This window comes from Sciurus vulgaris (assembly GCF_902686455.1).
Source record: "Sciurus vulgaris genome assembly, chromosome: 6".
NCBI lineage: Eukaryota > Metazoa > Chordata > Mammalia > Rodentia > Sciuridae > Sciurus > Sciurus vulgaris.
Window position 1 is genome coordinate 31518272 of NC_136466.1, and position 72089 is coordinate 31590360.

Consider the following 72089-nt stretch of genomic DNA (forward strand, 5'->3'; position numbering starts at 1 on the left):
CTGCCCTCCGCGAACATGTCCAAGTCTGTGAAAAAGTTGGTGGAGGAGAGCCCAGAGAAGAACCAGCCGGAAGTGGACATGAGTGACCGGGGCATCTCTAACATGCTGGATATCAACCGCTTGTTCTCCTTAGCCCACATCACGCAACTGGTCCTCAGCCACAATAAGCTCACAACTGTGCCACCAAACATAGCAGAACTGAAGAACTTGGAAGTGCTTAACTTTTTTAATAACCAGATTGAGGAGCTGCCCACACAGATCAGCAGCCTTCAGAAACTCAAACACCTGAACCTTGGGATGAACAGGCTCAACACTCTGCCTGTAGGATCTGGATCTCTTCCAGCTCTTGAGGTCCTGGACTTGACTTACAACAACTTGAATGAAACATTCTCTTCCTGGAAATTTCTTCTACCTTACCACCCTGCGTACACTCTATCTAAGTGACAACGATTTTGAAATCCTGCCGCCAGATATTGGGAAGCTCACAAAGTTGTAGATACTCAGCCTTAGGGATAACGACCTGATCTCACGCCTAAGGAAATCGGGGAGCTAAAGCAGCTTAAGGAGCTCCACATTCAGGGAAACCGCTTGACCGTTCTGCCCCCAGAACTAGGAAACTTGGATTTAACTGGTCAGAAGCAAGTATTCAAAGCAGAGAACAATCCCTGGGTTACCCCAATTGCTGACTAGTTCCAGCTTGGTGTGTCCCATGTGTTCGAGTATATTCGTTCTGAGACATACAAGTACCTCTACGGCAGACACATGCAGGCAAACCCAGAACCCCTGAAGAAGAATAATGACAAATCAAAAAAGATCAGCCGGAAACCCCTGGCAGCCAAGAACAAATGAGGAGTTGGCACAGACTGGGCTGCTGGTCTCTTCTCTAACTCTTCTGTCTCTTGCTCTGTCTCACCAAAAAATATAATGCGTGTGTGGCTTTAAAAAAAAAAAAACAAAAAACTTTTCACTCTCTGTTGCTAAGGCTTACCACCTTACCTTTTACGTTCTTTTGGTAGGTGGTAGATTTTTATAAGGTCTTAAACCGATTTCCATTTGTTTCCTTAGAAATGCCAAAGGCAGGAAGCAAAGCTTTAATTCAACTGCAAATTCCATAGTAGGCACAGACTTAAGGTCCTTGAATAGACATCTTAAGGTGGCTTATTATTAAAAGAATAATTAAAATCATGTAACCATTTAAATGTCACAGTTAACACTTTTCATTCTTTCTGTTTTTTCACCTAACTCATTATTTTGTCTTATTGAAAGTCTTCCTTCACCACCAAGCTATTACATGCATTTAACTTACAAATGATTTTCATAAAAATCTCTTAATTTGTATCACATGTTGTTTCTTGACTAGAATAAAGAACAGTTTGATCTTAGGATATACATTTTTTGTTTACCTTTGTCCCCCTGACCCCCAATTTTCTTGTCCAATTTGATTGGTTGTAGATGATCGACTCTGAACTTTCCATGAAAGAAATGCAAAATTAAATCAAAGTTTCTTCTCCTAAAAAAAAAAAAAAAAAAAAAAAAAAACCAGATCCTATCTCAAAAATTTTAAAAATTGGAGTTGGGGAGGGCCTGGGAATATAGCTCAGTGGTTGAGTGCCCCTGAATTCTATCCCCAGTTTTAAAATAAAAAAATAAGTAAATAAAAATATTCACTGCAAACACAAAGGAAAGGCATTGAACTAAAAACCACCTCTCTTTTATCTTTTGGCAGTACTGAATGGAGGGCCTTACTAAGTGCGAGGCAAGCACTCTACCACTGAGCTACATCCCCAGACATCTTCCTTATTTATATTGAGACCAGGTCTCATCAAGTTACCCAGCTGGCCTCAAACTTGTGATCTTCCTATCTCAGTGTCCTAAGTCTCTGAGATTACAGGCATGCACCATCATGCCCAGGAGTCTGATAAATTTTGAGTAATGTTTACACTTATATGTGCATCCACCACCCCAAACAAAATATAGATCAGGGCTGGGATTATGGCTCAGTGGTAGAGCACTTGCCTAGCATGTGTGAGGCATTGGGTTTGATTCTCAGCACCACATAAAAATAAATAAATAAAATAAAGATATTGTGTCCATCTATGGCTAAAAATACTAAAAAAAAAAAAAAAAAAAAAAGGAAAGAGAAAAAGATATAGATCAAAATCAAAGCCAGGTGTGGTAGTGTGCCCCTCTAGTCTCAGGCTGAGGCAGAAGGATCATTTGAGCCCAAGAGTTTGGATCCAGCCTATGCACATACTCAGACCTCATATATTGAAAACAAAACAAATAGTTCATGCCTTGTGTGGTTTGAAAAACAAACAATGTTGTCTAACACTATGCATGTGAAAGACTGGACATTTTTTTAAGCTGTCTGTGTTATCTCAACTCCCTAAGGTTTCCCTCCCAGTAATGGGAACAAAGCCCTTAAAGCTGTTCCAGGAAACAGCCCCAAACAGAGAGAAAAAGAGTAATTGGAGCAAGATAGTATTCAGGCAGTTAAGACACCAGAATCTACACCCTGTTGTAAAACATTGTGAAACATGTTGTATGTTATCAGCAAACCCAGACCCCCTTTGAATTTTCCCGGCAGCTTTGTTCCCCTTTTCCCTTTCATGTGCGACCCCTCCCGATGTGTAGTCTCTGCCTTTATAAACCTACAAGATTTTCTGCTAGGGTCTCCACTCCTGGACTCCTGCGTGAGTCATGAGTCGGGTCCCAGCGTGCTGGAATAAACACCTCTTGCGGTTTGCATCAAGTGACGCCTCCTGCGGTTGATTGGGGTTGCCGTCGATCCATGGGATAGAGTTGGGGTTTCCTTTTTGGGGGCCTTACACATAAGAGTCCCACTGTTAACATCAATCCATCAAAGTTAGATGGAATGATAGTTTGGGTCGCTTTCTATTGTGCCCATCTCACTCTTGCACCCCCTTTTATTGGTCTTCAAGGGAGGCTACATGCAGAATTCTGATATTTTCTTTTCTTCTCTTTTTCTTTTGGTAGCAGGGATTAACCCAGGGGGCGCTTAACCACTGAACCACATCCCCAGTCCTTTTTAAAAGAATTTTTTAAAAATTTGATACAGAATCTTGCTAAGTTGCTCAGGGCCTCAGTAGGTTGCTGAGGCTGGCCTTGAACTTGGAATCCTCCTGTCTGAGCCTCTCAAGTCGCTGGGATTACAGGCATGCGCTATCAAACCCGGGCTCTGATATTTTCTTATCAGAAAGATAAGCACCTGTCATTAGCACCTACAATTGTGTCACATTTTTAGTCACCTTTTTTGTGGCCATAGAATATACTTTGTTTGGGAATTTGAATTTCACATAGACCCACTTTCTCTATTCAGTCCAAATAAAATTATTTCTTAAAATTATGACTTTTGAAGAAGGGTTTTATTTTTAGTGAATGGAAAAAATATAGAAAAACACAGAATTTACCTAGTTAGAATTACCTTAGGCATATATGGATTAAACATTTGTAAAATTTTGATAATGTCCGAATCTTACAATTTAAAACTTATGATTCAAGTAGTATTATATAGAATCGAATATTGGGTGATAGATGAAATAACTAAAAATAGTTTTATTTTTTCCAGGTTCTCATTATTGTTGATGGAAAAACAAAAACAAAACAGAACGAAACTCTACTTCAAAGTAAATAACTCCAATTCATTTTTCATTAAAATGCTAATAAGAAAATAATAAACCTAGATTGTTTCATTGTGTACAGAGCCAAGGAAAAGAGTAATTGTACTTTAATGAATAAGAACAGTAAGGTAGTCTCTTGCACAAAGAACAAACATAGCCTAAGAGCACTTCAGACTGGGATGCTTGCCATTTTGTGAGGTATTCTTCGTATAACATCACTTTAGGCTCAGGATGGGCTCTGGTGTTGTCCACAGATTCTTTTCTTTTACTTGCTATTGGCAAATTTGCTGTTTTGTAAATCAGTCTCAGTCTATTAGCAAAATATTTAGGAAATATTTATCTCTGTATCTAGCTAGATTCAGGGGGACAGTTAGGTTAATCATTTATGAGATAATGTGATTTTTTTTTTTTTTTTTTTTTTTTTTTTTTTGTGGTACTGGGGATCAAACTCAGGGAGTTCTACCACTGAGTTACATCTCAAGCCTTTTCTTTAAAATTTTTTTTTTTTTTGTTTTGTTTTGTTTTGTTTTGTGGGACTGGGGGTATAGCTCAGTTGGTAGAGTGCTTGCGCAAGCTCAAGGGGGGGGGGGGGGAGTTTGCAATAGGATCTTGCTAAAGTGCCAAAACTGGTCTTGAACTTGCCTCATTCTGTCTAGTTGCTGAGATTATGGGCAAACACCATCACATGTGGCATCAAAGAACAGGAGTTTGAGTCTAGCCATCACAGTGCGCAAACCGTCTCTATTTCACTCTAAGGAAACTAAATCTGATAACTTTTCCTTAAAGCAGGAAAAGCTACAAATCTTATTCCAAGTGAGATAGTGGCACTGTAATAAAGATATTGGTAAATATCCATGAATTCTTTTCTTAGACTCTTAGACTTTTAAACAGTCCAGGAAATCTCACATGACATCCTGTTCCTCAGAAAAATGCCCCCTCTCTTTCTCCTATCTTCATGCTTAAAAATGAAATGGCAAAGGTTAAGAAGCTTCAGAAAGCCAGTTTGGTGGCTCACACCTGCAATTCCAGTGGTTAGGGAGGCCGAGCCAGGAGGATTGCAAGTTCAAAGTCAGCCTCAGCAGATTAGCTAGGCACTTAGCAACTCAGTGAGACCATGACTTTCAATAAAATATATAAAAAGGGTTGGGGATGTGGCTCAGTGGTTAAGTGCCCCTGGGTTCAATCCTCTTTACCAAAAAAAAAAAAAAGCTTCAGAAACAGTTCAAGTTACTGTTTTTTTGACAATTTGGGGGAAGTGATTCCCACTTTCCTATCATACCTCAAGACTCAATTTGGCTAAATGTGGACTACAGTTCTTGCTCCCACCATGTAAGAACTTTAAGACCTCACAACGTCTGAATTAGTAGAGCAAGAAAACAGCCCATTGCAATAATGTTCCAAGGAAATTGACTCCTTGGGTCAGCTATGCCCAAAAGGGTAAATATAGACTGGAAGTTTTAAGGTCCAAGACACGTAAGAATTTTGAGTTCCTCACCTTTTCATTCCAAGCAGCCCAGATGCAGACAGGGATAAAAGCACAGTATAGAATCCTGTAAAGAAAATCAAGATTCCAACTTGTCCAATCAGTCTTAATTTGGTCACAAATGATTTAATCCGGCCTCTCATAGTAAAATCTAAGTGTTTTTTTTTTTTTTTTTTTTCCATTAAAACTGAAATTCGGATATTATTAAGGGACTTGGAGAATTGTAATCTTGGCTCCAATATCCAGGGCCTAGGACAGTTGACTCCCCCCACCCCACACACACCCGACAGTGCTGGGGATGAAACCCAGAGCCTCACTCTTAGCCTGTGCATTGCATTTTTAGTTGTCTCTCTTAGGCTTCCTGTCTATGTACCTGCCAGAGGTCATATCTGGGTATGAAGCCGTATCTACCTTTTGGGCACCCACCACAAATCCCACCACACCAAGCACTGCATGATTTTATGGAAGACTTGTGGACTTCAGTGAAGGGTTGTCACATGGGAAATAACATGACCACTATGCTTCCTCTCTTTCCTCTTGGAAGGTCTCAATGACCTTCCTCACTTCTTCCATCAAGACCCCTCTGCTCCTTCCCAAATCCCATAGTCTCCTCAGCTTGTGAAACTCTCCAGTTAAGTAAAATAAGCGTCCTCAACCCATCTCATGTTTAGTTTAAACTCCACCAAGGCCTGTCTGGATCCCTTAACACTCTACTATTAGGATGCATAACCTTTTCTCTCGTTACATCAATACTCTGATGTAACACCCCTCTGGGGTGTCTTTCTAAATCTGACATTTCTCTATTCACCCTCCTGCAGTAAGTTAGTCTTCAGTAATTGTACTTACTTGAACTAGCTTGACTGATCCAAGCTGGACCAATTAGTCTGTTATCTGGGAATTTAATTTTCTTTTTTTTGTATGGGGATTGAACCCAGTGTCACTTAACTACTGAGCCACATCCCCAGACTTTTGTGTTTTGTTTTATTTTGCTTTATTTTTTTTTGCGGTGCTGGGGATCAAACCCAGGGCCTTGTGCATGCAAGGCAAGCACTCTACCGACTGAGCTATCTCCCCAGGCCATGTGTTTTGTTTTGAGACAGGATCTTGTTAAGTTGCTTAGGGCCTTACTAAGTTGCCAAGGCTGGTCTCAAACTTTCAGTCTTCCTGCCTCAACCTCTGGAGTTACAGGGATTACAGAGGTCCACCACTGCATTCAGCTGGGAATTTTATATAAAAAATGGACCATCGGTTTTCATCCCTGCAGAAGGCTGGACCTGAAACATGTACATTTGGAGCTAAGGAGCAGTCAGTGTATGGAGAGAGAGATGGTTTATAGAGAAAGAAGTATGTGAAGATATTGTGACTGCAATAGAAACCTCAAATCATGAATGGTCTTCTACTTGCCCGAATGTATCCATAATGCACTTTGTTGTCCTTGCTTCTCAAGTCAATGTTGGTGGGCCTCTGTGTTAATACCCCATGTGGCAAGTGTTGCTGGCTCTTTGCGGTTCCAAAATCCATGGATATTTGTCACCGCCTGCAGCAACAACTTGCACGGGTCTTATAGGTGGTGGAGTGGAAACTGAGGCACTTCTTTCTCTTTAGTGCACTGCTTTCTTGCTTATTTACTTATAGAGGATAGAGGAAATGAGGTTTACTTGCTTTGAGAGGAGAGAGAGACCCTGCTTATCAGAGAGAAAGAAACTTTGCTTAAGAGAGAAACTTTGAAAGAAAGACAGGCTTTTCTTAGAGCTTAGAAGGAGAGAGGCCTGCCACGCCTTAAAGTCCTGCATCCTGTGAACTAAGGGTGTGTCTACCTAAGGTCCCCTAGTGATGCGTCTCAGTTCTCTGTTCCGCAATCTGCCTTCCGCAGCTGCCCCTACTCGCTGCTGTGTTTTTCCCTCTGGCTGCTTCTAATGGCTGCTGTGGCATGTCTTCTTCTCTGGCTACTGCTGCGCCGCGTGCCTTTGCCTCTGGTTGCTTCTAATGGCTGCTATATCTCTGTCTTGCGCTGCCTACGCTTATATCACCTCCAGGACGCTGAGAGCAGGGCCACGCCTCTTACGCAAAGATTAGGCAAGACGCTTGAGCAGGCAATTAGTGCTCGAGAATACATGTGCATACATTGTGTGCATGGACGAGAAAATCACCTGAGTGTGCTTATGTCAATTAACCTCCTTGCTGCCGATGTGATCAGGCACCATCCTGGCGCCGCCAACATGGCACAGCCCCCAACAGCAAGTGTCCAGTATGCGTTTTCAGAGGGCTCTTCTGGGCTTCCCACTCCACTGTTCCTTGATGAGAGAGATGCCAACTTCAGTATAGCCACTCATTCCCAATATTGGCCTCTTGCTGTGCAGGGGTCCCCTCTCCTTGCCAACAGCTACCTTGGTGGAACCTGTTGAGACAATCCAAGTTCAGGCACCTACCCCAATGTGCAGTGGATCCAGAGGAAACATTTCCTCATCACACCAGACTGCTTTCCTCTCCTGGTCCCTTCTTATAGTTCACACTCTTCAATTCTCTTCTCCTTCATTCTTATGGGTCCCACCTTTGTTCAAAAGGGGGAAATTGGCAAGTACATTGCCTTAGCAAACGGCCAGCCTAGGCATAGGATATAGGTCTTCCCTGTTTGTATGCACTGGTCTCCAGTTTTTCACAAAAGTCTGCCTTCTTATTTGTTTTCCCTGGAGGGACAGCACTTTCTACCTCTCTCTTATTTGAGATGAGAGGAAATCTCACCATGTATAATTCTGCATTCCCCACAAGACAAGTCATCATCTCTCTCTGATCCCTCCTTAGCTCACCTACAGAGACTGAAGGAGGGTTGGGGTGGTACAGAGGGAAGAAGGCTGGAAATATCTAGGATGGTTCTTTGTACTTTCTTGGGAAAGTTAGACGATTGTAATTACTGACAATTTTCTTAAAGGTGTAGCTTAGTTAGTTGTTTTGTTTGTTCCACCTGTGGACTCTAATCACCAATTCTCATGCAAATAGCCTATTAGAAAAACCACTACCACTTGACAAATATTTCTTTGTCAGACACTGTACTGAGGATTTTATATGAATTATTTTATTTAATTATCACCCTATTTTTCAGGTGAGGAAACCGAGGCTCATAGGCAATTAAACAATTTGCCTAATTTTTCAGGTGACAAAATTCAGTGTTATATACTAGTAAACCATTTGCCTAAAGTCACTCAGGCAATATATGGTGGAGCCAGGTTGCAGAGTCTGTAGATGTGTGTGTGTTACTGAGGATGGAACCCAGGGGCCCTCTACCACTCAGGTGCATCCCATCCCTTTTCATTTTGAGACAGCGTCTCACTAAGTTACCCAGGCTTGCCTTGACATCCATCAGCCTTAGCCTCCTGAGGTGCTGGGATTATAATGTGGTGCCACCTCAACAGGGCTGGTTCCTCTTTTTTTTTTCCTAATTGTCAGAGTGTGCATTTTCCCCAGAATGCTCTCTACAAATACTCAACCAGATCATAATGCTCCTTCCACCTTTGCCAGTGGTAGATACAATTTGTTTAAAACTTTGTTTTAATCTTATCCAATGTAGTGTGTTAAAACTGAATATAATTGCTTTTGTTAGCATTTTAAAAAATTCCTAGTAAAGTTGAACATTTCATATTTATTTGCCATTGGTATTTATTCTTTACTGAACTTTGTCTTCTCATCTTTGGTTCATTTTTAAAAATTGATTTGTAACAACTGTGTAAGTATTAAGAACATTGCCTCTTTTATGTCATGTACATAAAAATTATTTCTTCCCTGGTATAAGAATAAATTTCTTTTTTTTAAAAGACATTCTCTTTTTTTAAAAAAATATTTATTTTATTTGTCAATGGATCTTTATTTAATTTAGTTACTTATGTGTGATGCTGAGAATCAAATCTATGTATGCCAGGCAAGCGCTCTACCACTGAGCCACAAACCCAGCCCCAAGAATAAATTTCTTTATTGGGATAAAATGTACATATAATTTCAACCATTTTAAAGTATACCATTTAATCTCATTAAATTAACAATTAACTATGTTGTATAACCATAACCATTACCCATTTCAAGGAACTTTTCATCATTCTACACAGACACTCTGTCTTCATTGAAAATAACTTTAGGGCTACGTTTGTGGCTCAGTGGTAGAGCACTTTCCTAGTATGTGTGAGGCATTGGGTTTGAATCTCAGCACCGCATATTAATAAATAAATAAAATCAAGGTCCATCAATAACTAAAAAAAATTTTAAAATAATAACTTCACAGGCTGGGGTTGTAACTCAGTGGTAGAGCAGTTGCCTAGCACATGTGAGGCACTGAGTTCGATTCTCATATAAATAAGTAAATAAAATAAAAAGGTCCATGGACAACTAAAAAGAAATATGTAAATATATATAAAGGTATTGTATCCTTGTAAAACAAAAAATTAAGAAAAAAAAAAAAGCAACAACAACAACAAAAAAAAAACACTTCAAAACCAGGTGCAGTGGCGCAAGCCTGTAATCCCAGCTACTCAGGAGGCTGAGGCAGGAAGATTGGGAGTTCAAAGTAAAACTCAGCAATTTATCAAGGCCTTAAGTAACTCAGTGAGAACTTATCTCTAAATAAAATATAAAAAACGGGCTGGGGATACGGGGGTTAAGTGCTCCTGAGTTCAATTCCTGGTGCCAAAATTAATTAATTAATTAATTAATTAAAAAAATAACTTCAGGAGGGTGCAGTGGCACTCATCTACAATCCCAGAGATTTAGAAGGTGAAGGCAAAAGGATTGAAAGTTTGAGGCCAGCCTGGGCAAGTTAGTGAGATCCTGTTTCAAAACAAAAAATAAAAAAGATCTTGGAATGTAACTCAGTGTTAATGCACCGATTCAATCCCAGTATTGAAAAATAAAACAATCCTTTAGTGTACCCTTTTCCCCAGACCCTGGTAACTTCTATTCTACATTCTGTCTCTGTAAATTTGCTTATTCTATGTACTTCATAAAAGCAGAATCATTCAAAAAAAGAATCATGTATATTGGTGTTTTGTGTCTTACTTCACTCAGTATGTTTCTCGAGGTTTATTCATCTTGTATTATTTATCAGAATTTCATTTCTTTTCATGGCTGAATAATAGTTTATCATACATGCATACTATTTTTTAAAATCTATGCATCTGTTAATGGACATGGGTTTTTTTATCTTTTGGTTATTGTAAATGATGCTGCTATTAACAATAATATACAAATATCCATTTGAGTCTTTGTTTTCAATTCCTTTGAGCATATACCTAGGAGTAGAATTGCTAGCTCATATGGTAAATCTATGTTTAACTTTTTGAAAATAAATCATAATTTTTAAAAAGTTAAAAATATACAAACATATAGGGAGGATATGTCCATAATTTATTTAACTCATTCAAAAGGGAACCAGCAGGATAATAAAACTGATCCAAAGGACAATTCAAGAGACTGATGCAAAAAAAAAAAATGCTGAAATTAGATTGCTATGTCCTAATTGATAGAAAATGACAAGTCAAAAAGCTTTTATTTTCCTAGAGAATCTTATGATCATTAGGTTGGGTTGTTAGGCAATGTTTTAGTATGATATTGAAAGGTAAGCAGTAATTTTTAGTCCATCTCCAAATTTTGAATAGTTTTTTCTAAGTGTGTTTTTTATTGCACTTCATTATATTTATCATCTTTTTATATTCATTTTCTCTTTTCTTTTTTTTTTTTTTTTTGTACCAGGATTCAACCTTAATTCAATGAGGGGTACTTAACCACTAAGCCACAGCCCCAGCCCTTTTTTATTTTTTATTTTGAGACAGGGTCTCACTAGATTGCTTACAGCCTCACTAAATTGCTGAGATTAACTTTGAACTTGTGATGCTTCTGCCTCAGGCTCCTGAGCTACTGGGATTATGAGCATGCATTAGCATGCTCACCTCTCACTATTTTTGTCTATTGGTGTTATGATTTAAAAAGTTCACATGCGTGATTGAGCTTACAACCAAATGTGTATATTTCACATACGCACATATATATGTACACAAACACACACACCTTTACTTTCTGGTAATTTTTATTTTTTTTTTTATAAAACCCAGAACCTGAGCCTCACACCTATTAGGCAAGTACTCTACCACTGAACCAAATCCCCAATCCATGACTATAGTTTTGAAATATAATTTGTAAGTCATTAAATATTTGATTTATCAGAAATATATTCCTGCTTGAGGTGGGGATCTAAACACTTTTTCCCAGTGGTAATGTTTCAACATCACCTCTCTCTTGTACTAATTTGAAATGACGTGTATCACATATTATTTTCTCATACATGGGTTTGTTTCTTGACTTGGATCATAGTTCTAATGATCGTTGCTTCATTACACTGATTTCTCTTGTGGTTCTGACAGGATGTCTCTGCTGCCAGCAACCACACCTTTAGGCAAGAGAAGTAATCCTCATGGAGGGCGGGGGGCGGGGGCGGGGGCGGGGGCGGGGGGAGGCAGTCATGCTTCACAAGTACCAGCAACTCTCAAATATAGTGAAAACGTGTTACATGCTTTAAGAACTTCCACTGAAAAACCTAGAGAAAGACACAAATCCAAGGAACCTGAAAGCAAATGCTTAGTGGTGTGTGTGTGTGTGTGAGAGAGAGAGAATATCAGCAAATAAAATAAAGTCCACAAAAAGAGAGGACCCCTGCCTTTCCCCTGTATTTTCCCTTTCAACTTGACATTTTTCACTCTTTCCCCTCTTAGACCATTCCCCTTGAGTCCCCTTGAGCTGAGGCTGCACCTTCATTTCCTTCTACTTTTGCAGTATGGTCCCAGGAATAGGCATGCTGCTAAGGTGCCCACCTGCACAGGGACAAGAGCGGCCTGTTTCAGGGAATAACATCCCAGAAGTTCAAGACTTGAGGTTTTAGAATTCTAATTGCCAGTAGAAGCACAAAGAGCAGTTTTTTGAAACCAGTCAGGTATCATTGGTGGTCTTTTTTTTTTTTTTTTTTTGGCACTGTGGATTGAACACAGAGGCGCTTAACAACGGAGCCACATCCCCAGACCTTTTTTGTATTTTATTTAGGGACAGGCTCACTAAGTTGCTTAGGACCTCCTTAAATTGCTGAGGCTGCATTTGAATTCACGATCTTCCCACTGCGATTACAGGGAGCTACCATTCAGGACTGGCTCCTCTCCCTCCCCTTCCCTCCCCTTCCTCCCCTCCCCTCCCTCTCCCCCCTCCTCTTTTTCCTCCTCCTGTTCTTCTTTTCTTCTCCTTCTCCTTCTTTCTTTTCCTAATCTTTCCCTCTTTTTCCAATCCTATTAATTTTTTCCTTACTCCATCCAGGTCAGGCTCACAGGCATTGTCTCTTCCTATATTACATGTGCCTGCATGTCACACATCCACAACTGGACTTGCAACTTTAAATTCATAGTGTCTTTGCAATTTGTTTGTAACTTCCTATTCAAAGTTCCTTTACAGCTACTGCATGAACACTGAGCTAAGACCTGACCAAACCAAGCCCAAACAAATGAAGAGTAATGATGCATCTGGAGGAAAGGATGGTTGGGTCAGGTATCTTTTTTTCTTTTTAAATCAGGCAATGATACTGAGAGTTTTATCCAGTTTTTGGTTACATCTTATCTTTTCCTGGTGGTTTTGAATTAAAATAGAAAATTCTGATTTATTCGATTGTAGGATTACCAGAATAATTTAGTATGCTGCCATGAAATTTTTCAGTTCTTTGTTCTGTTATTGATATTAAATGGTTTCCAATGCTCATTCCCCAAAACAAGCCTCAAATAACTGTATTGAAGATAGCACATCAGCCCCTTCAGCAAATGGTAAAGTTGGGTTTTTTTTGGTACTGGGGATTGAATTTAGGTGTGCTTCACCACTGAGCTACATCCTCAGTCTTTTCTACTTTTTATTTTGAGACAGAGTCTTACTAAATTGCTGCGGTTGGCCTTGAAATAGTGATCTATTGTGATCCTGGGATTTCATGTGTGATCCCACCTTTGTGTCCAGTGGTTAAGGTTGATTTACATCCTCTCTCCCCTTTCCACTAGAGCCCTCCTTCTTGTGCTTGTGATTTTATCTCAATTTAATTCATGAACTGCCTCTAAATTATGTAAATATACTTTCTCTTCATTTCCTTGGAGATGTCAGGTTGTCACCATGTCCCCCAACTTTGGAAGGTATTTTACTTTGAGAGTTGAAGCCCTAATTAATAACTGTAGAGAGAAGCTCCAACAGAAACATTTCAGGTACCATTCTAAACCACTGGAAGAGATCTTTCAGTATAGGTGGGACCCTCTTTGGCCTCTGGACCTCATCCCATTTTGGGATAACTTAGATATGCCATGCTGGGAGCAGTGTTGCACAGCTGTCATTCCAGCCACTCAGGAGGCTGAGGCAGGATTGCACATTTAAATAAGACTATGCCTCAAAATAAAAAACGAAAAGGGTTGAGGATGTAACTCAGTGGTAAAGCATCTCTGGGTTCAATCCCCAGTACCAAAACAACAATAACAACAACAAAAATACACACACACACACACACACACACATATAAATATGCCAAAGATCAATGCATAACTCCTTCTGGGCTATTTATAATGTATGCTAAATGCTATTGGAATAAGAAACGATATTCTGATATTCCAAGCTATGCTTACTGATTTAAGCTGCTGAACCCAGTGAGGGTAATTAGCCAGAATTTTCAGGGTCACTGCTCTTTTTAAAAAAAATAAACTTTTGCCTTTGGTGAAAAGGCATAAAAATAGATCCATATTTCACAGACTATTCCTAAAGGAGCAGTGATCCAGTTTTAAAGAAAAATACTTAATCACATTCTCTACTCTGATGAGTAGCTTATTTTTTCCCCAAAACATTTCAAGAAAACAAAGTTCTGGGGTTTTGTTTGTTTGTTTGTTTTTTGTGGTACTGGGGATTGAATCCAGGGGCTAGCTTTGCCACTGAGTTGTACCTCCAATCCCCCTCCGCTGCCTTTAGAAAAAAAAAAAAAATGGTACTAGGGATTGAACCAGGGGCTTGATTTATCACTCAAATACATCCCTAGTTCTTCCCCCCATTTTAGATTTTGAGACAAGTTCTAAGTGGCTTAGTGCCTCCCTAAATTGCTGAGGCTGCCCTCGAACTTGTGATTCTCTTGCTTTGCCCTCCAGAGTCATTGGGATTACTGGCATGTGCCACGGAGCTGGCTCAAGAATGTGAAATTCACCAGTTGCAGTGGTGCTCACCTGTAATCCCAGTGGTTAGGGAGCCTGAGGTAGGAGAATCATGAGTTCAAAGCCAGTCTCAGCAATTTAGAGAGGCCCTAAGCAACGCAAGATCCTGTTTCTAAATAAAATACAAGAGAGTACCGAGGATTTGGCTCTGTAGTAAGTGCCCCTGGGTTCAATCTCTGGTACAAAAAACGAAAACAAAAACAAAACCAAAACCATGAAATTTTATTATTTGTAAATTTTTAGTTGTAGATGGACATAATACTTTTATTTTTATGTGGTACTGGGGATTGAACCAGTGCCTCACACGTGCTAGGCAAGCACTCTACCACTGAGCCACAACCCCAGCCCCGTTATGTTTTTTTGTTTGACAATATTTCTGCACTGGAAGCTTTTTCTGGATGATGCCATATCACCTTTCCTAGGCTTGGCCTTTGTGTTGTGTAGAAGAGACTCCCCATGCCTCCAGTGAGCTCAAGTCATTTCCTTAATTGCTGTCACTGCTACTGTCTTTAGTCATAAATATCGGGTTCCTGTGCTATTCCCCAGAGAAAATGTTGTAAGTTACCCTCTTCTGAGTTAGGGTTTGCACTGCTGGTGTTCAAGTGTCAAACAGTAATCATCTGTGATATATTTAGATTTTGAACTCATATTACATTTGAACATTAACTACATGTCAACAAGAAAAGAAATGATCCTTTGGTTGTGAAGTAATGTAGGGACAGAGTGCCATTTGAACTTCAGCTATTCATTGTAACACTAATCCTTAATCAAATCACAAATATTACTCTCTGGATTGCTCTTTTATAAGAAATCCTGAAAAGTCAATTACCAGGGGTGACAGGACCTTAAAATCACTGTCTTTGAGTCTTAAGAGGAAGAAGCAACAAGTATTCTGTCCAGAATAAATGAACTGTATTCCAGATGAAGGGAAACCAGCATAGGATATACAGAGTTCTGATGAATCTGACAGTTAAAATGAAAAATGGTCTGGAAAGTTTTGTAAGTTGTAGGAATGAAATGGCAGCTGCTGCTTTGGCAGAAGGCCTCCCTAGGGGCCTTCATACTCAGAAACAGGACAGACCAGAGCAGAGTTGGGTTGAGCAGGGAGTCACTTTTCTGCTGTCAGCTGACCAGACCAACAGGCTGAACTTGGGGGTGGAGCTGGAATGTCAGCTGCTGGAGGTGGAAGAAGGCCCAGTCTGGGGCTGGTTGAGAGGGTGGAGCCCAGTGGATGTGAAGACAGTGAATCATGCCAGGAAAATTATTGGTGATCAAGGGGCCTAGATAAAGAAGTTCAATTTGATCTTATCCGCTTGTGTGTCCTAGAGAAAACTGTGCAAAGTTCACCTAGCATTTTAAGGATGATGAAGGAAAGGGCTGGCGCTGCTAATGATACTGCATACCATATGCCTAAGTGAGTCAGCCTGAATAAGGGCAAAAGAATGGAGCTTTGGGGAAGAACCTTGGGTGAGATCATAGTGCTGTTATGGAAGCAGACAGTTTGATGAAGTGGGGTAAAGACCTTAAGAGATCAGCCAATTTGGAATTAGAAGCCAACTGCTATAGTAGTCTTTATAAGAGAGGCTGGTGTGGTGGCGCACACCCATACTCCCAGTGACTCAGGAAACTGAGGCAGGAGGATCACAAGTTCGAAACCAGTCTTAGCAATTTAGCGAGGCCCTAAGTAACTTAGTGATACCCTGTTTAAAAACAAAAAACAGAAAGGGCTGGGGATGTGGTTCAGTCATTAAGCACCTCAGGATTCAATCCCCAATACCCCCTCCCCACAAAAAAAAGTTGGAATTGAAAAAGCTGTGTGATCTGGAACAAGTTAATCTTATCAGGTTTTGATTTTCCCGAATATCACATGGGAAAATAACATCATATGATGGGTTTGCTATAAAGATGAAATATATTATAGTATCAAAATCAGTGACCACAGAGCCAGGAATGGTGGGGCATGCCTGTAATCCTAGTGACTTAGCAGGGTGAGGCAGGAGGATTGCAAAGTTTGAGGCTACCTTGGCAACTTCTTGAGACCCTGTCTCAAAATAAGATAAAAAAGAGGGGCTGAAGTTGTGGCTCAGTGGTAGAGCGTTTGCCTGGCATGTGTGAGGCCCTGGGTTCGATACTCAGCACCATATATAAAAAAATAAAATAAAATATCCATTGACAAATAAAAAACTATATTAAAAAAACCTTTCTAAAAAAAAGGGAGCTGGGTACCTCAGTGGTATAATACTTGCCTAGCATTTGTGAGGCATTAGGCTCAATCCTGAGCAGCACATCAAAATAAATAAATAAAATAAAGGTATTGTGTCCTTCTACAATGAAAAAATAAATAAATAAATAGCTGGGGGTGGTAGCTCAGTGTTAAGAGTGTCCTAGGTTCAACCCCAGTACTGAAAAACAAACAAATGAACAACAAAAATACCCACAAAACAACACAAAAACCCCAAAACCACAACCAAACAAAATTACCAAGCACAAATATCTGGCATATATGGTAGGAACTAGAGACATGGTAACTATATTATTGTGTTACTGGAGTTTTAGAGTTTAAGAAAGGAGTGTTGCTTTGATAATGGGCACCAGGGTACTCACTGAGTGATCAGAATCCAGAAAGGCAGCCTTACCTGGGTAGGTAGCTCCTCTGAGAAGCAAACAATTGTAGAAGCTCCTTGGGCGTATAGGATAAAATTCAGATGGACACTTGGCAGGGAGGTTCTAAGTTCTCAACTGACTGAAAACCTTTTGTCTTTTGGTGTGCAGTATATGAACTCTGTTTAAAAATGAACATCTTGGGTTGGGGAGATAGCTCAGCTGGTAGAGTGCTTGCCTCATAAGCACAAGGTCCTGAGTTCGATCCTCAGTACCGCAAAAAAAAAGAATTAACATAAAAATGAACATTCAGTGGTGCCTAGTATGTGTGAGGCACTGGGTTCAATTCTCAGCATCCTATGTAAATAAATAAAATAAAGGTCCATCAACAACTAATAAAATGTATATATATATATATATATGTATATGTATATGTATATAATGAACACCTTAGCTGGGCACAGTGGAACATACCTGTAATCCCAGCAGCTCAGGTGGCTGAGACAGGAGGATCACAAGTTCAAAGTCAGCCTCAGCAACTTAGAGAGGCCCTAAGCAACTTAGCAAAACCCTATCTCAAAATAAAACATAGAAAGGGCTGGGGATGTGCTTCAGTGGTTCACCTCTGGGTTCAACCCTAGGTACCAAAAACAAAAACAAAAAAAAAACCCAAAAAACTTCAGTGCATAGAATTTAATCATTATATTGGAGAAAAGCACCTACCAACATTCTCCCTTCCAAAATACTCAATACACTCTGTTGAGTGAAAAGAACTTGTGTTCCAATCTTGATGCCTCCAACATTAAATATTCTGGGAACTCTTATTACTTCACAATTGTGATTCTTGGAAACTTGCTACTTTAAATTCTTCAGAATTCTCACATTTTTTTTTCTGACTTCATTTATTTAAATATCCCAGAATAGCCTCTTGAGCTATAAGTTTGATGATCCAGAAAACTATTTATAGCAGGATAAGTACTCTCTGTAACTGATGTTACTTTTTATTCTGAGGACAAATCATTAAGATAGGACTGGTGGTATTTTAAATATTGAAAGCAGCACCAAGGCTAAACAGGGTAGGTAGGGTATGAAGCTGGAACATAAAAGGATGTGGAAGTATTTTCTGCTAGTTTATGTAAGGTTGAGGAGGCCTTCTAAGAGAAGGAAGGCACAGACAAGTCAGCAGCCCTGACATAATGATCTTTCGAGGTAGACTGGACACTTTGGGTTAGGCACTAGGGTCCATTTGCTCAGTGCTTAATAACACAGACAAACAGATGGAGACAGAATTCTTAAATTATGGTTAATACTGTCCTTGGTGTTAACTCTGTCTTCCCTAGTTAGGAAAAAAAGGGAGGTACAGGAAGGAACATTAAGGTCAACCTTCAAAAAGGGTAACTTCTTTACTTCTTGACATGGGGTCTTGCTATGCCCAGTCTGGCCTTGAACTCTTGGACTCAAGGATTCTCTTGCTTCAGTCACTCAAGTAGCTGGAAATACAGTGGTGTGTCACTATGGTAAATGTAACATAAAATTTACTTTTTTTTTTTTGTAATGGGGATTGAACCCATATACATATATTCCTGTCCTTTTTTATTTAGACAGAGTCTAAAGTTGCTGAGGCTCTTGCTAAATTACTGAAGCTGGCCTTAACTTGGGATCTTCTTGTCTCAGCCTCCTGAATTGCTGGGATTACGAGCAATGATGGCTTACATTAAGTAAATTCCATTCACCCATCAATAGAGTTGTTTCCATCTTTTGGCTATTGTAAATAAACTGCTATGATCATGGGTGTTCAAATATCTATTTGACCCTGTTTTTTTTTTGTAATATATTTTTTTAGTTGTCAAAGGATCTTTTTTTATTTATGTGTGCTGCTGAGTATCTACTGAACCCAGGGCCTATACACACGCAAATACGAGGCAAGTACTCTATCACTGAGACATAATTCCAGCCCCAGACCTTGTTCTTTTTCCCAAAGTCTTTTTCTTGCTGCTTCCATTCCTTTAGTCATGATTAATCCTTTTTCAGGTAGCATCTGATTCTTGTCTTTGAAAACAGATTTGTATTAGTTAAAATGTGAGAACTCTCTGGTAATTTACAAGTTTTTAGGCAAACAATCTGGGTTTTGGCATTAGTCCTAGAGAGTGAAGAGCTTTCAGAGGCAGCAAGAAATCGAGATTTGCCTTCTTTAAAGTGGGGAGGGGCTGCCCCAAGGTCATGCACTTCGTTCTTTTCTCATTTATTTTTTAAAAAAATATTTTTAGGGATGAGGTTGTGGCTTAGTGGTACAGCACGTGCCTAGCATGTGTTAGGCACTGGGTTCTATTGTCAGCACCGCATATAAATAAATAAAATAAAGGTCCATCAACAACAAAAAAAAGTATTTAAAAATATTTTTGGTTGTAGATGGACACAATACTTTTATTTTTATGTGGTGCTGAGGATTGAACCCAGTGCCTCACATGTTCTCTGCAAGCACTCTACCACCTAGCTACAATCCCAGCTTCATTTATTTTTTGAATAGTCCAAAGGCAGTTATTTTTTCCCTGAAATTCAACTCAGTTTATCTTCCAGCAATACAAACATTATCTTTAAACTACACTAGCTCTCTATCGCTGGTTTTTCTAATTTGAACACAACCTTTCTCTTTGGGAAGTCTAATTCTCCACCATTCTGTGCATATAGCATTTGCTAAGCTGTAGTAGGATCCCCTTGATTAGTTACCCTGCTAATGGGAATGATTCAGGTTTGTAGTTGAAACTGTTGAGAACCCTTGAAAAGCCACTAAATAAATATTTATAACAAGAAATCAAAACACTGGAGACTTGGAGATTCAATTTCCCTTCGGAGATCCTTTTAGGCAATTTATCAGAAACCTCATACAGAATCGTTTCCTTATCTCAAGATGGCTTCCCCTCTTCCCATGTCTCAGCAATTCCCTGCTCTCTCAAGAGCTGGTAAAAGTCAGGGACCCTGAAACTTAAGATTCATTAGCCTATCGTAAACCTGTCACTGTGTGGTCTGAGTAGACCGTCCACGGTAGGTATTGTGTCATCTAGCTGTATCCCCTTCATTCAGCTCAGGGCCTACCACCGGGTAAATGCTTGTAATGTGTTCGGGATCGAAGGGCTTAAGTCCTGGTGGCCCTTCGTCTGACCTAAAGACATGAGTGATTTACAGAATGGTGCAACTAGGTTGAAAGAGAAAAATGGCGGTTTAACTAGAGGTGGATTCCTCCCTTCTGCTGGTGAGGTCGCTTTGACTTTTACAGGGTTGGACGTAACGCCCTGCTCAGGACGTAACGTGACTGCCAGCCGCGGCCTTTTCTCCCACTGGCCATCCTACCCCGATGGGAGCAGAGGCCCTGGGGAGATTTAAAGATTTCTCATTTTGGGGGGACAAACAGAAGGCGGCGTGCAGGAGATGTCACCACCGGAAATTTCTTCAAGATAAAGAAAAACGGCGGAAGTAGGCCAAGGGCGCCTCTTCAGGACGTGGACTCTAGCCGGCTCGCGGACTTTCTTCTGGAAGGGGAGGTACTCTACAGCTCACTGCGGTTGTCTGCGGTGCGGCGGATTCTGCCCGAAGGCTCAACCGGCCAGTTTTGCTCCCAGGTGTTTCTCAGCCTACCAGTCCCTTCCGAGTTTTTCTTGCCAGGATGTGACGTACACGTCTACGTAGGTGGGGAGGGGCCTCAGGAGGAAAAAGCGCCTAAGTCAGGATATCGCGAGAACATTCCGTTCTTGCGCAGTTCTCGCGCCGCAGCTCTGCTCCCGTCGCAACGAGATCTTTCGAGATCTTCTCCGCCCCCGCTACCGGCTCCCCCTCTGCTGCCGCTAAGCCGGAGCCGGCTGGAGTAGCGCCCTCCGCTGCGGTCCTCCTTCCAGGGACGTAGACGCTCTCGTGGACACCTGCCCATTCCCCAGTAACCTCGGAACCCCAGCCCACGCGGCCCACTCCTTCCGCGCGCCAGCCCCGCCGGGGTCCGTGTCCTGTCTCGGCGGCCGGACCCGGGCCGAGCCCGAGCAGTAGCCGGCGCCATGTCGGTGGTGGGCATAGACCTGGGCTTCCAGAGCTGCTACGTCGCTGTGGCTCGTGCCGGCGGCATCGAGACGATCGCTAACGAGTACAGTGACCGGTGCACGCCGTAAGTGTGGGACTGGCCAACCGCATGCACCGCGGTAGGGAGGTAGCACTTGCTCCAGTTTCCTACCCGTTCGGTTTGGGGAATGCGGGCCTCGGGGTCGCCTCCGTTCCCGGCCGGTGGTCCAAGTAGGGAACTTTCATTAGGTGCCTAGTCACTCGTGGCTGCGACCCGCTTTGCTGTCGGTCTGCGGCAGGCACGAGGCTTTTTTCGCGGGCTAAATGAGGCCTCTGAGCCGGTTCTCTTACTAGTGCAGGGCGAGGGTATGAACTAGAGGGAAGGCAGGCCCGGGACGTAGGACGGGCCAAGATCCTTTTTGTGGAGGGCGGAGATCAGGTCCAGAGTATGCACATAGTAGGCACTTAATAAAAGTTAGTCGACTTGAACGAGTTCTTGGGATTGTCGACCTAGAGACCCTGGAGCGGTCGGAGTCCCACGTGAGTGGGGGCGGGGCGGTGCCCGGAAGAGAGGGACCTGAGCCCCGTAGGCTCAGGCTCCGGATGGACCCTGCATCTTGAGATTGTGATTTTGATGAAAATCGATGTTCTATTGATACCGTTGTATTCATTTTAGTTTTTCACATCGTTTCATGACATTGAGTTATGTTGGGTCATTCTTAGCTCAATCTGTGCACATCTACTCCTTCAAAACGTTGCACTACACGATAGCACATTCCAACCGGGTGTCGGCTACAATTGTTATTCAATGACTCAAGGGCTCGTTGTGACTTCTATAACCTATACTAAGTTATGGGACCAGTACAGACAAAACTCCAAGAAGGTGACTCAGCCAGGTCTTTTCTTGGTAGGAGTAAAGGAATCTTCTTGAATACATGTAGATAACTTTTAAGTCCGTTGCCTTCTTATTTAGGCAAAATTTGTAAGAAACACCAAATTATTTCCAAGTTTCAATGTGGCAGTAGAAGGCTGTCAATGTTTTGAGGGCCGTCATTTTCGACCTTAATTTTTATCACACTTCAGCAGGTTTCTAACCAAACTGGATTCTGTATAGCTCATTTTTACCACTAAGACTTGCTGAATTTCTGCTCCCCCAGGTGTTGTGCAGGAAAACCCATCCCAGTCCCCCAAATGGTAGTTTTTTTGTTTTTTTTTTTAATATTTAGTTTTAGTTGTAGGTGGGTAGGTGGACACACTACCTTTATTTTATTTTTATGTGGTGCTGAGAATGAAACCTAGGGCCTCACACATGCTAGACAGGCACTCTACCACTGAGCTACAACCTCAGTCCCCAAAGGGTAGTTTTGATACCTCTTGTCCTATATTTTTTAAATGGTTATTTTAATAGCTTTATTGAGATACACTGTAAGAGTTGGTAGTGTGGCTTAGTGGTGGAGTGCTTGCCTCGCATGCATAAGACCCTGTGTTCAATTCTCAGCAGTTAAAAAAAAATTACAGTTTGCCCATTTAAAGGGTACTATATGAAGTTTTTTATTAGTGTAGTCAAAACAAAACAGTGCAAGGTCACCACAACCAATTTTAGAACATTTTCATTGCTTCCCTTTGCATACCAAAAAACACCTCATTAGCAGTGAAACCCATTCCCGCTTTATTGTTTAGTTTTTAACAATGGGCAGTTTATTTTAAATTAAAATTTTCTTTTTCTTTTTTTTGGTGCTTAGGAATGAACCCAGGGATGTTTTAGCAATGAGTTACGTTCCTTTTTTTATTTTGATACAGGGTCTTGTTAAGTTGCTGAGACTGTGGTGGTACTTAAAATCTACATTCTTCAGCCTCCTGAGCTGCTAGGATTAGGGGGGTGTGCTACCATGCCTGGCAATTTTATTTTTTTGAGATGGGGTCTTGCTGTTTTGCTCAGGCTGCCCTTGAACTCCTACAAAGTGAGTTGCCTGCCTCACTGGAGTAGCTGGACTATAGGCACACCACAACAATGGATAATTTTAATTTGCATTTTCAGGGAAGTATATTTTGTATTGCTTTAAAAATTTTTTTACTGAAGTTTGTTTATAAGCATTTTATCATTAATTTTCTATTTGACATTTTCTTCTTTTTTTTTTTTTTTTTTTTTTGGTACTGGGAGTTTAACCCAGGGATACTTAACCACTGAGCCATATCCCCAACCCTTTTTAATTTTTAAAAAAATTTCTAGATGGATACAGTACCTTTATTTTATTTATTTATATTTATGTAATGTTGAGTCTCAAACCCAGTGCCTCACACATGCTAAGCAAACTTTCTACCACTGAGCTACAACCATAGCCTCCCTTTTTCATTTCTGAAACAGGGACTTCCTAAGTTTCTTAGTGCCTCACTAAGTTGCTGAGGCTGGCTTTGGACTTGTTATCCTCCTGCCTCAGCCTCTAGAGTCCCTGGGATTACAGACATGAACATCTTGGAGTTTTTCTTTTTTCGGGGTTGGGGATTGAACCCAGGGCTTCAAGCATGAGGGGCAAGTGATACACTGTTTAACTACATCCCCAGTCCTTGAGTTTTCTTTTCTTTTTAATATATACTTTAGTTATAGGTCAACACAATACCTTTTTAATTTTTTTGTGATGCTGAGGATTGAACCCAAGGACTCATGTGTGCTAGGGGAGCACGTTACCACTGAGCCACACAACCCAACCCTTGAGTTTTCTTTAAAGATAGTCTTTTGAAGAAATTGAAAAGGCTAAGAGTACTGCGTTATGCATGTAACTTCTTGTCCCTTATCTGCTTAGAGTGAGATAATTTAGCTCCAAAAGGAACACATAAAGAGAATCTCAGGTATTGGGAAGAACAGTGTTTCTGTCCTTTCTTTTTAGAATGTCTTATCTTTCTAATTTTTTTTTTTCAAAGTTTAGACAAACAGCAGATGCTGCAGTAGTTTTATCATGAGTTCTATTATTTGAGTCTGAGAGAGTGTTTTCAGTTGCAAAAGAAATTAGTATCCCTGATGGCAGTTTAAATTTGCCTTAAAGAGGCCTGAGAATGTAGCTCAGTGATAGAGCACTTGTCCAGTATGTGGAAGGCCCTGAATTAAATCCCCAACACCTGCCCCCCTCCAAAAAAAAAAAAAAAAAAAAAAAAAACTGCATTAAAGACAAAGTAGTAGGTTTCCAGGAACATGACATGAATACTTTTTCCCTTATGTTTTTTGTATATCTTCCTTCAGACACTGGATACGTAGGAATCATATATTCAAGTGACTTTTGAACTATGATTTTTGATTAAATCGTATTTCTGTGTTGGAATCTTGGGTTAACTAGAAAAAGAATGTAGGGGTGCAGAAACTGCATGATACAGATTTTTTAATGTGAGAGTGGAAATAAAATGCAGGTCCTAGAGGATTGACTATGATGGATGTCCTTGTTTCAAACTGTGAATATAACAATCTGGATTCAGCTTTTGAAGAGCCAGTAGAGCCTTATGCAGAAGTGGTCTTTGCCTTTCAACCAAATTCTGGCTTCCTTCATTTTTCTAGATGTTGAGTGCCACCAGTGGCAACCGCTGTGCCTAAGGAGCGAATTGATAAATAATTCCTCCCATCAGGGATGAGGCCAGTGGAAAAATCCAGATACTAAACAAAAGTATAATTTCTAACTGGTAAAGAACAAGGTGGAAAAGTACAGTATATGATAGTTTAAGAAGGAGACCTAATTTAAGTTGGATGTGGGGTGGAGTTGGAAGGTACTCTTTTTTGAAAGAAGTGCCATTTGAGACCTGCAGTATAAGTATTAGTAGGAGTAGGAGTTGGAGTTGACCGTGGAAGTTATGGTGGTTTTGAGCAAGAGCTGTTTGAGGCAGGAGGAACAGCAAGTATTAAGACCAGAAGCAAAAAAAGTTTAGTACATAGATTGAGAGGAACTTGGCTACCCTTGAGCCACTTGAGAAAATGTTATGAGATGAAATGAGGAGTTAGGTAGGGCACAGGAGATTATGGCAGGGCCTTGTAAATCATGTAAAACATTTTTATAATAGGTTCACTGGGAAATGATTTAATTTTATATTTTAAAAATGTGGGTTTTGTGAGGAGAATGGATTCGAGAAGGGCAAGAGAAGTAGGTTGATTGTAATATTTTAGGTGATGATTAGTTCTCACTTGTGTGATTCACAGAAGAGGACTGTGGGACTTTGTGATCATTTTGGGGTTTTTAGTTGAGTGTTTAGGTTGAGTGTTTTTTTTTTTTTTTTTTGGCACTGGGGATTGAATCTAGGGGTGCTTAATCACTGAGTCACATTCCCCAGCCCCCTGCCCTTTGAAAATGAATTTTTATTTTGAGGCAGGGTCTCCCTGAGTTGCTTAGGACCTCACTAAATTGCTGAGGATGACTTTGAACTTATACTCCTCCTTACCTCAGCCCTCCAAACCGCTGGGATTACAGGTGTGCACTACCGTGCCCAGCAGGTTGAGATTTTTTTGACCATAGGCTTTGGAAATGAGATGAGAAACCTATTTCTGTGTTTAGTTGGATTATACAGTAGAAAGTATACAACTTTAAAAGCTTCAAAATTCAGAGTGTTTGGATTGCCAAACATTATAGAAGCTAATTGGCCCATACTTTGCAAAATTTAATGGGCTAGAAACAAGTTACTTTTTTTGTACTAGGGATTGAACTCGGGGGAACCTAAACACTGAGCCATATCCCCAGCCCTTTTTGTTTTTTTTTAGATACGGTCTCATTATGTAGCTTAGGGACTCTCTCAATTGCCTTGAACTTGTGATCCTCCTGTCTCAGCCTTCTGACCTGCTGGGATTATAGGTGTGTGCCATACCTGGTTAGAAATGAGTTACTTATGAAAATAATTCAGTGAATTAGTTGTGTATACATTATCATTTTAACATAACAGCAAAATGATATATTAGAAATTTGAAGAGGTTAGATGGTCTGTTGACATCTGCTTTTGAGGACAAAAGCTGAAAAGTATGTTTAGTTTCTAGTTAACTGGTAGGTTAACATGCCTTATTTGTGCAAGAAAAGTATTCTTTGAAATAAATTTCTTTATTCTGTAAAGCAGCAGGATGACTTGAGTCCTTTTTATCTAGAGAAATGAAAAGTTGATTTAACTAAAACTTCAGACTGCTTTTACCACTCCACATTTGTCTAATTGCAGGGGTTATGAAAGTAGTTTCTTAGAATCATTTAACAACTAAAATGCCTACTGTACAAAATCAGTGGAAGTAAAACTGCAGGAACTTTGTCATTAGGTTCCAGCTTGGGTTTTCCTCAATTACATTTTTTTTTTTTCTGACTTAACCAAATACTTAATTTGCTGTAACAGTAAAATCCCTAGAGTACTACAGTAAAATTCACATTATTTTCCAGATTACTTGCCAATTGCTGTGATCCTTTCATACCTTTCATTGACTTCTGAAAATATACACGTAGGGTGTGTGTTTAAATGCATAGGATTATACTGTGTATGTGTGTTTGTGTGTGTATAAGTATAAATATTTTAAAAAGGGACTATAGTATATTTTGTAATTGTATTCTTTCACTTAGAATTTAGATGTTTTTCAAAGTCAATAAATGTTTGCCTTGTTACATATGTAATATTTCAAATATTATGGCTATATTTTCTTCAGACAGATAATTTCTTAATTTTTTAAAACCATTACAAATAGTTCTTCAACTATTTATATTGGTAGCTTTTAATTTTCTTGGATAGATTGCCAGAAGTGAAATTGCTAGGGCAAAGGATATGCTTAAAGTTTCAGAATGTATTGCCAGAATACTTTACAAAAATATAAGAGATTTTTATTAGGAACCAAAATGATTTCTCTGCCTCATTGGAGATTGAGAGGATTATGAGATAAGTGTGTAACTCATGCCTTTTTCTTAGTGCTTAGAGTAATGCCTGATACATAGTACATACTGCCAAAGTATTTGCTAATATTGCTCTTACTTCTTGCATTTTTATGAATGCTGCTTATTACTGGTGTTAGGACACTAAAATGAAAGCTGGATGTTTCAAGTCTTAAAACTATATTCCTTTTAATGTTCTCAGTTTATTAAGTAAGAATTTGCTGTATTTTAGGAACTGAAGACCTCAAAACCATGATTTGCTTGGTGTGTTTGGTATTAACTTTTTGATACTTTTTATTCAGGGGTAAGTAAGTAACCAGAGAGTACTTTAAGGTAGTGTTCAATTCCATGCCAGTTTTGCTTATTACTGCTTATTACAGGTTCTTTGAAAGACTCATTTTCTTCCACTATTAAAGAAGGCAAATTAGAGCAACAACTGCCCTGATATCCTAGGAATAGTTTTACACCAGCTTATACGTGAAACTACCTTTTAAGGATCTGTTTGCACCTATTCATAATAACTCATCAGAATGTGCATAAATATTTGGTCAATAGCATCTTTTACTCAGGAAAGGGAGAACAGTACTCTTCTGGTTGAAAAAAGATGTTGTTTCTAGGACTAAAAGTTTAGAACATAGGGGTCTCAAATGCAAATGTTGAATTAACTTCTATACTGTTAGCCCTAAAAACTATGTGAATATTCTTCATGGTTTGTGCAGTATTGACTTTTTTTTTGGGGGGGGGGGCAGTGCTGAGGATTGAACTCAGAGCCTTCTGCTTGCAAGGCAAGCACTCTACCAACTGAGCTATATCCCCAGCCCAGCATTGACTTCTTTAAAAAAAAATATATTTTTCTAGTTGTCAATGGACCTTTACTTTTTAAATTTATATACGGTGCTGAGAATCGAACCCAGTGCTTCAGGCACGTGAGTCAAGTGCTTCATCGCTCAGCCCTAGCCCTGGAAGTAAGATTTTAAAAAGCCCCCAATCAATAATTTTAAAGATAACTGACTAGATTTTTATGGACAACTTGAGATCAAACAACTATCAGAGCAAACTAGTTGATATATTTTTGTTTGAAATCCAGTTCATGGATTCATTGTAACTATAACAGGTAATATTTTATTACTTATGATGTGCCAGTCTCTGACAGAAGCCCTTTAAAAGTGGATCATCACATTTAATCTGTAGCATTCCTATCAGATAGTTGCTGTAATTTTCCTTGTTCTTGGATGATCTGATCAAATCTCATAAAAACAACAGGATCACACAGCTGGAAAAGCAGTGTACACTGAGTCTAGAGCTTGAAATCTACATATGTTTAGGTCAACCAGATGAATGATGAAATGGAAAAACTGCATTTCTCTCTCTAGTGCAGTAGTTGGATTATTGTTATGGAACTTTTTTTAGACTGTAAGAATTAATGTACTGATTATGTTGATGATTTTGTAAGATGTTAAGGAAAGTGAATTTTCCCACAGTGCAAGTTAGTACTTATTTTGAAGTTTAATTGCTGTGTTAAGTAGTAGAGATTGAGTTCCAGGAGTGAGATTTGATTGCTTTGTAAGAAGTTGGGAACTGTTTGCAACATGTGTATACATAGACCAAAAAAAGGATGTTGAATCAGTTTGATATGAGACAGATGTTTATTTGGCTCTTTGAGACATATGGAACACTTCTTACTGTTAAGAACAGAGATAGATATATATATAGATTTTAAAAGCAAGAAAAAATATTAACTAACTTCAAAGAGAATATTGTCTAGGGTAATACTGTTAGTATGTTCTAATAGAATATTCTGTGGTGAAGCAAATGTTCTCTATTTGCATTCTCCAAAATGGTAGCCACAAACCACTCTTACATATTGAATATTTGAAATGTGGTCAGTGGAACTAAATTATTTAAATTTAAGTAAGTTAAATTTAAATAGCCATATCTGGCTAGTGACCACTTTTGGACAGCACATGTCCATGACCTAATACCTTATTTTATTAAGTTGCATATTTGGCATCAAGACCTGATACACATGTCACAACTAGAAAGTGTCATTAAACAATACATACTTTTACATGGCAGTACATGCTGATGTTTAAAGTTCTGTTAATGACATCTCCTCTAATTCCCCAGTTAATTTTAGATTCATACATAAATTTGGAACTGTGGTTTATAAAACTGTTTCAGAAGAGGAAGCAAATTTGTTAACAATCATAATTCAATTTGTGGTTAGTGCTAAGTAGAAGTGAAGCCAAGTCAGTAAGTTTGAAGAGCTAGAAATGGTTAATTTTTATTTGGGTAAGGAAGGCTTTACAGAACAGTTGAAAAACTGGAGCAGTTCAGTTGTCAGAGTGGTTTTAGCAAAGCAGAAAGATTGGGAGATCTTATTCAACTCATGTTGGGTAACTGTGGGTGACGTACAGCTGGAAAATGGCATTGGGTTGGTTTAGGAGAGACCTTAGGTTCCATATTAAGGGATCTGGGCTGTTTTTGTTGGTAGTTAGTTTTGTTTGGAAGATAATTAGAAGCAAAGTAACTTCAGAGTTATTGAGGTAGAAAGGGGATTAGTCCTTCAGAATTTACAGGAAAGTTGGGAATATTAATCTTATTCTTAGAACTACTAATTGGAGGGGATGAAAGTTGAAAAAAAGGATTGCAGGAAATCATTGAAGATAAATAACATTGACTTATAGTTATGTTGAGGTTGAGGTCTTGGGTGGTATACCCCTTAGAGATGAGATCTGATGGTTTTTAGAAAGATGTAGGTTTGCCAAATATTGGACTTAAGCTGGACATTCTTTTTGGAGTGAAAGGAGTGGCATGGGTAAGATTACCTTGAGCCATTTTCTTTCCTTTTTGCGGGGGCATGTATACCAGGGATTGAACCCAGGGGCACTTAACCAACGAGCATATTCCCAGTCCTTTTTTATTTTTATTTAGAGACAGGGTCTCACCAAGTTGCTGAAGCTGGCTTTGGACTTGCAGTCCTCCTGCCTCAACCTTCTGAGCCGCTGGGATTACAGGCTTGTGCCATTGTGCCTGGTCCTTAGGCCATTTTCTGAAGGGCAGTATGGATTGTGATAGGAGAGCCCTGTAAGTGGTATTCAGGAGATTTTATTTGTGTAATTTGGTGGCATATTTGCAGAATAGCTGAGCTTGACACCTGTGTTTTTGAGGGACTACCTCCTGCACATTTTTGGCAAAGAGTTTAGCATTCACTCTCTTGAGCTCTCAGGCTACACCATAGTTTTCTCCCCAGTTAATCCAGTTAGCATATGCCTGCCATTTTAGGAGTCTTACTTATAGGGGTTCTTAATCCATTGCTTGGAAAGGGCCTCTGAGGTCCAGAGAGGCCCAGGATTGTGCCAGTTTGCACAGGGCTTGTGAGTTTTAAGTCAAACAATTCTGAATTAACAAAAAGGTAATTTAATGTAGTCAGATTTGGACCAAGATAGTGTGGCTCCAGAGCACTTATTCTTATTCAGTTTGCTGGATTGGGAGAAGGAGGGTCAGTGCTGGAGTGTAAAGTATAGGGGCATGATTTAGAGCTCTGACTCCATTGCTTGAACCTAGGTAAGTTTACATGTTAATAACTTTTTGAACTCAGTTTCCTCTCCTGCAAAAATGGGGTTAAGATAGGGCACATCTGAGGATTAGATGGGGTGGTTTATAGAAGCAGCTGATAAAGAAGAGAAAGCTTACTAGCTTGAGGGGGAAATTGCTGCAAAGAGTTTTGTCTTAGGATTTTTTGGGGTGAAATGGGTGAACTTTATCATATCTTAGTTTGAGATAAGGCAACTACTGGAAAGGGAGATCATAGTTCTACAGGGGTTAGAAAGAAAAACATGGAAGCCATGACAGCGTGAGTTATCAACTCCAATACAACTGCCTTTTTAATTTTAAACCCATTTTTACCTTCAAACGAGTTTGTTTTGTTTTCTAAAAGAAGTAGCATAGATCAAATCAGTGTATGAACTGGTGATTTGGAAGAATGTTGAGAAGTGGGGATGAAGTTTCTTGCCAATAATTCTGAGTCCTTGGAAGCTAGTTCTAGAAAAATAACTTTTTACTTACATGCAATAGGGTAGGAGTTGTTTCAAAGGTTTTGTAGACAATAAATATATTCTTGGTGAGATACAAGCTGTTTTGAAAACCAAAATGTTTACTTGATACATTGATGTGAGAGTACATTATTTTACATTAGGATTTTGAACACAAGACTTGAAGAATTAGGGTGGTGGAGACTCTTGTCCATTTCTCTCTGTAGTATTCTAGACAGGTGGTTATCACATTGGACTTGCGTTCCAATTTTTAAAATGACAGGTCTTATTCTAAGAGGCAGCCTGTTCCATGGACAGTAATCCTCAATAGAAAGGTCAGAAATCATAGACACAATGTGTGCTGTTTATTAAGATATATGACATTTTAGGTGAGATTCGGATATCTTGCCTGCTGTGGTTTTGGATGTCATAGTGCAATAAAGTTTGATTCTTAAATGTTTGTTTTATCTTTTAGGGCTTGTATATCCTTTGGTCCTAAGAATCGTTCAATTGGAGCAGCAGCTAAAAGCCAGGTAGAGTTTTGTTTATTCCTAAAAAGATTTACTTCTCTGGTTTGTCTATCCATTTGTTCAGCGGCTAGACTCTAGACCCTAGATATATAGCTGTCAGACAGACCTACTTTCTGTTCCCGTGTACTTGAGTGGGAGGCAGATAACTTTAAAATAGCAATAGCAGCATAATACGGTCAGTGTAAACTGCTTAGATGTATTTTTGCTCAGATTTTGTTTCAAGCAAGGCTCGTTTGATCTGTGATATTTTAAGTGCTCCTTGAAGTTTGTCTTTGTTGGGCCTTTCTACTTATATTTAAGGTCATCATTACTCTTGTAATCAAGTTTTCTAAAGAAAGAAAAATACACTTCTAGAAACATATTAAAGGACTTGCTTTTAGTCCTTGGAATATTAGTCCTTTAGAGCATCAAAACCCCAAGAATTTCATATTCATATGAAATGTCTGAGGTATCTGTAAAATGAAAGAGTTGCATATTTGACCTTGTTATAATTCAGTCTGGAGCAACATGTAAAGTGACTAACTCCCCTTTTGGACAGACAGGACCTAAAATCTATGATCCTAAGAAAATGCTTGATGAATTACTTTTTAATTAAATTGGATGTTTTATATTCTTATTTATAGAGTGTTTAAGATATTTTAGGTTGCAATAGATAGCAAATTTAGGGCCATTTTCAAATGTTTTTCTTTATAAAATTCCAGTGATGGCTTCCTGTTTTCAGTATTAAGAATAGTTATTGTACTAAACTGACTGTCCAATTCTAGGTTAACACACTTACTGTGATGTAGTTTCTTTTTGGCAGCTTGCTCAAACAACCTAATTTTGGAGGCCTTACTTGTTTTACAAAAGAACTTCTATTTGTGCCTTTTGACATAACTGATACAGAAGAGTTCTGTAGTATTTCCTTTGAAGGGCTTCTTACATCCATATTGGGAGGAGGAGCTTGTAAATCTCAAGCGCAAGTTTATTCTGTTTTTTTTTTTTTTTTTTTTTGGGTGGGGGTGGGGTACTGTGTATTGAACCCAGGGGCAGTCAAATAATGAGCCACATCCCCAGCCCTTTTTTGTATTTTATTTAGAGACAGGATGTCATTGAATTGTTTAGGGCTCACTAAATTGCTGAGGCTGGTTTTGAACTCTTTCTTGATCCTCCTATCTCAGCCTCCTGAGCCTCTGGGATTACAGGTGTGCACCACCATGCCTGGCTCATTCTGGTATTTTAAAAATGTCTTTGCCAGCGCTTTTCCTGTGTAAGTTATATAGTTTATTCTAGAGGAATTAGGAAATGTAGGTATACACTAAGTTGTGTACCTTATTACTGAACTACATTCCCAACCTCATGGTTAATATTTTAATGTGTTTACTTTCTAATCATATAAATGTTTTCCTAGTAAGAAAGTGAAATTGTACTGTGTAGGTAATTGTCTTCTCACATAAAAAGTCTTTACCTCTTGTATGGTGAAACTCATTGTGTGGTTGTGCCTTAATTTGTGTGGCTATTTTCCTGCTATTATAGGAGCATACAGGCTGTTTGCCAGTCTTTTGCCTGTTGTTTATTTATTTTTGACAGATGTAAAAATACTTAGTTTTTAAAAATTTTAAAACTCTGGCCCCACAAAAAAGCCAGTACTTTCAGTTTTTTTTGACAGTTATAAATAATATTTTCTCAATAGCCCAGTATCCTTTTCCATTCATTTTTCTGTACTTTGTGTAATATTTTTTCTTTACAGAAAGAAAAAATATTAAGCTAGAATTTCTGAATTAATATATATTTTTTAAACTAGAATTTCTGAATTAATATGTATTGCTGAATTTGTACCTAAAAAGTTTGAACCATAACTGTGGGCCATTTTGAGAAACTAATATTTATTTTATGGAAATGTTTATTAGAAGTTTAAGAACAGAAAATATGTCTATAAGTATAGTGACCTGAAAAGCTGGACGCTGGTTTCAACCCTTCTACTAAGAGACCCATGTGCATCCCTTGTCCTTCACTTCACATGCTAGTGGGCTGTGCTCAGAAAGGTTGAGTGTCTTGAAGAAAACTGAAACCAGGAAGGAAAATCTTTGTGAAGTTGAAATGATAGTTGAAAATTAAGAAAAAAAAATAATAGTAGTCTTCTCTATTCTCTTAGGTAATTTCCAATGCAAAGAACACAGTCCAAGGATTTAAAAGATTTCATGGTCGCGCATTCTCTGATCCATTTGTGGAGGCAGAAAAATCTAACCTTGCATATGATATTGTACAATTATCCTCTGGATTAACGGGTATAAAGGTAAGGTTCTCAAAATAATACCTTATGATTAAAAATCAGTATTTTATCAGCTCAGTATATATCAATACCTTTCTAATATAAATTGTATTAAAAGTGTTTAGGAAAATCTTTGCTGATAAAAGACCATTTGATATTTTTTGAATGATATGGACTTGGGTTGGGAGTCATTGGTTATGCAGTTAATGTGCATTGGAGACCTGGGGAATAATGGTTTGAAGTTAACATAGCTGTTGCTGTTTGTCCTGCTCACTGAGGCAGTGGACTTTCTAGTGTTATTTTAGGGAATGACTTATGGAAGATTGAGCAATAGAATCAACACTTTTAAGTCATTAACCAGGTAGGTGGTCATAATCTTGATATTGGAACTTAGGTTTGATAGAGTTTTTTTTTGTTTTTTTGGGTGGGGGTAGGGAGTGATTTTGGTCTTATTTTTGCCTTTATTTCTGGGACACGTAGAGAAGTCCCTTTGTGGAACAGTATTGAACACAAAACAGGAGAGACTCGGAGATGGGATGGGTAGATACAGCTGCCTCTCTTGCATTCAGAGGTACAAGGGTGATTGAACTTTTCAGCCAGATGAGTTTAGAGATGTACTTGGTATTTGAGCATGTCAGTTGAAGAAATAAGAATTATGAGAAGAGGCTTAAAAGCCACGAGATGGTGAGAAACGTGAAACCAAGGTAATTATGCCATTGTAGCTGAGAATTTAGTCAAGTTTAGAAGTGAAAAATTATGTCTATGTCTAAAGAACGTTCATTGGATTTACTTAGGATGTCTGTGGCAACAGTCTCAGGACAACTTGAATGGCATAGCAAGGAATGAAACTGCAGAGCGAAAGAGGAAAAAAGGAATTAAAGGGAGATGAGGAAATGAGAACTACTTGCCTTTAAGAAATAGGATGGGTATTGGTAGCTTGAGTTACAAGCATTGTAAGAAGCCAAAGACAGAAAGAGACTAAGAAAACTTGGAGTAACTTGTCTAAGTATAAGGGGAAGAGTTAACTAAGAATTAAGCAAATAGGATAGAAAGGGGGCACTTTGGAAAGGGCTCAGTGAGAGGACATTTTCCCCATCTTTATCATACAGTGAGTGAGGTGAGTAATTGTTAGATTCAAAACCATGATCAGTTTTGATCCAGCTGGGAAATAAAGAGAAGGTGTCACCCAAGCTGAGTTGGAGTAGCAGCTAAAAGAAGACAGCAACATTTTCTGTTGGAATTATAATTGGGAAGTATGGGCATGTGGGATGTGCTATTCTGGGCAGTCTTTCAACATGGAAAGTTTGGCCATTTTTATCAAGATTCCAAACTTTAATTTATCTTGAAACTTAAAACAAAAATCTCTGATAATTTATTCTTTAATTCAGACAGTATTTATTGTGATTGTCCTGCTGTTTGCGCAAATCAGACAAAAACCATGTCCTCAGATTAGATTGGATGCTAACTGGGGAGATGAATAATAAATGCAGTAAAAAAAGTAAAACACACATAGTATGCCAGATGGCACAGTAGTTCCTTCTCATGGAAGGGCAGTGTGGGTCATGGTGAGCTTTGCTTCTGCACTTTGCTTCTGCCCGGGTTATTATCTTAGGTTTTGTTTTTTTCCATTGGGGCTTTCCATTTCCAAGTATCATGTTTAGAAAGCATGTTAAAAAGCTAAAAATTGTCTTCAGGTTAATATTGCTTGCAAAATTAGCTTTCTTCAATTCCCTTTTGAGATTATGTTCCATGGATAATGGGAGGCATTGTTTGTTTTAGGTTGTTAGGATTAGGACATGAAGAAATACAGCAGATCTAGATCCTTTTGTTGTTTTATTTCAGGTGACATATATGGAAGAAGAGCGGAATTTTACCACTGAGCAGGTGACTGCCATGCTTTTGTCCAAGTTGAAGGAGACAGCAGAAAGTGTTCTTAAGAAGCCTGTTGTTGACTGTGTTGTTTCGGTAAGTTTGATCCCTATACAATTTTAGGAACTTGGACCAAGAAGCTAAGAGAAGAAAGCTGTTAATTTGCAAGTAAAATTGTTTTTGTCTCATGTTGTAATGATAATTTAAAAAACTTACCAAACTAGTATTCATTTTCTTTTTCTTTTTTTTTTTTTTTTTTTTTTTTGCGGTGCTGGGGATCAAACCCAGCGCCTCTACCAACTGAACTATCTCCCCAGCCCAGTATTCATTTTCTTAAGTATTCTTTTCTGCCTTCTAGCTCTTGCTCATTTCTTTTCCATTGTTCTTTCTTTTCTGTTCTTCAGGATTTATCTCAAATCTCACTTTGATTTTTTTTCAGCACCTATTATAGTGTCTAGCACAGAGTAGCTGATTGTTGTAATTAATTGAATGCCTTAAGTGACTTTTTCTCTTTTTATTTGCTTCTGTGTCTAGCACTAAAGAGAAGGCAGCAGTAAACTTCATCTTGTCTTTCCCATATCCCTATTTAGATATAAACCTGGGTACTTGCAGCTTTGTGCTTGCAGTATGGTAGAATCTTAGAGGCTGTTGAAATCTTAGAGGCTGTTGAAATATGCGTGGCTATATTTGCTTTGTCATTGAGTCTACTCATTTTGCCATTGTTATTTGATACTTTAACTCTGTGGCTTCTTCTGTCTTAATGTTGGTACATGATTGGCAAAACAGGGAAGGGTAGGTTTGTTGTCTGGTAAATTCCTTGGTCCTTGGTTATCTAGTAAAGTAGGTTGGACATTTGTCAGCAGTAGTTGGATTGTAGCTTTGTACCACAATTCTGGGGATGCAGAGAAGACTAAAAATGCTATAAATGCTCAGATACAATGACCTTGATTCCCCAGCAACTGATAGTAGACATTGTATTTCTTATATACTTCCCACCTTTGCACAGCTCTCCATTGTTCTCTGTTTTGTCTACATTTCTTTATGTAGTATCCTTAACTCAGATCCTGAATTATGCTGAAGTAATGTTTATATAAAATAGTGGAGTGCCTGAGTGGTTCTTTCCAGTATTGGGGACCAGTTTAAAAGGTGGTATGTTAACTGGGCGCTGTGCCCAATCCTGTAATCCCAGTGATTTGGGAGGCTGAGACAGGAGGATTGCAAGTTCAGAGTCAGTGTCAGCAATTTAGTGAGGCCCTATGCAGCTTGGTGAGATCTGTGTCTAAAATACAAAAAAGGGCTGGGGATGTGGTTCAGTGGTTAAATGCCCCTGAGTTCAATCCCCAGTACCAAAACAAACGAACGAAAACCTAAAAGATGGTATGTTAAGTCCTGTTTAGAGATATTTAAGACTGCACTGAGTTTTGGTGATTTTCAAGGTGTATTCATAGAATTCAGCATATAGTTGTACTCATGTTAAGCTTTATTACAGTGAAATGATACAAGGTAAAAATCAATAAAGGGAAAAGGCACATGAGGTAACATCTGAAGGAAACTAGGCACAAGGTTTAAGGAATCAGAATGCACTCATTTACTCTACCAACAATGTTTAACAACATGTATGAAGTGTCCTTTACCTGGAAAATTTTGCCTGAGTCTATATAAGTCCAGGTATTTTTGGGGGGTGGGGAGGATAGTGGTCAGTCACATAGGTTCCCTATAGTCAATATATCACCAAAATTCTAGATTTCTCGAAGGACAGAAGGTAGTCAGTATAAAGTACTTTGTTTAAATAATTCAGGCATAGTGAGACACAATCAGTTAGGGAAATTTTTCTATCAATTTAGGGAACCATTTATTAATCAAGTTCTTAGCTGCCAATCGAGTTCTTATTTTCCAGACAAGGGCCAATTTGTAAAGATAGTAGTCTCAGATCTTTATATTAAAGTAACTTCTGTTCTAGTTGGGTGTGGTGGTGCATGGCGGTAATCCCATTTGCAAGGCTGTCAGGAAGGTTGCAAGTTTGTGAGAACATGTCTCAGTATAAAACATTTTGGGGGCTGGGGGTATAGCTCAGGGGTAGAGTGCCTCTGGGTTCTTTTCTCAATATTGCCAAAACCAGAGTACAAACAATAAAAACCTGTGCTCTTGTTATTGTGGTCTATTAGGTAATGTAGGTTGTGGTAATACATTTTTATTTTTTGGTCTAGGGATTGAACTTAGTTACTTAACCACTGAACCACACCCCCAGCTCTTTTTATTTTTATTTTGAGACAGGACTTGGTTAGGGAATCTCTAAATTGAGGAGGCTGGTTTTGAACTTGGGGTCCTCCTGCCTCAGCCTCCTGAGCCACTGGGATTATGGCAATAAGTTTGTCCCAATACTACTTAAATGAATGTTCTGACTTTTTCCCACTGGTTTGAAATACTTCTTTAATCACATACAAAATGAATTCCTGTAAGTGTATGAGGTGTTCTTGGATATTACCAGGTAAAATTAAGTTTATCATATAGCAAACTTCCAAATTTTGTTGTAGGTTCCTTGTTTCTATACTGATGCAGAAAGACGATCAGTGATGGATGCAACACAGATTGCTGGTCTTAATTGCCTGAGATTAATGAATGAAACTACTGCAGGTAAGAAGGGACTATTACTTTTTTGATAGTTTAATCTTAAAAGTTGTGAAATCTTAAAATCCTAGAGTTTCTTGCTCTGTTTGCTTGGAGTGCTGCCAACCCCGTTTATCACCTGTGTGTTTTTGGATGCCATGTCAGCTGTGAAGAATTCATCTGACCAGTACCTTTTCTGTACTGATAAAATATACACTGTGATGTTTAATCATATAGTTGTTTGGAGAGGAACACACTTATTGTGTGCTTTTGGTTTCAAGGTTTTCTTTCAAGGTTGTGGACTGGTGGTCAGAGAAGTAGGGCGTTAAGCAGCATCTCAGGGACTGGACACATGGGAATGTTAACCTGGCATAAGAGTAGAAGAGGTTGAGGAAAGTATGTTTGGAGAGTGGGGAAGTTGGTTTGGGGAAATTGCCAAAGTCAAAGGAAGCCTAACTGATTGTCAGCATTTAACTCTTTGAAGTTATTATTTCTCATGAATACTTTATGCAATTTATATAAAGAATTAGATTCTATCTAAAACATCAAATGAAGTCCTGTTCATGATACACAAAACTTGTTTATACTTAAATGAATTTTATTGTTTAGACAATACCATTATGTTGAATTTATTTATTTTTCTGTGTAGTTGCTCTTGCATATGGAATTTATAAGCAAGATCTTCCTGCCTTAGAAGAGAAACCAAGAAATGTAGTTTTTGTAGACATGGGGCATTCTGCTTATCAAGTTTCTGTATGTGCATTTAATAGAGGAAAACTGAAAGTAAGTATATTTTATCCAGAAGACTATATAACAAATATGGTTAATAATACATTTTTGAGAGACCAATTGAAATAAATGGGTAAAGAATTTTTGTTTCACTAATGGAAACCTTCAGTGTGCCATATGAACTGGAAACTCAAGGTATCTGTTGTATTATACGCAACAAAATTTATCACGAGTTGACATGGTGTGAAGTAAAGTACACAGACCTTGAGGAAAAAGCCCCTAAGAGCACTGAGTCTTATTTTTCTTATCTTTTAAAACAAAACAGTGCAGGCTTGTTAGAATTCTTTTAACGGCATTCCCTTGTTTTTTGCACTGGGGATTAAGGGAATGGTAAAGGTGCACTCTTCTTGTTCTTGAGGCTTTGTGTGTTCCGCAAGAAGGGTTGAGGAACTAGAACTTTGATGCCAAAAGAAGCTAAACTAGGACTGATACATTTCTGGGAAGCTTAAAGCTCTGGAAAAAGCACTTTTGTGCACATAGAATTATAGTTTTATAGGCAGTCCCCACTGTGACTAATGTGAGTAATCATACATTTGATTTTGCTCCTTTATGGTAGTTCCACAATAAAGAATAAAATGTATAGAAGTATGTGTAGTGTATTTGGTGTTGGACATGTAATTCATATTGGAAGTCAGGTGCACATAGAGGGCATGGATTTTGAAATCAAGATTAAGATTTTGAATTCTACTTCTACCACTCTGGTAATTTTGTAACCTGCAGATTATCTCACCCATCTAGGTCTCTGAAGCATAATCTGTAATTATAATTTCTATTTTTCACAGTGTAGTTTCAATAAGGATTAAGTGAAATGCATATTACCTTGTTTAAATCATTATTTACATTCCTCCGTGCTTAAAAAAAAAAAAGCTTAACTGACTAAATATATATCATGATAAATTTTAAAATTGATTGGTAAATTGTTGGATTAATTCTCTTTTTCTCCTAAGGTTTTGGCCACAGCATTTGACACAACACTGGGAGGCAGAAAATTTGATGAGGTTTTAGTAAATCACTTCTGTGAAGAATTTGGGAAGAAATACAAGCTAGACATAAAGTCTAAAATTCGCGCATTATTACGACTGTCTCAAGAGTGTGAGAAACTGAAGAAATTGATGAGTGCAAATGCTTCAGACCTCCCTTTGAGCATTGAATGTTTTATGAATGATGTTGATGTATCTGGAACTATGAATAGGTAACCATACTAATATTTTGATATTAAACTGAACTGTGATATTCTCCCCTCACTTATGAGCTAGTTGTTGAAATAGTGGTGGTTAATATGACAAATTTAGTTCTGTGGGTTAAAATTTTAGGCCATTTGAAACTCTTATGTAAAGGTTGGGTTTGATTTTTCTAATAAGAGACTAGTGGTTTTGTTCTGATTGATTAAATATTCTAGGAAGTTAATTTTTTACATATATGTGCAAAGTCCTTTAATGCACAATTAAATTTGGTTCAGCCATTGATTAAGTAATTGGTCTTTTTGAGTAGTTTAGGATCACTTGAGGGCAATAGCCTTTTTTGTTAAGCCCTGCAAGGATTTTGGGTAATTGACATTTAGGGCTATTGTCAGAAACACTCAGTGTTATTGTTGCCTGGTTGTGTTGCTTGGATGATGGGAGTGAGATGTTCTTTTGACTGTCAACTCTAGCAGTAGAATTCAGGCAAGATTGATGGCTTGTTTGGGGAAATGTGTCTGAGCAATTCTTAAAATATTAAGATGGCATTTATTGTTGAGCAGCATCCAGATTTGCACTCACCTTTTTTTCCTACTTGAAAGTGATTGAGCAGTAGGGTTTTTTCCTTCTTTTCCTTTTTCTTTTGTGTGTGTTCATATGCATGGGGGCTTGAGGTAGGGTAGTGTGTGCTGACTTTTGAAAAGCAGACTGTACTGTGCATTGTTTGACCACAGAGCTTTTATGTGCTCTTTTTTAAGCCTTCATTTAAGTCTTAAATGTTCACTACTGTCTTTATTTTTGAAATTAATAAAACCAGATTATTTCTTATATTGTGTCTTCTAATTAACTTTTTCTTCATTTAAAAAATACAGAGGTAAAAGTCATACCATAAAATTATTTATTTTTTATATTGGGAATTGAACTCAGTGGTACTTATCCACTGAGCCATATCCCCAGCCCTTTTTATATTTTATTTAGAGACAGGGTCTCGCTTAGTTGCTTAGGTCCTCACTAAGTTACAGAGGCTGGCTTTGAATTTGTGATCCTCCTGCCTTAGCTTCCTGAGCCACAGTGTCCTGCACATCATAAAATTTTGAAGTGATTAATTAAAGTAAATAGTTCAGTGGTATTTAACATGTTCACAATGTATAGTCACATATATGGAATGAAAAAAAATTTTCATCCCAATATAAAACCCTATACTTCTTTACCACTGGACCCTCGTGACCACCACTCTGCTTTCTCTTTGGATCTACTTTTTCTGGGTATTTTATATAAGTGGGATCATATAATGTGCTGACTTCTTTAACTTTGCATAATGTTTTTGAGGTTGATCTACATTGTAGCTGTACATGTATCAGTACTTCATTGCTTACTTTTTGGCAAATAATGTTCTATTGTATACATGAGCCACATTTTTTATTTTCATTTGTCAGTCGATGGGTATTTAAGTTGTTTGCACATTTTAGATATAGTGATAAGTAACTACTGTGAGCATTTGTGAACAAATATTTGAATATCTGTTTTCAGTGCTTTGGGGCATATACCTGTGACTGGAATCTCTAGTTTATATGCTTTTTTTTGTTTGGGGGTGGGGGACCAGGGATTGAACCCATGGGCACTTAACCACTGAGCCACATCCCTAGCCCCTTATTATTTTTTATTTTGAGACAGGGTCTCACTGAGTTTTTGAGGATGCCTTTGAACTCATTGATTCTCCTGCTTCAGCCTCCCTAGACACTGGGATTACAGGTGTGCGGCACACCAGGTTTTATATGGCAATTCTTTCGTTTTTGTGGTACTGGGGATTGAACTCCATCACTGAGCTATACCCCCAGTCCTTTAATGATTGATTTATTGATCATGAGATAGGCAGGGTCTCACAAAGTTGCCTAAGCTGGCTTCTAACTTGGTGATCCTCTTGCTGAGAACCTCGTAACTGGGATCACATGGCAATTCTGTGTGTAACTATTTGAGGAATTGCCAAACTATTTACCTAAGCAGTTGAACCTTTCTAATTCCTATAGCAATGTATGAGGGTTCCAATTTTACCAAATCTTTGCCAACCTTTGATTCTCAGGATTTTGTTGTTATTGTCATCCTAGTGGGTTACTGCTAGTTGTATTTCACTGTCTTTTTATCCATTTGGTTTTTGGAAGGCCACACTTGTAAATTCCTAATGAATAGCCCGCCTATGTGAATATTGTTCCTTAACTTCTTGCATGTTGATTACAGTTTGTCTCCTACGTTTATTATATTTCACAGTCACTTTAGCTGGCTGGAACATCTTTAGCTCATATTTTCTTTCCTTGGTTATTGTAAATGGAGTAATAATTATTTTCTTTTGTAATTATCATTGCTGTCAAAGTGTGATCATCTACTTTTTTTAACTACATTTTTTTAATTGTAGATGGACGCAATACCTTTATTTGATCTGTTTGTTTTTATGTGGTGCTGAGGTTTGAACCCAGTGCCTCACATGTGCTAGGCAAACACTCTACCACTGAGCTACAACCTCAGCCCATGGTTGCAGAATTCTAAATATAAAGAAAGACATTGAATTATATTTTTTAACTGAGTGAATTCTATGGCATGTGCATTGTATTTCAATAAAAGTTTAGAGAAAAGAAACTCAAAACTCCCAGGGCTACTGCCATCTTCCTGGAATCTTCTTTACTCCTTTGCTTTTCATGGTTTCAAATTACCTGGGAACCTTTTCAAACATGCAGCAAAATTAAAACATTTTACAATGAGCATCTTTATCTCACTACTTAGGTTCAACAGATAACATTTATTGTACTGCTTTTATCACATACCTATCTAAACATTCTTCTTTACTTCTCCATCAGTTTACTTTTTGACATATCTCAAAGTAAATGGCAGACAAGATGTAAGAATACATAGGATGTAATGTTCTCAAAATATCAAAGTTTTCATATTAAGCAGAATTCTTCTATAGTTTTTTTTGTGTGTGGGGGATTCTTACATGGTAATGCATTCCAGTTTTAAGTGTTCATCTGCTGAGTTTAACAGACTGTTAATAACAAACATATCCTTTATGGCTAATAATTTTTCCATGAATTAGACTAGAATCTTAGTTCCCTCATGCTTCCATTCCCAGGGATAATCATTTGTGATATTTGAATATTTTTTGACTATAGGTTAAATTGATTTATTCTCAAACTTGCTATAAATGGAATTGTATAGAATGTAGTCTCTTGTTAAGATTTTTTTAAACTTAGCATAACATTTTTGAGATTCATTCAGTTGTCTGTATCATTTGTTCTTTACTTGTATTGCTGACTAGAGTTAGCCTTATTATCCATTGGTGTTCACTGGTTCTTTCAATTTTTTTGCTATTAGGAGTAAAACTGTCATTTAAAATTTCTACTAACATGTAAGTTATGGTTGCTACACATTCTAACCAGTATTGCTCTTAACTGTCCTTTTGTTATTCTGGTGGTTATATTTTACACTTTCAGTATCTTCCTGTTTTTGGAAGATGTAATTCATAAATCAACCATAGTATTTTAACTAATCAATTTGGTATTGGAGATTGAACCCAGGGGCACTTTACTGCTGAGCTACATCTCTAGCCCTAAATTTTATTTTGAAACTGGGTCTAAGTTGCTGAGGCTGGCCTCGAACTTCCAATCCTCCTGCCTTAACCTCTCAAGTCACTGCAATTAAAGGCCCTGCACCATTTTAAAGTATATAATTTAGTGATTTTTAATATATTTACAGGATTGTGCAGCCATTATCACAACTCTTATTTTAGAACCTCAAGTGCATAATGCTAAATGAAAGAAGACAACCTGGAATGTTTCTGTAATTTCAACTATATAACATTGGGTAATGTCAAAACTATGGAGTCAGTGAAAGGATCAGTGGTCGCCAAGGATTTGGAAGGAGGGGGAGGGATGTTTATCTATTGGTGAAGCACAGGAGACTTATGGCAGTGAAACTGTTCTGTATGATGTCAGAATGGGTGAATACTTAACTATTTGTCAAAACCCTAATAGAAACTATGCTAAGTATCAATACTGGCTCATTAATTGTAACATGTACCACATTAATTTAGGTGTTAGTAGAGGAACTCGGCTGGGAGTAAGGAGTGAGTACGTGGGAATTCCCTTTCTCTAAAATCCTAAAAACTGATCTAAGCAAAGAAGAAATCTTATGCTTAATAGCTGTTATCTCTGTCTTGCTCTAGACACTAATCTATTTTCTGTCTCTGGATTTATCTGTTCTGAACATTTCATGTAAATGGAGTAATAGATGTTCTTTTTTGTCTGGGTTCCTCTACCTAGCTTAATATTTTTAGGATTCATCCATGTTGTAACATGTTCCTTTTATTGTATTGGTTTATTTTTATTTCTGAATACAGTTGATAGGCATTTGAGTTGTTTCCACTTCTTGGCTATTATGAATAAATGCTGTTTTTGTGAACATTCATGTATATATTTTTGCATGAACTTTTATTTTCAGTCTATTGGATATATACGTAGAGTGGAATTTCTGAGTCATATTGTAACTTGTTTATTTAACATTTTGAAGAACTGCCAAAACTTCTTTCCAAAGTGGCTGCGCCATTTCCATTTTACATTACCCAGGAATGTATGACAGCTCCAGTTTTCCCACATCCTTGCCAATCCTTATTATTTTCTCTCTTTGATTAAAGTCCATACATTCCACATAAAAGTGGAATGCAATTTAACTTTCTTTTTTTTTTTTTTTTAATAGAGGCAAATTTCTGGAGATGTGTGATGATCTCTTAGCTAGAGTGGAGCCACCACTTCGTAGTGTTTTGGAACAAGCCAGTAAGTATTTTTGTGATTGAATTGTTTATACATCTCACACTCCTTGGAAAATGTTGCAGTTGTCCAAATAGTTGTCATACGTACCCCTTCACTTCCATATTAAGCTGCTTTACCTTATCCTGGAGTGTTCCCCCTCCCCAAAGTAGTTTTCAGTGAGTATGAAGGGAAAGTAATAAAAGTTGCTTTAAGAAACCTAAATTCGGGGCTGGGGTTGCGGCTCAGTGGTAGAGTGCTTGCCTGGCATGTGTGAGGCACTGGGTTTAATCCTCAGCACCACATAAAAATAAGTAAATAAAATAAAGATATTGTGTCTGTCTACAACTATAAAATGTTTTTTAAAAAGTAACCTAATTTAGACCCAAAGGAGGTTATAAGTGTCTCAGTTATTTATTAAAAGTTATCTTTTGTAATGCTGACTTGGTGGTTTTGTGAATTTTGCTATCAGAGAAGCTTCTTTGTTAGCTGAAAGTAGGGTAAAGGAGTATACTTTAATAACCACATACTTATTTAACAGGATGCTTTTAATTTTGTCTCAGGCTAAAAATAGGTGGTGGTTTAATTTAAGAATGTGTTATATTCATTTTCCTAAAACCTTTTTGAACAAAATGTTTAAACTACTGTTGTGTTGGTTGCTGTTTCACAGTTTTGCTAACTATTTCAAATCAGTATTAGGTGTAGGTTATAAATTAACTTGATCATGGCAGATGAGCATGTTGCTTCCACACTGGGACAGTCCCCCTTCCCTGTTTATCCTATGAGGAGTCTTGATAATGTTGCCTAGGCTGGTTCAGAATCCCTGGGCTCAAGTGATAATTCTGTCAGTCTCCCCAGTGGCTGGGACAAGAGGCACAAACCAATGTACCTGATCTCAGCTCTTTTCAGGCCCTTCACAAAAAAATTGTTAGTTTTTAGATAGATAGGATACTAGATAGTATTAACATGTATTTCATGAACAATAGCAAAGCATTGATATATACCCTCTTACCTTCTGGTAAGAGGAGATTCTGTGTGTGTGTGTGTGTGTGTGTGTGTGTGTGTGTGTGTGTGTTGGTAATGGGGATTGAACCCAGGGGTGCTTATTTACTGACCCACATCCCCAGCTCCTTTTATTTTGAAACAGGGTATCACTTTGTTGCTTAGGGCCTCATTCAGTTGCGGAGGCTGGATTTGAATTTGTAATCCTGCATCAGCCTCCCAAGCTTCTGGTACTACAGGTGTGCGTCATTGCACCCGCCTGTATCTGTGTTGTAATTGGACTATAGTTATGCTCTGGGTAGAGCACCAAAATGACTAGATGTGATTCTGTATACCTCTTGTTCCTTTATGCCAGCTCAGGGCTGACCCAGTATTTTGAAGCCCTTTTAATGGCTAGCAATCTTGAATGTTTGGTCTGTTGATGTTTTAACAGTTCTTTGTGTTAAGGAATCTCTGACTATGCCAGAGATTGCAGGATCTGTGCACTTCAAGACCCTGAATATTCCTGACCCATACTTCCCTAAATCCTACTATTATTGTGCCACCCTTTCTGCATTATTTTGAGACTCAAAACATCTTTGTTTCCAGATGCTGCAGACCTGTGTGAATGTGTATATAAGTGTATGTGTGTGTGTGTAGGAATTTTGTTATACATCTATGAGTTGTTTTACTATGATAAAATATTTCTATTTTAAATGCTAATTTAAAGATTGTTTTGATCTAAATGCTTAATTATTTTAACATAGAGTTGAAGAAAGAGGATATTTATGCAGTGGAGATAGTGGGTGGTGCCACACGAATCCCTGCAGTAAAAGAGAAGATCAGCAAATTTTTTGGCAAAGAACTTAGTACAACATTAAATGCCGATGAAGCTGTCACTAGAGGATGTGCACTGCAGGTGAGTTTTCTTTTTATTTTAGTCATTGTAACAAGATGACAGTATCTAATAACCTGGCATTAGCTTGGGTGTAAGAATCTGAAACCCTTCTTTAAAAATGGATAGTGGAGGTAATGTTCATAAAAGGAATGTAGTCTGCATCGTGTTGTAAGAGGCATTAATTGATAAACATACTTGTAAGCTTTAAATGATAACTAGGATTTGGTATGTTATTTTTGTCTATATTTGAGGAGTGATTAGTCAATTAAGAGTTGGGGATTAATGGAAAAATAAGGAATAACTAGATTATGTAGGTTAATTTGACATTGGTAGAAGTTTGTGCTTGTTTGCAGATATTGTTATTAATGTAAGTAATGATGACCATCTGATGATGGTCTCCAGAAATCATTATTTACAGATCTAATGATGTCATTTCATATGGTCCGTACTTGTCAAATGGAATTTTAAAAAAATTATCGTTCTAGTGTGCAATCTTATCACCTGCTTTCAAAGTCAGAGAATTTTCTATTACTGATGTGGTAGCATATCCAATATCGCTGAGATGGAATTCTCCAGCTGAAGAAGGGTCAAGGTAATATACTTATTAATCATATTTATATCTATAGTTAATTTGTTGTTAAGTTTGAGTAATATATTGCTTTTCATTTCAACTTGCACAAATATATAATATTTTGCCATAATATGCCAAGTGATCACTTATTGTACAAGGAATAAATTTGTGTTCTTTCTTAGTTTCCTGTATTTGATCCTGCTGAAATCAGGTGTCTTTTATTTGCTGATTGTGTATATATATATATATATATATATATATATTTTTTTTTTTTTTTTTTTTTTAAGTAACTTTGTGAACAGTTTCTTGGAAACTTTTATTATAATCTGAAAATAATGCCAGCTGAGAAGAGAGAAACTAGGACTAAATAATAATCATAAATCTGGAATATATGGGTCAAAGTGTTAAGAAATATCCTGAATTTATGTTTTTGTCTTTTTCCTCTATTCAGTGACTGTGAAGTCTTTTCAAAAAATCATGCTGCTCCTTTCTCTAAAGTCCTCACATTTTATAGAAAAGAACCTTTCACTCTTGAGGCTTATTATAGCTCTCCTCAGGATTTGCCCTACCCAGATCCTGCTATAGGTAAGTAGTGTTGGGAATTGAAGTAATAAGAACTCATATCAACTTGGAGAAGTGGAATGGCAGAAGGAATAAGTGCAGTATTCTGAAATTTAGGTACTTCACATGACAAAAGTCTTTATTACCAGGTTCAGAACTAACCAACTGGCTTTTATTATTATTATTGTTATTATTTCTTTTTTTTTTTTTTTTTTGCAGTGCTGGGGATTGACCCAGGGCCTTGTGCTTGTGAGGCAAACACTCTACCAACTGAGCTATAGCCCCAGCCCAGCTGGCTATTACTTAATTGGATCTCCCATTGTGTGGACATTATTTCTTAGTTAATATACACTGTGGTTATATCTTATGTAGTGCTGGATAAAGACTTAAAAGAGTCAAATAAATTTTAGTTCTGTCCCTAATACACAAGTGAACAAAATACATGGAAAATCACTAGGAGATTGTTCTACAGTAGCAGCGCATCCTAAGAAACCTTGCTGACTAGAGTCTTTACATGTATAAACTCTGGGAACTCTTATAATTTGAAAATAATGCTAGTTGAGAAGAGAAAGAAGCTAGAGTTATACAGTTAAGATGTAGAATATGTGGGCAAAGTATTCAGAACATCCTTAGTGGCACTTAGAATCTGGAAAGTTAACTTCTGCTTTCCTCATTTGTGAAATAGGAATAAGGATGCTAATAATTCATATTTTGCATTGTTGAGTGAATAAAAAGTAAGTCAGACCCTGGTGTATAATAACTGGACCTAGAAATGGCAATTTCTTAAAACAACTGTTTTTTTGATAGAACGAGAATGTGACAAGTGTGTACTTCAGGAATTTATGTGCTGTTGCGTATAAAGCTGAAATAAGGGACTAGAGGAACAGAAAAAAAATTAAGAGGCATTCGAGCCCCTATTTGGGACAGAATTACAAAAGTTTGGCCATATGCAAAAGAATGAAAAATCTGATAGATTTAGTAAGACCTAGAGAATTGACTATGCTTACTTCAAGTGGTCATGTTAATTACTGACCTTCATTGAGAAATGAATATGACCTGGCAGTATGGGAATGTATGTATGAATACATACATTCTTTTATGTGTTCTCTTTTGTCTCTCATGTCCTCAGCTCAGTTTTCAGTTCAGAAAGTCACTCCCCAGTCTGATGGCTCCAGTTCAAAAGTGAAAGTCAAAGTTCGAGTAAATGTCCATGGCATTTTCAGTGTGTCCAGTGCATCCCTAGTGGAGGTGCACAAATCTGAAGAAAATGAGGAACCAATGGAAACTGATCAAAATGCAAAGGAAGAAGAGGTAACCTGGACATTTTATGTCATTTATAATTGCCCAGAGGTAACTTGTCTAGAAATTATAGCAAGTGGACTGGATCAGTAGAGCAAATTTGTGAGAGTTGCTGAGAGTAGGTTTGCATATATCTTTCCCTAGCATGGGTTAACCAGTAGAGGATCTTTATATATAATCTGTATGGAAATGAAAAATAAATTACCTCTTCTCAGACAATGCATTTCTCATCTTGGGCATTTTTTATTCTTTCTGGTTTATAGAAGAATTATCTTGAGTCTCAATTGATTATTTTCACAAATAAAATAGGTTGCACACTAATTTACTGAATTTATGCATTGGGTCTTATTTTCTTTGTGCATCAGATTCAAAGCTTTATAAAACCACAAATGCTTGAGTCTCATTCTCAGAGATTTTGTTGGAGTTGGTCTAGGCTGGGGCCCAGGTATGAGCGGTTTTTAAAGTGTCCTGGGTCCTTCTGATATATTGCAGGCGTTGAGGACCACTGGTTCAGTTCTCTACAAATTTGTTCTTTAATTATTGGTATTAAGGGTATTTTTCATAAGTTCATCTCCCCTAGCACATGCAGTGGTTGTCTTTTTGAGTATGGGAAGGCTGGTGTAGGAACTGCTTGAAAAAGTGAACACTTTTGAGTGAAGTCTACTTGTGAGGAAACTTATAGATACTCAACTGCAGATTGTATTTTGGAGACTGCTAAATGATGCCACATTGTATACTAAGAATACATCATGGTTTATGAAGCCATTCTATAATCACTCTTGATTACACAAGGATAGGGCAGGGGAAGTGTTACCCCATTGTACAGATACATTAGCTGAACTCCAGAGGGAAGAATTTAGTTTTAGGTAACTTGTGTGGCATGAGCTGGAATTTGAACCTAGATCTTCTGGTTGCTGGCAACTGAGCAGAGATTCCTGTACCATGCTCATGTCTTTTGTCAGTGTGTCATGAAGGTTGCTTAGTTTTTCATTGGTATTTCTTGCTGTCTGGATTTAATTTGACCTATTTTTCAGAAGATGCAGGTAGACCAGGAGGAACAACATGTTGAAGAGCAACAGCAGCAGACGCTAGCAGAAAATAAGTCAGAATCTGAAGAAATGGAGGTATGCATTGCAGTCTTGTAATGTACATGGTTTTGGCTTAGGGGCTGTTTATACTGTATTGTTTATACAGTATAAAGTAGTTTATACTGTATTGTTTACTTGAACAAAAACATTTTGTAGTATTTTTTGCTATTAGAAAGCACTTTTTTTGCAAGATGGCTTTCTAATTGTTAAATGGAAAGAGCACTCAGAGACTTAGTTTTGCTAGGCTACCGATTGAATGTTTGTTCTCTGAATGACTGTTCCTAAATTATATGACCCATAATTGGTTAACTGTAAATAATGATGGGACCTAAGATTGTTTTCAGATTTTGTCAACTGCCTTACTCCTTGTCTTTTTATTGAAAAATACTGTAAATAATATGTTTATATACATTTTGTGAATAATATAAATAATATATTTATCCTACAGTGAATATTTAACATTTTTGAATTTTTATCCTTTGATTTTTTAATATTGAATTTTCATGTTTGAATTTGTTTTGTGGCATTAAAAAACACTTTTTTTCAAATTTTGACATGGCAATACATAATCTCAACTTCTCAGGAATTTCTCATTGTGGTATTTTAAATTTGGCAGAACCTTAATGTGGCTTAAGTCTATTGCCCATTTTCATGTCTGAACAAATTTTACTTGCTCTCCTTTAGTTGTGCAAATAATAGTTTAAAAGAATATATGATGGGGAGATCATGTTCACAGATTCTATTTGTTTCCTCATACCTTTGCCAAGATGGGAAACCCCTTTATTTTGTTGGGTAGGTGGGGTGGTGCAGCAGTGGGACAATAGGAGAGAAAAGTATCTGTTCTTGTGCTCGTGTGTATATGTGTGTGTGTGTGTGTGTGTGTGTATGTATGTAGAAGGCAGGTGAGGAGAAAGGAAAAGTGTCAGACCTGATGTGCATCTGCCTTCCTAATGTGGTATTGCTGCAGGAAGTGTCCAAGGGATTGTTACTTAGGTTTCCATGGGGTGACTCAGGAACTGAAGGGCCTTTCTTAAAAATATTATTTCTAAAGGAAAGGACATAAAGATTACACATAACTTTCAGCTGCTGTTTGGATAGGAGGTGGGAAAATGACACTGAAGTCTTGCCTCACATCATAGACTACAGTTGAGTTCCTGATGAATTCAAAATTTAAAACCAGTTTGAATATTTTCCTAATCTGTGGATGGAAAAAGGCTTTCATTTCAAAGCATAAAAGTAAAAAAAGTAATCATAGGAAATGTTAGATACTTTTGGTAATAAAAACGTGTAGAAAAATAGAAGAAGCTAAAAGACTTAGTCATTTGTGGAGAAAAATTCACTAAAACCTTAAGAAAACAATGGATAAAATGTGAGTAGGCAATTTGCAAAAATATGGTTTATAAGCATGAGAAAAGATTATTGACTCAGAAACTCGAAGTCGCAGTGAGATGAGTTAAATGGATTCCCATTTGTAGGCAGGGTGCATTGGAATGGATCCTGTCAGTCCTTCTGAAAATGTAAATAGCTTATACACATTTTCTAAATCACATTGGCATTATGGTGCTGATCCATAAAAATTTCATATCTTGTCCCGCTAGTTTAATCCTTGTCTCTATGTTTATATAAGAATGGAAGAAAATTTTCTTTTTTTTTTCCCCCTCCTTTTTTTTTTGCAGTGTTGGGAATTGAACCCTAGACAATGACATGTTGTTAGGAAGTGCTCTACCACTGAGCTACATCCCTAGCCCTAAAAATTTAAATAGTGATCATGTGTTGATAGTGGGATTGGAGAAAAATTAGTTGTGTATATGTTTGTATTTTGTAAAAATATTTTAATTGTATTTTAATGTATATGTTTAATTGATGAATACATATTCAAAGCTTACCATCATTAACATTTTATGTATAGCACAGTAGCATTAATTAAGTATGCATTGCAGTGCCACTAATCTTTGAAACTTTTTATCTGGCAAGTCGAAACTAGTCAGGAGAGGTGACTCACACCTGTAATCCCTGTTACTTGGCAGGCTGAAGCAGGAGGATTATAAGTTCAAGGTCAGTCTCAGCAACTAGTAAGACCCTGCCCAAAATAAAAAAATTTAGAGGTCTGGATATGTGGCTTTGGTGGTAGAGTGCTCCTGGGTTAAATCCCCAGTACACTGCAAAAGCAAAACTAACTTTTGAAATTTAAGTTAGTTTGTATATGTTTTGTTCTTAATAATTTCTGTTATTTCAGACCTCTCAAGCTGGATTGAAAGACAAAAAGATGGACCAACCACCTCAAGCCAAGAAGGCAAAAGTGAAGACCAGTACTGTGGACCTGCCAATTGAGAATCAGCTGTTGTGGCAGATAGACCGAGAGATGCTCAACTTGTACATTGAAAATGAGGTGGTTATTTACAGTTTCTACAAAAAATGAGCTAATGAATTAATGTGACCATGGCGTTCAGATGCTATGTCTAGTGACTCTGCATTTTTGGTAGTTTGAATTTTGACAAAATAATTTTGGATTTTTTTGTGTAAGAACAAGTTTAAGTAATACATCCTATGATATACCAAACTTCTTTTATGGTGATATTAACATGATGTCTTTCTTGCTAAAAACTCTGTTGTGAGATGCTTGATAATATCTTTGGTTTAGGGATGTATTGTTCAAATTGGGGTATATGTACATTTGTTCACTGGAGATTGGGATGTTTGAGGTGGCGAGCCATGGAATTCGGTTAGTAGGAGAAATCTCGTGGCATTAATAGTAGCACTGTTTGCTTATTTCTTCTGTTGTGAGTTAGAGAGAAAACATGGCAGTTCTTGTTAAGATGAATGATATGTGATATTTGATCCTGGAGCACATTTACTGAATTCATTGAGGTTTCTTATTCTGTATCCCCTGGATCTCAGAAGAGTTTTGTTTTATGAAATATTTAGCACATGAATAAATTTGATTTTTATTGGTATTCCATAACAAAATATCAGCATAGGTTATCTATGGGCTAAGTGGGGATTGAACTGAAGATTACTTTACCATTGAACTACATCCCTAGCCTTTTTTATTTGGAGACAGGGCCTTACATAAGTTGCTGTGGCTGACTTCAAACTTTCCATCCGCTTGCTTCAGACCCTGGGATTATAGGCATTTGCACTGTGCCTGACAGAACCAGTTGTTTCTTAAAGTTTTCTTGTCCTGAATTGTTTTCCTTATTTTTGTGGAGTATCTCTATCTTAATATTTCTGTTGTTCTCTTTTTTCTAAAGTCACCCACAAAACTCTTGTCTTCTTGATCTTCAAAATTTATCAAGGACTAGTCTTCCAGCTTCCTTTGATTGGGGTGATTCACAGAATTAAAAGGATTTCGAGAAGAAGGGATCTCTGTTCTTAAATTTTATTAGTATAAAAGAGGAAATTGCCTTAGTTGTCTTAATATCTAATTTGTATTGTTCTCAGGGTAAGATGATCATGCAGGATAAACTGGAGAAGGAACGGAATGATGCCAAGAATGCAGTAGAAGAATATGTATATGAAATGAGAGACAAGCTTAGTGGTGAATATGAGAAGTTTGTGAGTGAAGATGTAAGTGTCTGCTTCACTGTGTTACTCTGTCTTCTAGGAACAGCTTTAAATGTATTAGAAGGGAATTCTGTATCTCTGTGTGTGCAACAAAATTATTAAAAATATTTTTCCCCCAAGGGTACGTAGTTATATTTTGTATTTCTTTATTATTACATTATTTCCCAAAGATGAGCCTTTGTGCATCACTTCATAGGTTCTTTCATACCACTCCCCTCTTCCTGCCCAGAACTGGGGGAAATTGAACTCAGAAATGTTAATACCTCTGAGCTTTTTATAATTTGAGATAGGTTCTCAGACTTACAAGCATGTGCCCCCGAGTGGCACTAGAGATTGAACCCAGGTGCACTGTACACTCAGGGGCTCCCCCCACCCCCGGCTTATAATTTTTTATTCTGAGGCACGTTCTTAACAAGTTCCTGTGACTGGTCCCAAACTTGAAATCTACCTTCTGAATTGCTGGTATTATAGGTATCCACCACTGTGCTTGGCTCTGTAACCCCTGTACCTGTGAATCTAAAAGCATCTGCCATTCTTATTTTCTATGTACCCCATCTCCCTCCTTTTTTTAAATTTTTAAAGCAACTGCCAGATATATCAATGGAGTTTGTGCCACTGGTGTTCCAACTGGTCTTTGATTGATCTAACTACAGTTATTTTTTATCTGTAGGATCGTAACAGTTTTACCTTGAAACTAGAAGATACTGAAAATTGGTTGTATGAAGATGGAGAAGACCAGCCAAAGCAAGTTTATGTAGATAAATTGACTGAATTAAAAGTAAGTGACTCTGAGAGCAGAGGATCCCTGAGCGTTTGGAGTGTTTAAGGAGAATAGTTCAAAATGGGGAGGAGAGCACAGGCTGAAAAACACATTTTGAAGAATTGTATATCCTTGTGACTTAGGTTCATTATAATCTTTACTTTTAGAGCCTTATAGTAACAATAATTTTTCTGGAAATTGAGTTTTGACTTTCAGTGTTTTATGAAGTTAGATATTTAGTGCATTCTTTGGTGTCAAGAGATACAAAGACAAGTAAGATAAAGTCCTTATCCCAAAGGCATCTACTATGCCATTGTCACATATACTTTTGATTCTTTTATTTATTTATTTTTGATACCAGGAATTGAACTTTACGACTGAACTGCATTCCCAATCCTTTTTATGTTTTTTTTTATTTTGAGACAGCATCTCACTTAAGTTTCTGGGGCTGGCCTTGAACTTGTGGTCCTCCTGCCTCAACCTGCAGTAGCTCGGACTACGGTGTGCTCCCGTGTGCTTGGTGTTCTTTTCATTCTGATAAAAGCAAAATGTCTGTTTTTGTATTTAAAGAAACTAATTGTTAAACCTTAGGTTTGAAATATAAAGAACTATCCAAAGTTGGAGACCTTTTGTGTAGAAAAGGATACAAATGCACAAGAATGAACTTTGTACATATCCCTTTGGTTTTAGCTCCAGATTACTTGGTTTCTTATGGAACTGGGCCATTACAATCAGTCTTTTTAGTGAAATTGCTCAAGGACAGTGTTGGTAGTTTTATATCACTGTGGCACACATAGTCAGAGTGCACATGAGGTCCTGCCCATTGTGTTTTTTGTTCATTTTCTGTCTTCTGGGAGAGATGTCGAACACATGAAAGTAGAGACTAATAGCTTTAGCTCTTGGGGCCAGTTCTTTTCTTCCACTCCCACTTATTTTGAAGCAAGTACTCATACTCATGGTTTGGATTGTTTGATCCAGAAGCATTTTAGTGTGTATTTAAAAGAATCTGTATCATTTTTCTGTATTTTCTGTATCATTTTTCCACCTAAAAAAATTTCTTAAGATTACCACAGTATTCCATTTCTAAGTTCCATTGTTTCATACATGATCATGTTTTAGTTAGAATCAGGATCTAAATTGGTTGATATGTTTTGCTGGTATGTCTCATAAATCTGATTCTATAGTTCTCCTTCCACTATTCTTTTTTCCCTTATTTACTTGATGTAGAACTGGATCATTTGTCCTATAGAGGGCAACTGCGCTTTTTTCCCTTATTTACTTGATGTAGAACTGGATCATTTGTCCTATAGAGGGCAACTGCGCACGCCCCCCCCCCCCCCCCCCCTTTCTGGATTTCACCAATTTTCATCTCCACAGTGGTATTTTCATTATCTGGTAAAAGTATGGTGGGATTTAGAGGCTTCATCAGATTCAGGTTTTGCTTATTTTTCATTAAAACAACAACAACATTATTTTTGGCAAGTAAACTTCCTATTTAGTGTGTATGTCTATTAGGAGGCAAGTAAATTTTTGGTTGTTGTTCAACTGTGTTTTGATGTTTAGGGCTCTGGTGACAAATTTATGTTGACTCTACATGGGACAGTGTTGAAGAATATTCTCCTATCCAATCTGAGGCAGCCTAATATTTCCAATGGTGTGGAGAAACTTATGTAACTTCTATATTTATATACATTTATACACATAAATGTACTTTAACTCATAATCAGTGTTAATCATAGTAGAAACAATACAACTCTGATAATTTAAGCTTCCCTATGAAGAATTTGTTTATTCTTTTTTAAGAATTTAGGTCAGCCTATTAAGACACGGTTTCAGGAATCTGAAGAAAGACCAAAATTATTTGAAGAACTAGGGAAACAGATTCAGCAGTATATGAAAGTAATCAGCTCGTTCAAAAACAAGGTATTTTCCCCCCTTTTCTTTAATCTTATTTACCTTGGTAGAGTCACAGTTTAAGGCATTTTACATGTGAGCTTTTCTCTTGTTCTGAACTCTGATTTAATGATGTTTTCTTTTATTTTAGATGTTATTATGTAACATTTCATAGAATCTTATTAAGAACCATAGGGTTTTCTGCTTCTCTTTAGTAGGTGGAATCTGGACTCGAGAAGTATTGTTTAATTTCCTTTTCTTGCTGTGAAATGCATCTTCTGCATTAGACTTAAGATGCTCTGTCCTGGGACTGGGGTTGTGTAACTTAGTGGTAGAGCACTTGACTAGCATGTGTGCGGCACTGGGATCGATTCTCATCACCACATAAAAATAAATAAAATAAAAGGTATTAGAAAAAAAAGATGCTCTGTCCTGGTCTGAGAACACATCTGGATTGTGATTGTATTGGGCAGATGTACTACCTCAACAGTAAACTTCTTAAAAGAGTTTTGGAGTACTATATGATACACACTAATAAATAGCCCATTGAGTCCATATAAGTGGTTGTATCAACATTTATAAGTAACTTCCAGCTTCTGTAAGCTTCACTTCCTTAAGCAGGACTCCAGGTTAATTTGGGACAGCTGAGATTCAAACCACAATCTGACTCCAAATTTGTATTCTAACCTTACTTTATTCCAGATTCTTCCATTTATTTAATTATTCACTTATTTTTGGAGAGTAGGGAATCAAATCCAATGCTTCATGTGTGCCAGGCAAACGGTTTACCACTGAATTATATCCTTAGCCCTACTCCAGGTTTTTGATGTTTTCTCAGTGTAATAAACTTAAAAGTGGTATAATGGGCTGCCTTTTTTTTTTTTTTTTAAATTATTTTTTAGTTGTAGATGGACACAATACCTTTATTCCTTTATTTTGTTTATTTATCTTTATGTGGTGCTGAAGATCGAACCCAGGGCCTCACACATGCTAGGCAAGCCCTCTACCTTTGAGCTACAACCCCAGCCCTTGAGCTGTTTTAAAAAAAAAAAAAATTTTTTTTTTTTTGCTTTGAAAGATTTCCTTTAAAAGTTGATATTTCATTATTAATTTTGTTCCAGAGTAGCATGTCTAAACCTCAACTTCCATTTCTAGTGTAAGTTTACATTGTAAAATTATTTTCAGAAGATTTTGCATAAAACATGCACCTGTTTATATTAATGAAGCCTTTTAACTGCCTTCAAACCCTTTTCCTGAAGGTTCAAACAATTCAGGTTTTTTTTTTTTTTTTTTCCCCTTGAATATTTATCATCTACTAGGGTCAAATGTGCTTCATTTTTCAAAAGATGGTAACTTTTTGAAAGACGGTGAAGGACTAGGCAGTGTTTGGTAGGTGGGCGTCATACCTTGATACTTGTCTGACTTACCTGCTGGTTGTAGGAGGACCAGTATGACCATTTGGATGCTGCTGATGTGGCAAAGGTAGAAAAGAGCACAAATGAGGCAATGGAGTGGATGAATAACAAGCTGAATCTACAGAACAAACAGAGTCTGACCATGGATCCTGTTGTCAAGACAAAAGAGATTGAAGCTAAAATTAAGGTAATTCATGACTTCAAATATTTAAGTCTTTCCTTGTCAGCTTTGTTAGTATTAATAATCCTGAAGTGACATTTGTCATCACATTTTAGCTTTTGGTTTGGGGATTGAGTGAAGAAAGGGTGAATGTCGGTTTAGCATGTCATGTAAAATTTGGTAAGAAACCAATCTTCTCTCTTCCATTCTAGGAGTTGACAAGTATGTGTAACCCTATAATTTCAAAGCCCAAACCCAAAGTGGAACCTCCAAAAGAGGAGCAAAAAAATGCAGAGCAGAATGGACCAGTGGACGGACAAGGAGATAGCCCAGGCCCTCAGGCTGCTGAGCAGGGTGCAGACACAGCTGTGCCTTCGGATTCAGACAAGAAGCTTCCTGAAATGGACATTGATTGATACCAACACTTGTTTATATTAAAACAGACTATTATAAAGCTTTAAGTTGTCAACTTTGTTCTAAATATCAACTAGAGCAAGTGAATACTGGAGATTTCTTAGTCAGTTTTTAGGGAATTTTGGGGGGTGGGGGATATAGGTAATGTATGGAGCATTTTGACTTCTAAATAGTTAGATACAGAAATTAAGTGCATTGTATCTTTTTTCATAATGGTACTATTTAGAAGCCCAGTTAGTCTTACTGAGCTTATGCTTCACTCCATTTATGTTTAATCATGCTTCTTCAAAATAAGTTTGTTTTGGAAAGTTGAGCTACAGCAAAAGCTATAACTAGCTATCAAGCTGGCTTTTCACTATGACATTTATGGTAGGACCTCTAATTATGCTTCAAAAATTTTTTGTGGACATTGCCACAAAGACTTTCTGCCTGGTGTGGGGTTTAGGGTGGGGGCTCCCTCTGTTCCTGAGCAGGCCAGAGCATGGCCTGGTGTGAATTAATGTAGGAGAGCAACAAAGGCACACCAATCTTCACCCTTCCCCTCTACCCTCAGCCCTGCCCTCTTCCCTCCTTCCAAGGAAAGAACTCCCTTTACAAATGGCATGTGCTGCTTTTGGGAATAGAGAGCCCCTCACTGGGAGCAAGTTGTAAACAGAATTTTAGACTTGGAGGTGCTTCCTTAAAGTCTGTTCACTAACACCCTAAGCATCAAAGTCTAAATAATTTTCTCTTCAGAAGATGTACTGTTAGACATAGGCATGGTAAATTACACTGAGGAATTGATCCTTGCTCATTATGGCATTTAAAGATTTGTATCCTGGCCTGTTTGTTAGTGAGAGATGTTCTGTGTAAATTTGAGGTATAGTTTGAACTCCTAGGACAAAGTTAAAAGTTCTTTTTGACTCATACACAATCACTTGTGTATTAAGTGTTAATATCTGTCACGAATCTGCCAATTTGTACGTGTTAAACAGATGACAGGTCATTAAAAAAACGAAGATACACTGGATTGTACTGGATGAGTCTGAAACAAATGAGTGTTAAACAATGTGCCCAATGTTAGAGCAACACCTCCTTCAATGTCAGGAGCACCAAAGCATTCCTCTGACTGTTCTTTGGGGGTGGTGTGGATAGGAGTGAGGCGTTTTGGAAACTTCAAGGGGAGCCTGCATTAGAGGCCAGAGCTGGTTCCTCCTGCCTATAAACTGTTAAAAGCTTTGTTGGTTATGTTTTGTATCTTTGTAATAACTGATATTCTGTGTAACAGAGTGCCTCTCTGTTAGTTTTGGCTTATGTAGTTAGAACCAAGACTATACCTTGCATAGTAGGAATAATTTCTGTCGGTCTCTGTGCAGAAAGGTTTTTAAGTGTTAGAGCTCTAAAGTGCTATAGAGACAGACGATTGGAGAGGAAGGGGAAGTTCGCTTATGTTGGTGTGTAAGCGTCCCTCACAGCACCAGGACTCTGTTCCTAAGGGCACTGGAGCCCTATTCCTAAACTATGTTTTCTCCCTGTCCTGCTGCAAGAGTTCCAGCTGACCTGCTGTAAGGCCAGTAGCTTTTTGAAATGCTGGTGCAGGATTAAGTCAACTCTGATGTAACTCAGTCCTTAATGGCCATTTCTTCTAAACATTGTGTGTGTGGGAAGGGTTTGGGTGTTGGGATGGGGATGGATTTGAGGTTTAAAACTAGGAATAGGATGGTATGGTCTGCTTGCTCTCTGTTTAGATAGGCTTTAAGACCAATTCGATTTACATGGAGGCAGGCCAGAGAGTGGTAATTGATAACTTGTGTGCAGACAAGCATTTTCCAGGTTGCGTTATCCAAATTTGTTAAACTCCAAGTCACGTTCTTACACTGAGAAAAACATTCAGTAAACATGAGACAAGTTTAGGGAAAAAAAAAAAATAAATAAAAAAATAATAAAAGAAACCTGTCTTAAACTCAAAGGAATGGTTTTCTTAATTTCATAATGCAGGTTGCTCTGTGTGTGTGTGCACGTGCTTCTGTGTGTATCTGAGTTTAAAAAACAAACTTCTCTTGAGCAGAGGCCTCTTGGCCAAATTCCAGTTAACTTCTCTTGGAGATCTCTGCCCTGCAGACTTAACAGTCAAATGGATGGGAAGTTCCTTCTTTTCAGTTCTCAGTTCTCCCAGTTCAGTATCTCTCATCTCCATCCTAGTTATCCTAGTTCCTATGATGTATATCTTGCCCCTGCAAGTGGGCCTTGTTTGAGGATTTTGACAATAGCAGAAGGTAGATGATGGTGCATTAAGGTAAGTGCTAGGACTGATAGAGAACCTGTCCAAAGAAAAGTGCTAGCCCAGAGTCCGGGTGACTGTTGTGTGCCACTGTTTGGGTGTGCGTGTGAGCTGTGTTGGTGTATGTGTGGGGTGGTGGTTGGTGTGGAAACGGGATGCAGCCATCCGAAGAGAACCTAACTGTCATGAGCCATAGATGGGAAGGGGTCAGGTGCCATGTTTCATTGAATCAGGCCCTTTAAACTCCTGGTTCTGTGGTTGTGCTAGGAGCAACTGACCCATCCAGGCCTGTTCCAGTCATGTGCCTTAAACCTGTCTGGCAGGTATGGTTTCCTTCTGAAACTCTGTCCTTGTGAAAAGATAAGTCCTTGGTAGAGTGAGTGGGAAACCTGGGTCAAGCCCGCAAGTGGTGAGCAGAGCAAAGCTGTCTTACAGGAGGAGGGGCACCAGTGTCTGCATGGTGCTGTGGAAGAGGGTGTTGGGGGCAAAGCCAGGCCTGGCATGAAGTTACACGTAGGGTCACTTAAGCTCACTGTGAATGACTTTGAGAGGGGTTGGTGAGTATTCATGCAGAGGCCCTGGACTGGTTGCATGTGGAGGACTTTTCAAATATGACAGTTGGCTTTGGGGGAGTTGGTGGGAAGGACAGATTTGAGTTCTGTAGGCCAGTGGGGCTGTTCACATATTTAAACAGGAGTGGCAGGATGTTTCAGGAAGCTCCTGGGATGTGTGTAGAAGGAGATAGGCTCAGGGAATTTGGTGGTGTGGGCTTTTACAATAGTACACATTTGAGGAGACAAGCCAAGCAAATGGGGAAAAAGGTGGTGTATTTGGAAGAGAGACTATGTAAGCCCAGCTCCCACTCAGGTGGTAGAAGATGAATAGTAGTTACCTGGGGGTAGTGGAGAGGCAACATGAAGCTGATTTCAGGGAACTGCTGATGATGCCCCCCCCCCCCTTTTTTTTTTTTAAGGTGGTGCTGGGGATTGAACCCAGGGTCTCATGCATGCCAGACAAACATTACCACTGAGCTATACCCTCTGCATGTTTTTAAATTTTTTTTTCTTGACCTTGGTAGACAGTACATTTGCTGTACCTTAATAATTTTAAGTGATTTTAACAGGTGTTCATTCAGTGTTTACACAAGGAAGGTAGGTTATAAAATTGCACAGCCTCCCATGTTTGGAAAGAACATGAAATACATTTTTCACAGAAAGCCAGAAGGATGCTTCCAAATGAAGTGATGTCTTCAGGGTTGGATTGTGTGTGGTTTCTGATTGTATATTCTTGCTGCTGTATGTTTTCTAAGATTAACAAACATTTAGGAATTTTATAATTTTGGAAAATTAGTGTAGGGACTGGGGATATAGCTCAGTAGTAGAGTGCTTGCTTAGCATTCATTAGACCCTGGGTCCAATCCCTATCACTATGAAAAAATAAAATTAGTTTACCAAGAATAACTCCAAGGTTTCAAACCAGAATAAAAGATGTGATGTGGAGTTTTAAGTCTGTAGGGACTATGGGAGACACTGGTGGTAGTTTGGATGAGATTGAGAAGTTGTACAGGATGGAGATGAGAGATACTGAAGCTCCAGGTGGGTGTGGAAGGTAGCCTCAGGGCTGGAGCTGCCCTGGTTTAGGGGCTGGATGGTGTTTGGATGTGTCAGGAAGAGGAAGTCGTGGCTTTGCCGGAGAAGGAGCTGCGGAGACATTGGAGGATGGGTGGTTGAGGCAGCGAAGTGGCAGTGGCCAGCATGGTTAGGTGCTGAGGAAGTGGTTTCAGAAGGGTTGGAGTTTGGTGGACTTAAAAGGGCTTGAGGGCCGGGAGATAGCTCAGTCAGTAGAGTGCTTGCCTTGCAAGCACAAGGCCCCGGGTTCAATCCCTGGCACCGCAAAAAAAAAAAAAAAAAAAGGCTTGAGGTGAGCCCAAAGCTACTGGAACTGTACAAGAAGCTTGACCTTGTGGAAATGGGGAATCAGTTTGGGGGAAGGAGGTTGGGCAGTATCCTGTGCTCACAGTAATGTGAACATAGAGATTCTTACCACTAGTTATCTCAAGACCATTTAAATCAGTCTTGGAGTGCCATCTCTGAATGGCTCTTGCCTGGGGCATCCCTGGGATATTACCTTCAAACCTGGAATGAGCCCGTCCTTAAGAATTGAATGCTGTTATGGGGAGCTCAAGAAGTGTAGAAATGGGGTGACTCCCCCCACCCCCCGTGGCTCTGGGGATTAAGCCTGCTCCACCACTAAGATATACTCCCAGCCCTTTCTATTGTTCATATTATTGAGACAGGTTCTTGCTAAGTTGCCTAGGCTGGTCTTGAATTTGGGATCAGCCTGCCTCTTTAGTTGCTGGGGCTACAGATGTGTGCCACTGAACCTGGATAGTAAATGATTTTTGGGGGGTGGGTAATGGTGATTGAACCTAGAGGTGCTGCTGAGCTATATCCCCAGTCCTTCTTCTTCTTATTTTTTTTTACTTTGAGACAGAGTCTCTCTAAGTTGCTGAGGCTGGCCTCAAACTTTTGATCCTCTTGCCTCGGTCTCCCGAGTTCTGGATTAGAGGCGTGCACTACCACACCCAGCTAGTAAGAGACTTCTTAAGCATAAGTTTAAGAGGGAAAATGAACAAGATGTTCAATTAGGAGCAACATATTCAGGAGAATAAAGGAAGGTGTATGTTTTAGGGAGACCAGGGAAGGAAAAGTCTCCAATAGTATTAAATATATAATGCTTTACTGACTTGCCCAATATCTGTGGGCAAATTCCAGGCCAATCCTGATCCTTAGTTCAGTTTTGGTACCTCCTGGCAGGACAGGGCAAATAGAGGATCTTTACTTCTAACCCTTCAGTGGAATTTGCAAGGTTCAAGCCTAAAACACAGAATAAATAAGAGAATATAGGAAACTGTGTTTGTCTTGGACCTTTTCCACTAGTTGTGTCCAGGCTTACATCCTTTGAGGGCCAGATGGACTGTTAGATTTGGAGTCCTGGATCAATGGAGGGAGAGAGAACACTTAAACTGCTTTTCTTATCACAAGATAGCAGGCTTTTACCCACCACATGCTGAAGGTCTCACACTAATTGCTTTTTTCTACATGCACTTTGAAACTTTGAAATATCCAGGTCTATTATTTAGATTAGATTTAGCTAATGCTTGGGGAAGAAAAGCTGGAAACATTGGGAAGACCCTCCCAGTAGCTCAGCTTCCAAGATGTAAATCCCAGTATAGTATCCTGAGGATGAGCTGGATGACTAGATGCCAGAAAACAGTGGTCCCAATGATAGGGTATCCATGCCAGTGTGGAAGTTTCTAGGACCTGAGTGAGGTTGCCACGAGGAGCAAGTGAACTGCATGGGATAGGTCTTGAAAAATGGAGAGGGCCCAGGCAGTGGTCAGGGAAGTCTCTAGCTGCGTGAAAGTCCTTCTGTGACTGGTCCTGAGTCTCTACATCCCATAACTGCAAGGTGGACTCCTCCTTGTTTCCAGCTGCTTTCCTGCAGCCCACATGAAACATGGAAAGGAGGAGGCAGTATTTTCAGTGAGGAAAGACCAGAGCATTAGAATTCTTGAAATCATCTTGTCCAACTCTCTACCTTCTGGATGCTGGTGAACATCACAAAGCTGGTAGATGGCAGAGCCAGGAATCCTCATGTCAGCAGATTTCTGAGTGTTACCCTTCTGGAAAGTTGTGTGGCTAGAATATGGGACTTTTGCTTTCCAAAAATTTGTGCTGAATATAGCATTACAGTAGTCCTCACTTATTTGGGAGTAGGGGTGAGGATATGTTCCAAGACCCAGTGGTTACGTGAAATCATGGGTAGTACTAAACCCTATATGTACTGTTTTCCTGTATATACGTACTGTGATAAAATCTTCAGAGACAGGAAGAGATTAACAATGATACCCAGATAGTTGATTTGATCTTACAACCATATAGGTAGGTAGTGTTTACAGTATACATAAACTGGGCAAAGGGATGAGTCACATTCCAGGCAGGATTGAATATGACAGTGTGAGATTTCACCACACTTCTCAGAATGGTGTGCAATTTAAAACTTATTTCTGGAGTTTTTCACTTAATATTTTGAGACCATGCTTTACTGTGGGTAACTGAAGCCATGGAAGGTGAAACAGTGAGTAAGGAGGTCTACTGTACTTGTTCCCTAAGAATCTGATGTCCCCTTTCCAACCAGTTGTGATTTGGTCTTTGGTGAGCTGCAGTATTGATGCTGCCACGTGGGGGCGCCATGACTCTTCCTTTACCATGGCAGCTGGCCGGCAGGTGAGAACCAGGGAGTAGTTTAGACTTCATGAGGAACCCCAGAAGTTTGGAGAACAGAGACAACCACTTGATCTCCTTCAGGGTGGCTAAAACCAAAATAGATGGGGCTTAACAGACCTTGAGCTAGGAAAGTGTGTGCGTTTGCTTCTAGCCCCTTAGGCCCTTACCACCCAAAGTGTGGCATCACTGGTTATAAAAAGACTGCCTTCAGATGATGGATAGATCCCCAGCCCAGTGCTTCTGAAACTCACCAGCGATCTTGTTAACATGTAGATGGGATCCAGGAGGTCCAAGTGGGACCTGGGACTACACAGTGTTCACAAATGCCGGGGGATTGATGATGACGGACTGCATTTTGATGTGAAAAGACAACCTCTATGATCCCCAGTTTCTCTATGTACAGAATTGGGACAGCACAAGATGATGGATGTGGGAGTGGCTGACTAAGGTGGAAGGAACTGACTTATCACAACTTCCAGGGCTTCCAAGGAAATTTCTTTCTTGTTCTCACCAGGCCAGGAGCCTGGGCTCTGGAGGAACAGTATTGAAGGAGCAGAGATGCACCACCTTCTCCCTTGTGCATGGTCACGAGCCCCTGCATCACGAGGGGGTGTGCTTCTTGCCTCTGGACTAACACATGAATTTGTCCCACCTGGTGCTGGAGGTTCCACTGTTCCTTGTGAGTCAGGTGTGATCAGTGCCAGTGGGGGCCGGTGACAGGATAGGGGTCTCTAGAGGTAAATGGAGATTCCCAGAAGGCAGCTGCTGCAGAGAAAGAGGAGCAGCTTTAGGACCCCCGGTTAGATGGGAGCCTCCAGATGCCCAGTTTGGTTTCCTTTCCTGGCCTCATGGTAGAGAGCCCAGGTCTGAGTGACAGGAAAGAGACAAGATTTCCTGTATATGGGGGTTTGCAGGCCTTCTCCACAACCCTTCCCCATCCACTTAAAGAGGACTGCCTTGGGGATCACCCTCTGAAAGTTGTGTCTCGTGGTCAAGACCGTTTTCCAGGTCCCTGTAATGCCAAATCAGGAGAAAGGGCAGAAGAGACAAAACCCGAGAGGCAGGGGCAAAAGGGATGGGAGGAATCTCCCTACGCTCAGCTCCTGGGCTCTCCTTTTCAAATTGGAGGGCAGCTCTCTGACGTGCAGGAGTCCTCCTAGTCTTCCATGTTCCCAGGTAAGACATCCATATTGAGCAATTTCCATTAAACCAGATTCAGCATATAGCTGAATATGCTCCATAGAGCTTTTAAGGACATTTTAAAAAGAAGCCCTAAATTGGAGGTGACTCACAAACAGTACTTTCTGTTAATGAAATTGCTTCCTGTTCATTTGAGTTTTTGAAATAAGCAACTTGTGACAATCTGGCATGACTGTGATGGTACCCCTTGCCCCACAACGGGTGGCTGGTGCAGGACTTCCCCAAGGAGCTGAGGACTTTCTGGCCCAAGTGCAACCATCAGAAGGGATCTGGTGGTTGTGACAGATGGAGTGTCTGAGTCACTTGTTGGTTTGACCCTTCCATAAACATTCTCTCAACAGCCATGGGGGTCTCTGCCTTGGCCTGGTGAGTCAGGTGTGAACAGGACTTACAGTTGTCATCCTGCAGCTCTCGTCTAGTGGGTCCTACAAATAAGTGAATAATTAACATCATCATAGATGGAGCTGTGGAGAGGCCTGGGATGGGGAGCCAGGAGATGAGAAGTAAAGGAAGCCTGAGAGAGTGAAGAGAGGGTTTGGGGAGGAACTGGGGACAGCTCAACCTGGCATACGAGGAGGCCAAGTAGCTTGGGGAGGAAAGTTCAGGGCAGAGAATGGCTGGAGATGAAGCTGACAAATGCTGGCTAGGGTCCACAGCTTGGAGGCTGTCAGTGGGCAGAGCCACAGAAAGCACTTCCCCTTGCCATTTCTTTACAGAGTGGGTAGGAAGGGTTGCTCTTGGGAAAGGGGCCTCTGAAATCAAGATGATGAAGCTGATCAGAGGTAGGAGTGGTGGTAAGCAAGGTTAGGTCACAGGAAGGGCCACGGGATCCTGAAGAGGGTCTATAAAGCAAGGAGGAATCTGACCTTGTAATACAGGAGGAAAGAGGAAGCTTCCCTTCTCGCTCTGGTCCCTGCAGCTCAAAGACTATGGAGTCGACCTCCAAGCTGCAATGCCTTGTCCCCAGGCACCTATGCTGGGGGGCACTGCTATCTGAGTGTGGCATCCTTGACTAGACAGAATTCAGGGCCAGGTAATTCAGTAGGTGTAGTACAGCCTGTGGGCTGTCTGTGGCTAGAGGGCCTGGCTTCAGGCCTGTGTGGATTCCTGGTGCCCTTTGCACGGCAGAGTAGGTAAGTCATCCATATAAGCCACATCCCAGGGGAGGCCTGGAATACTTGGGGAAGGAATTCCTGGAGCTCAGAATGCTTGTGTCTTTAACACTGAGACACAGGGCTCACATTTGTATCTGAAACAAGGGCTTTGATATTTTCCTGAGGGCTTTGGTAAGCCATAATGGGTTTTCAAGCTAGGACATGGTAAGTGTGGTCTGGTTTGCATTGCAGTGGAAACTGGCTTTGTGGGAAGGGATTAGCGGAGCCAGGCTGGCAGCTGGAGGCTGGGGAAGAACTAGGGTCCAGTGAATAGCTGGCTGTGGGACCAGAGCCCAGGGCCTTATCTTTGGGATAGAGTGATCCTGGACCATGGGACTCACTACAGAATAGAAGGGGCAAGGAGAGTAGCGAGGGCTTATGGTCAGGTTTCAGTGGCTAAAAGGGGGCTCCCATGTACAATGGGTAGAATTAGAGGGGTCTGCTTTTTAGAATCTATAACATTTCATATGGGGTGGCAGGGCCATATGGGCTCAGAGCTCTGTGGTGTCTGAGACTACACTTGTTTAACAAGTCTATTATCTATATTTGTCATCTATTTATCTATCTATTCATCTATTTATTTTTGTGGTACTGAAGATTTAACCCAGGGGTGTTCTACCACTGAGCTAAATTCGCAGCCCTTTTTAATTTTTATTTTGAGACAGGATCTCATTATTTGCCCAGTCTAGCCTTGAATCGGTGATCCTCCTGCCTCAGCCTCCTGAGTTACTGGGATTACAAGTGTGCACTACCACACCTGACTTAGTCTCCTTAATTTCTAACTTCCTGCTACAAAATAGGACTGGGGTTAAGATTTCTCTGAAGTGATGATGCTTACTCAGTAGCAGAGATTAGGGTCCCTCACAAGCTCCCTGACAAAGCTGGCCTGTCACCTTTTCTCTAAAGGTGACATCCTGGATGGTTGAGAAGGCAGTCCAGGTGGGGTCAGAGCCCTGATCCATAGGCTGTTGTTCTGGGTAAGGGGACACACTGTCTTCTTTCTTGCCAGTCACCTGTGTGTCTTCTGCTTAGTCCTCTCTCTTTTTGTTCCTCGAGGACCTACATTTGCTAGCCATGGTGATTTTCTCCTCCTGGTGAATGGAAATGTGAATTGACATCCTCACCTTTTTTTCATGCTGGGCTCTTGGGGACAGGTCGGGCCTCGCTTTAAGGAACTTTTGTGGTGGCTTTGGTGATGTCTCCTTCCTGCCACTTTCTTTTGTCTTTTTCTTCTTACTTCATTGGCAAACATGGGGGTGATTAAACTTCCTTTTCTCTTCAGCCCTGTCATGTTACAATGGCCCAGTGTCCCATACCTGGAATCATGTGAACTGCTTGCTGGGGACTTTCCTGAGCTCACATGAGCAGAGGCAGGTCTCCCCTAACATGAGACGCCACCTTAGACCTTCCATGGACCGTGGGCGGCAAAGTAGTGCCCCGGCTTTGTCTGATTGATTGTCAAACATGGTGTTCCAGCAATGGCAAGTGTGCTCCTTTCCTAAGTCTGCTGTGACAAAGTCTGACAAACTGTGCAGCTTACACAACAGAGATCCATTCTCTCATGGACCTGGAAGCCAGAAGCCTGCAAGTTATCGGCAGGGTTGTCTCCTCCGAGGGCTGTGAGGGAGAGCCAGCTCCAGGCCCCTCTCCTGGCTTCGGGAGGCCTCGGGCATTTCTTATCTTATAGAAGGCCATCTCCCTGTGTCTCCACATGGTCTTTTCTCTGTGCATGTCCTGTGTCCGTATTTCTCCTTTATTATAGGAACACTAGTCATGTGGATTAGGGCCTGCCCTATTGACCTATTTTAACTTGATTAACTCTAAAGACCCTATTTCTGAATAAGGTCCCATTCTGAGGTACTGGGGAAAGGACTTTGACACGGTTTTTAAAAATTGTTTTTGAGGGACACAACCTCTTACAGGCCCTTTGGTGTGTTGGTTTCTCAGGGACTTTCAGGACACACACAGGAAAGTCTTCTGGTCCTGAGGACAGAAGCCCAAGCACTGCTGTTGAGAATTCTGGGGGGAGGCTCCACATTGCCAGGCTCCCTTCTGTGCCTCCCTCTGCATCCCTCTCTTCCTCTGTGGGCAGTGCAGGGAGAGGGCTGTTGCCCAGCCCTGGAGGTTTCCTTGTGGGTGGCCTGGGAAGTTCCAGAGAACCAAGTATAACCCGTATGCAAATCACATCCAAATGTGCATGAACCCATCTTACCTTCCCAGTTGACCTTGTAAATGTGCTCAGACTCAGGCTGATTTGAGTTCCGGAAAACTGGGAGGGGCTCAATTTGCTAATTTGCATCACCTGAAGTATAAACTCTAAGGACAGGAGCTGGTGACCCCTTGATCCCTACCCCCAGGACAGGGTTAAGCAGGGGTGGCCTGTCCTCTGCTGCATGTTGTGTGGAGACCAAGAATGCCTACCTGACGCTCACTGGAATTGTGGAGTAATTACCAGGACACCGACTCTGAAATGTAGCCTCTGCTTCAGGAACGCAGGACAAAATGGCAACAACTGAATTTCTGATGTAGATCTCGCTGCATTTAACATTTATGAGTGGCAATAAAAGGGAAGGTTGGAATTGTATCTGCAGTTCCCAAGTACAAGCCATAATTTTACACACTCAAACATCTGTTTTAAGATCACAGCAGAGAGTGCTGGGTAATTGGCTCCCTTTTGTCCTGGGCCCATCAGTTAGGCCCCATCAACTTTATTATAAATTCTCAGGGATTTATTAGTAAACAACATTTGGGGACCTGATGCTGCCACTCTGCAGCCAGGGAACAGGAAGTGTCTGGGTTCGAGCCTGTTTATCAGTGCTTCCTTGGGCAACCAGAGAGTAAATAGCAGGAAGCGAGGACTTTGCAAGATGCCCCTGGGGCAGGAGGCAAGGGAAGGAAGTCAGTGCCAGTCCCACAGGGGATTCCCAAGGTTGGTCCTTTGGAGAGTTGGGGTGCAGAAATGTCGCTGGAGCCTGAGGCTGATGCTGTGTGGAAGGCTTTGGAATTGGATGGGACGGGCCCGCATCCCATGTGGTTTCACCACACATGGGTGGCTGACTGTTGGAGCAAGGCAGTTTTCTGTGCCTCATTTTCCTCATCTGTAAAATGGAGCTGATAACTGTCCCATCTCTTGGGGTGACTTGAAGATTAAAGAGAACACGTGTGAGGGCTCTGCACTGTGTGGGCCCCTGGAGAGACCCAAGTGGGAGATTAGGAGGAGGGAAGTGTAGGGTGAGGCCTGGGCCCGGCAGCTGGGGGAGCAGATGGTTGTCCACAGGAGCACTGGGGGCTGGTGAGGACACAGAGCTGCCTCACCCTCAGTTCCAGATGGCCTCCTTCCTCACGGCAGCTGTGGGCTGTCAGGAGGGGAAGTCTCTGGCTGCACCCTGCCATCTGGGCAGGGAGACTGTGCAGTGTCCCTTCTCTCTGTGGTCTCCGTTAGCTCTTCAGGCCTTCAGGCTAGCCCTCACGTTGCTATGGTTTCCCCTTGTCCTGTGTCAGACCCCTTATCTGCCTGGAGGGCAGGGGTGCTGTGGTGACTACGGGGGACCTTCAGGAGTTGGTGTTCCTCCTCAGTCTCCTTGAGGTGGGGTTCTGGCCATGCTTCCTTCCTATGGTCATGTGGCAGGGTGTTCCCCAAGATGTGGGGATCAGGGGAACCCAATAGGTCTGCAGTCCTGAGTTGCAGGACTTGGGAGGAGGAAGTGCTTGACCTGAGGCCTCTCTGTGGCCTTAGCGCAGCCTGTCTGGAGCAGCTGATGCAGGAGGAGTTCCTTGTGGGGGTACATATCCCAGAGGGGCTGCTTTCAGCCTGGCCTAGAGCCAGGCTCGGCTTTCCTCATGGGGACTGGACGCTCCAATCTGGCCTCACGGGCAAGATGCTGAGGAAACCTGGTCTGCCCAGAGCTGCCCGAGCTCAAGTGTCCGCTCACCTGTGACCTGGCCCTGAAGCCTGTAATTAACTTTGGTGAACCTTTGCTTCCTGACTTATGAACTGGGAAGTAATAACTAAATATCAATGGTGATGTATGACCAGTGCTTAGCACTGTTTCTGATACCTGGTGAAGACTAAATTCTTACTCAACCTGTTTAATGGAGCATTGGCATTCAGTGAGAGATAAACCTACCCTGGGTCCTTTGCGGAAGGGGATCCTCTTAATGAGACATAAAGAATACAGCCTCTGAAGGCAGCCAGGGCCCATTTAAATTCTGTCTCCACCACCTGTGGGACCTTGGGGACATTACTCATCCTCCCTGAGGCTCCCTTTCCTTATCTGTAAAATGGGCTTAAGAACATTACCTATCTCATAGGGGTATTACGGAGATTCAATGAAGCATATTCATAATTAAATGAAGATTGAATGACATGTGGGGCTCGTTCAATGTAGATTTTATTATTATTAATAATAATATTCACATTTGAGGGAATAAGTGTTTTTCTGAGTCCTCCATCACCAGATGTCCCTGGCCTTATGTTTGGCTACTTGCAGAAGGGACAAATAGGGGAACACACCCCATCAGTGCTTGGCACATGTAGTGAGGAGCTGAGGCCAAAAAACTCACTGTCCCCACATCACCATGCTTGGCATATATCCACACCATCTTTGCATCCTCTGGGCCCAACTCTGCGCTGCCCATGCAAACCTCCAATCT

General features: G+C 39.5%; 1 protein-coding gene and 1 pseudogene across 4 annotated transcripts in view; both read left to right on the forward strand.

Moving 5' to 3' along the window:
• Positions 1–1382, forward strand: part of LOC306664021 (ras suppressor protein 1-like) — a 1470-nt pseudogene extending 88 nt beyond the window's left edge. The window contains exon 1 of the transcript in view: positions 1–1382. This exon is cut by the window's left edge and continues 88 nt beyond it. The product of the transcript in view is annotated as a ras suppressor protein 1-like (transcript).
• A 19316-nt stretch (positions 1383–20698) lies between these two features.
• On the forward strand, positions 20699–60481 carry HSPA4 (heat shock protein family A (Hsp70) member 4). 3 transcript variants are annotated; one of them, XM_079144121.1, is made up of 19 exons: positions 20699–21117; positions 31388–31445; positions 33577–33717; positions 35536–35658; positions 38097–38196; positions 38819–38952; positions 39906–40150; positions 44880–44956; positions 46678–46829; positions 47294–47400; positions 47831–47964; positions 49070–49251; positions 50277–50363; positions 52564–52716; positions 53769–53894; positions 54562–54669; positions 56455–56574; positions 57985–58146; positions 58332–60481. In XM_079144121.1, exons 1-19 carry the CDS (start codon positions 21011–21013, stop codon positions 58533–58535), a joined length of 2520 nt encoding a protein of 839 aa, XP_079000247.1. In that variant the 5' UTR covers positions 20699–21010; the 3' UTR covers positions 58536–60481. The 3 variants fall into 3 exon arrangements, with proteins under 3 accessions (XP_079000247.1, XP_079000246.1, XP_079000248.1); XM_079144120.1 differs by having other exon boundaries at positions 20700–21117; positions 50274–50363; XM_079144122.1 differs by lacking the exon at positions 31388–31445 and having other exon boundaries at positions 20700–21117; positions 50274–50363.
• The last annotated feature ends 11608 nt before the right edge of the window (positions 60482–72089 follow it).

Coding starts and splice junctions, on each gene's coding strand:
- HSPA4 (XM_079144120.1), top strand. CDS start 21,011: ATGTCGGTGGTGGGCATAGACCTGGGCTTCCAGAGCTGCTACGTCGCT. Junction 38,953..39,905: donor TTAATAGAGGAAAACTGAAA/GTAAGTATATTT, acceptor TTTTCTCCTAAG/GTTTTGGCCACAGCATTTGA. Junction 47,965..49,069: donor CTACCCAGATCCTGCTATAG/GTAAGTAGTGTT, acceptor TCATGTCCTCAG/CTCAGTTTTCAGTTCAGAAA.